A 72,089-nucleotide genomic window follows, 5' to 3' on the forward strand; every position below is an offset into this window, starting at 1 on the left:
CTCCACTATCACCCTGAGTACCGGCACACCACAGGGCTGTGTTCTGAGCCCCATGCTCTACTCCCTCTTCACACACGACTGTGTTCCTGCATTCGACACCAACACCATTGTCAAGTTTGCAGATGACACAACGGTGATCGGGCTGATCACCAACGGGGATGAAACAAACTATAGAGCGGAGGTGCAGAACCTAGCAGACTGGTGCTCGGATAACAACCTGTCCCTAAATACCACCAAGATCAAGGAGCTGATCATCAACTTCCGTAGGTCACATAACGGGGAATATGCCCCGATCTCTATCAACGGGGACAGTGTGGAGAGAGTGTCCAGCTTCAAGTTTCTGGGCACTCACATTTCGGAGGACCTAACATGGTCCAATAACACTGCTGCGCTGATCAAGAAGGCACAACAAAGACTGTTCTACCTAAGAACACTGAAAAAGTCTGGTCTACCCCAACAGCTGCTGACGACCTTCTACCGCTGCACCATAGAGAGCATCCTAACGCATGGCATCCCTGTGTGGTACCTCAGCTGCACGGAGGCAGAAAGGAAAGCTCTACAGCGGGTAGTCCATAGAGCTCAGAGGGCCATCGGAACACAGCTACCAGACTTAGAGGGCATCTACAACACACGATGCCTCAGAAAAGCCACCAGCATCCACAAAGACTCTTCACACCCCTGCAACAGTCTGTTCGAACTCCTTCCATCGGGCAGACGATACAAGGCCTTCTACGCCCGCACCTCCAGACTCAGGAACAGCTTCATCCCCAGGGCCATAGCTGCTATGAACCGGTCCTGCTGAGCCGGATGGCCACAACGCATAGATCAACTTGCACTTTACCCTGTCCAAAACTGTTACAACTGTTTCGTTTCGTTGGGTTGCTGCTGTCTAAATTATTTAAATTATTGCATCGTATGGGAGGCGCATTCCCAATCTCGTTGTACCCCTGGGTACAATGACAATAAAGATATATTGTATTGTATTGTATTGTACTGGTATGCAACCTATCTATTCCCCTCATAATCTTATACACCTCTCTAAGATCATCCTCCGGTGCTCCACTGAATAAAGTCAAGCCTGCCCAACCTCTCCCCGTAGCTCAGGCCCTTGGGTCCTGGCTACATCTTTGTAAATCTTCTCTGCACTCTTTCCAGTTTAACAACATCCTTCCTGTAGCAGGGTGACCAAAACTGAACACAATACTCCAAATGCAGCTTCACCAACGTCTTGCACAGATCAGACTGACAGGGTCTCGATTCCCCTACCCTGGGTAAAAGACTCTGTCCATTCACCCTATCTATTCCCCTCATGATTTTATACACCTCTACAAGATCACCCCTCAGCCTCCAAGGAATAAAGCCCTAGCCTGCCCAACCTCTCCCTATTGCTCAGACTCTTGAATCCTATATATTGCCTATACACAAACAAGATTAAGATCATTAGTGACAATTAAAAAGTACAGGCAGTTAAAAATATCTAACAATACAATACAATACAATACAATACAATACAATATATCTTTATTGTCATTGTACCCAGGGGTACAAAGAGATTGGGAATGCGCCTCCCAATAAACACTTGGTTTATTTTTATAATTTATCATTTTTATAATGTATAATGTTGGGTGACACAGCGGCGTAACAGTAGAGCTGTTGGCTTACCGTACCAGAGACACGGGTTCGATCCTGACTACAGATGCGGTCTGTATGGAGATTGTACGTCCTCCCTGTGTCCCTAATGTGTAGGATAGTGTTAGTGTTCGGGGTGATCGCTGGTCGGCACAGACAAGGTGGGCCAACAGGCCTGTTTCCGTGCTGTATCTCTAAAGTCTAAGTCAGATGTAACTCACTCCTGTTCACTTCAACCCTTCTGATTAATACGATGCTGGAAAGGTGACACTTCGTGTTTGCTTCACATGTCAGTCATCGCGTGTACACGCCTTAACATGTCAGCCAGGGATTAAAATGATAAATGTTCATTTTTAGTGTTGCGAACTGTGTCATATCTCAGCGTTCAGGGGCAGAATGCTGCTGGGTGCAGCGGACTGCTAAATGAGAAAGTTCTTCAGTCAACAAGTCAGGGTAAAGGGAAAGCAAACAAGTCCAGACTTTGCTGCTTATGAAACATGGGCGTTTATTTATCTATGAAAATAGTTAGTAAGGATATTTTAAAATCCTTTAAATGAAACGTTGTGGTCTCAAATCCAACTGTGCCAGCTGCCCAGTAGACATGAGGCAGCCAGAGGCTGTTACATTGGAACAAAGGGTTATCTATTCCTTTCTTACTGTGGTCTGGCCCATTCTATACAGCTCCACCACCAATTTTCCGGCAACTGGTGGATCAGCACCTCCTTTAATTCGGACAAAATTACAAGAGCACACTTGAAATCCACCCTCTGTCTCCGACTCCCCCCCCTCCTCACCCCCGGCAGAGGTCTCCCCCTGGAAATGTGGTGCCTAGACCGGGAGATGCGGCCGGTCTCCACCTCATCGGGGCTTCCATAGCAATCAGAGGGTCAACTGTGCACCTGCGGCCGTGGTTGTGGAACTCCGGCACAGCCGGAGTAGGCGGATCCATTCCCATCACCAACTCCTGAGGCTGACTTTGCGGGCCGGTATCTCAGCCCCCCCGGCAGCCTAGGCGTGTTCCGGTGCCGTTGGACTCCTCTCGGAGGCTGTGACCTCTGTTGGTTCGGGTGTGCCCCAAGTGTGTAGGAAACGAAAGTGGGTGATCAATGGTCAGCGTAGATCGGTGAGCTGAAAGGCCTGTTGCCACACTGTATCTCTAAACAAAATTAAGCTGGAAAGACTGCAGAGAAGATTTACGAGAGTGTTGCACGGACTCAAGGGCCTGAGCTATTAGGGAGAGGTTGGGCAAGCTAGGACTTTATTCCTTGGAGAGCAGAAGGATGAGGGGTGATCTTATAGAGATGTATAAAATCACTTGGTGTTTTGCTCAAGATTCCAGCATCTGCAGTTCCATGTGCCTCAGACGTACCAGTCTCATCCCATGCCACTTGTCCGGGTTGCCTGTACGTTTGCTAGTAACATCTCCTAGGTTGAGGCCACAGTTGGGGGCAATAATGGCATCTCTGCCAGGACCTGCCTCCAGGGAATAGAAGCCTTGGCCAGAAGAGGCCCTGCAAGGTAAGGGCTTACAACATGTTTTGTTCCCTGGTCTGTGAAAGAAGAGCATCTATCGGGGTATTACCGAGCACAATAGACAATAGACAATAGGTGCAGGAGGAGGCCATTCGGTCCTTCGAGCCAGCACCGCCATTCAATGTGATCATGGCTGATCATTCTCAATCAGTACCCCGTTCCTGCCTTCTCCCCATACCCCCTGACTCCGCTACCCTTAAGAGCTTATCTCTTATAAAACTTATCTTAATCCACAATAAGCCATATCTCTAAAGTCTACAAACTAGCTTCTGACCATTAGACTTTAGAGATACAGCACAGAAACAGTCCCTTTGGCCCACCAAGTCCGTGCCGACAAGCGATCACCCCGCACACTATCAACGTCTTACACACAAGGACAATTTTACAACTTGCCAATTAACCTACAAACCTGAACATCTTTGGTGTGGGAGGAAACTGGAGCACCCGGAGAAAATCCACACGATCACAGGGAGAACAAACAAACTCCATACAAATAGCACCTGCAGGCAGGATCAAACATGTGACTCTGGCGCTGTAAGGCAGCAGCTCTATCGTTGCGATAACTTGAACATTAAAAAAAACAACTCTCACCTATATAATTAATCTCATGTAACAAAATCACCGCATGTACTTCAAAGAGATGGTGGAGGTTGTTTGAATTGGAAAGGATACTTACCAGAAGTGGAAAAATTCAGGGACGTGGCCAAAGATTTGATTTTTAAAAAAATAGAGTTAAGAGAGCTCTTAAACATAAGGAGCGGTTTAGGAAGAGAATTCCACAATGAAGGAACTTGCTGTCTGCATGCTGTTGCGCTATTAATGCACACAACTGTACAGCCAGCAGATTGCAGGCAGGAATACATATTAAGGATTGAGAAGTTATGGGTGGCACGGCGGCGCAGTGGTAGAGTTAGTGCTTTACAGCGCCAGAGACCCGGGATCAATTCTGACCACGGGTGCTGTCTGTATGGAGTTTGTACGTTCTCCCCGTTTTCGTGTTCTTGTTCTATGCCTGTATGAAGCTTTGCGAGTCTTCAAGGTACAACAGAAGTCTTTATTACAGTAACTCAATGCTGGCAGCAAGGCAACTAAAATGGCTGCAACCCCACAATCTGACTGCACACTCCACACTGTGTACAACCAAGATAACTATGTACAAAACATTTCCCTTTGTCCTGTGCAGTGCCACCTGCTGCACGGGAGGAACAATGGGTCCTCCCACCCCACACAGTCCATCAAACATCACACTCCCCCTTTCCAGTTTGAACGTCTCTATTCCTGAATGAGTCGCCTTGGGGGAGTACCAGGATTGCAACGTGTCGATCGACGAAGGACCACAGGCAGATCGGTGGGGAGTTCGTCTGGTGGAACTTTGTCAAACCAGGGGAGGGGCAAATCAGGCACTCCAGTGTCCACACGATTCAGCACCGGCGTGTCCGACTGCTTGGTTCTGGTCAGGCTCTGGGCAGTCTTCGCTGGCTGAACGCAAGTGGTCATCATGCCGTCGGCAATGTCCTTCTTGTCCATGGACGGTGTACATTTTGGTTCCAATGTGAGCCATGATCCTGCCAGCGCACCATTTGTTTTGCTTGGTTGTATAATTGCGATAATATACGTAGTCGCCAATGTTGAATTTTGGACTTGTTCGACTTCGTTGGCTGAGTGCGCCCCGTGTTAGAGTTACGGGTCGGGTTCAAAACTGATAGGAGAGCGCACCTGACGTCTGAACATCATCTCCACTGGCGTTCGACCGGTAATGCAGTTTGGAACACTTTGATACTGCTGTAAGAAATCGCGCAATGCCAATTGTTTCGATTTATTTTCAATTTCTACAGCGCGTTTCATGGTTTACTTGAAAACGCCGATGAGCCGCTCCGCCTCACCATTTGAGGGTGGATGAAAAGGTGCTGATGTCAGATGCACGATTGAGTGATGTTTGCACCAGTCACTGAACATTTGCGAGGCAAATTGGGGTCCATTGTCACTTATGATTGTTAAGGGCAATCCCCAAATGGCAAACAAATCGTCGAGCACAGAAGTGGTTGTTTCGGTGGTTGGATATTTATTCATTTGGATAACATGTGGCCATTTCGAATGGGCGTCCATGACGACCAGCCACATGTCCTCCAAGAACGGTCCGGCAAAATCTATGTGGATTCGCTGCCATGGTTGGTCGGGGACGGGCCATGGGGAGGTCTTTTCCGGCGGATTCGGCGCTGTTTCGGCACATGGTGTGCAGTCCTTGCAGTGGTCGGCTATATCGACCTCGATATTCGGCCACCACACATGCATGCGGGCGAGTGCCTCCATTCGCACAATTCCAATGTGTGTCTTGTGCAACATTTTCAGAATTGGCGATCGCAGTTCCGTCGGAATGATCACTCGACAGTCACGGAGCAGAATGCCATCCTTTGAGAAGATTTCCGTTCGCGCATTCTGGAATAAGCGGAATTCCTTGTCCAGTTTGGGACTGTCTGGCCACCCCTGAGTGACAAAATGTCGTACCTTCGACAAAATGGGGTCTGTGCTCGTATAGTTGGCGACCGTCCTTGCGGAAACGGGGAAATCGGCGATGACCCGCGTGTTGAGCAAGTTCACGTCCGTCTCAATTTCCATAATTGCCTCCTCTTTATCGAACGTCAGGTCGGGTCCAATCGGTAGACGAGACAGAGCATCGCCATTGGCATGCTCGGCAGACAGTCGGTAAATGATGCGGGAAATAATATCTCATCATGATCAGGGCCCAACGTTGTAGACGCTGCAATGTCACGACAAGTAAACCTTTGCAATGGGTCCTCCCACCCCACACAGTCCATCAAACATCACACCCATGACCTGCTTGGATTTTCCCCGGGTGCTCCTGTTCCTTCTCACACTCCAAAGATGTAGAAGTTCGTAGGTTAATTGGCTTGGTGAAATAGTAAATTGACCCTCGTGTGTGCAAGATAGTGTTAGTGTGCGGGGATCACTGGTCGACACGGACTCGGTGGACCAAAGGGCTTGTTTCCGCGCTGAATCTCTAAACTAAAAACTAAATTAAACATGTTGCCTACCTCAGTCAATGTTCTGTTTAATTCACAAAAGCAGCGTCATGCACTTTTCCTTCTGTTGCTTCTAAGATATCTCCTGAGAATGTTACTGGGTTTGGGCGAGTTTGAGAAGAATGTTACCAAATCTAGAGTTTGAGTTTATTGTCACATGTACCGAGGTACAAATGAAAAGCTTTTGTTGCACTAACCAATCAGCGGAAAGACAATAGACAATAGACAAGAGGTGCAGGAGTAGGCCATTCGGCCCTTCGAGCCATCCACATGATTACAATGGAGCCACCCACAGTGTGCAAATACAGGATAAAGGGAATAATGTTTAGTGCAAGATAAAGTGTAGTAAAGTCTGATCAAAGATAGTCTGAGGATCTCTAATTAGGTAGATAGTAGCTCAGAACTGCTCTCTAGTTGTTGGTGGGTTGGTTCAATTGCTTGATAACAGCTGGGAAGAAACTGTCCCTGAATCTGAAGGTGTGCGTTTTCATACTTCTATACCTCTTGCCTGATGGGAGAGGGGAGAAGAGGAAGTGGCCGGCGGTGTCACTTGTCCTTGGTTTTGCTTGTGGCCTTGCTGAGACAGTGTGAGGTGTAAACAGAGTCAGTAAGGGAGGAAAGGGAGAGTTTGAGCTAAATGGAAAAATTGGACAGGTTGGGTCTTTTATCTTTAAAGCACAAGAGGCTGAGGGGTGATCTTATAAAGGTATATAGAGCCAGACAGCGCAGAAACTAGCCCTTTGTCCCAACTTGTCCATGCCAGCCAAGATGCCCCATCTATACTAGTCCTACCTGCCCACATTTCACCGACATCCCTTTTCACCTTTCCTATCCATGTACCCGTCCAAATGTCTTTTATATATTGTTTATAGTACTGGCCTCAACTATCTCCTCTGGCTGCTTGTTCCATGTTCCCACTGTCCTCTGTGTGAAAGGGTTGCCCTCAGGTTCCTAGTAAATCTTTCCCCTGTCACCTTAAACCTACATCCTCTCAATCAATTAATCATTCAATCACCAGGACCATGGCTGATCTGTATCTTAATTCCATTCACTTGTTTCAGACAGGCACATGGATATGCAGGAAATGGAGGGAAATGGATCACATGCAGGCAGAGGAGGTTAGTTTAACGGCATCATGTTCAACACAGACATTGTGGGTCAAAGGCCCTGTTACTGTGCTGTACTGTTCTATGTTTCATGTTCTACGTAGGCTACACTTCAAATCCAAAACACAGAGCTGTCAAATGAATTATTTTTAATTGAGTCGCTGTCAATTTGTATCTAATATCACTCCCTTGAAGTACCATAGAACATTTTACTATGTAATGGTGTTTATGAGCCTTTTAGATAGGCACATGACATGGGTATGCAGGGAATGGAGAGATGTGGATCGTGTGTAGGCAGAGAAGATTAGTTCAACTTGGCATCATGTTTGGCACGGACATTGTGGGCTGCTGGGCCTGTTCCTGTGCTGTACTATTCTAAGTTGAAACAAAGAACTGCCGATGCTGGTTAATACACAAAAGGACACAAAGTGCTGGAGTAACTCAGCAGGTCAGGCAGCGTCCCTGGAGAATGAGACTGGCTCTCAAGGGTGAGGAAGGATTTTGACCTGAAGCGTTACCTATTCCTTTTCTCCAGAAATGCTGCCCGACCCGCTAAGTTACTCCAACATTTTGTGTCTATCCTTGGAGAAAATGGATAGGTGACGTTTCGGGTCTGAAGAAGGGTTTTGACTTGAAACGTCACCTATCCATGTTCTCCAGAGATGCTGTCTGAACCACTGAGTTATTCCAGCACTTTGTGTCTGTATTGTTCTATGTTCAATACCAATTGTTCCTACTTTCTGTCCTGTATAAACCAAATAACTTAAGACATCCAGCCCTGCATTCTCTATGTTATCTGTATTAAATCCAATTTTAACCTCTGGAACATTTTTTAATGTAATTTAGAATGCTGCTCTCAGCTCTGGAGAATGCCCGTTAAACTTCTCTGCATCTTTACGTCTTTCTTCCTTTAAGACATTCCTTTCAACCAACCTTTTTGACCAAGCTTCCCTCATCTGCGCAAACACTTTTATGTGATTTTGGTATCAAATTGTGTTTGATCATTTTTCCTGAAGTGTCTCAGGGAGTTTTGAAAGCAAAAGTGAAAAGATGGTCAAGGTGGAACCAGAATAAAACACCTCACAGCAGAGGTGATTGCAAACACAAAATGCTGGAGTAACTCAGCGGGTCAGGCAGCATCTCAGGAGAGAAGGAATGGGTGACGTTTCAGTCTGAAGAAGGGTCTCGACTCAAAACGTCACCCATTCCTTCTCTCCTGAGATGCTGCCTGACCCGCTGAGTTACTCCAGCATTTAGTGTCTACTTTCGATTTAAACCAGCATCTGCAGGTTTTTTTCCTACCCGTGATTGCAATCACCTTCCTCAGATAGTTTCCTTGTGTTTAATTTACTCTAGGTTGTGACCCACCCCTCGAGTGTCCTGAGAGGAGCAGGAAGGAGGGGGGAGTGAAGAGAGGGGGGAGGGAAGGAGTAGGGCAGTGGAGGGAGAAGGAAGGGAGGGAAAGGGGGACGGGAGGGTACAGGTGAGAAGGGTATAGGTGGGAAGGGGCCAGGGAGGGAGTGGAGGGGGTGGAGCAGGGGGGGCGGCGGAGAGAAGGTGGGAGGGAAGAAATGAAGGGAGAGGGAAAGGAAGGAGAGAGATAGGGAAGGAAGGAGGGAAGGGAAGCAGTGAGGAAAGAACTGGACTTCTGGTGATAAGCCCTCCACCCCCCCCCCCCCCCCCCCCCCCCGCCCGCCCCTGCTGGGAGCTGCGGCATCGCGTGTGAAGCCGGGGAAGGGAGGGAGGCGGTGTTGAGCCTGCAATGGTTACGGAGCCTGGAGTCCGGAGTGGCTGAGCCCGCAGATTTCTCTCTCTCCCCCCTCCCTCTCTGCATCCTCCTCTCAGTCTAACGACCAAAGAAGAGTGGGCAGGCATATTACCTCCCACCCCTCTCTGGGACCCTCCCCGCCGTCCCATCCGAGAGGAAAAGCACCTAGGAGAGGGTTTGCGTTCGCTGCCGGAGACACTGGACTGCAGAGGGCGGAGAGAAAGTTTAGCAGCACAAAGTAGATCATGGCGTCCCGGCGGCGAGCGGAGCTGGGAGCGGAGAAGTGAGAGGTCCCGGGGTGGACAAGAGGGAGCGCCGGACAGCATCGGGAGGAGAGAGAGAGGGGAATGGTTGAATCTTGGTCTGGTCCGTAGTCTGAAGGTCTTGGCGGAGTGATGACCTCGGATGCCCCGCAGTGAAAGGTGTGTGTCCCTAAGGAGATATAACTTTGTCCCTCCCCACCCCACCCCAAATCCAACCTCAACCCTCAACATCAATCCAAACCCTTCCTCAACCTCAACCCTAACCCCTTCCTGAACCTCAACCCTCAACATCAATCTAAACCCTTCCTCAATCTCAACCCCCAACATCAATCTCAACCCTAAACCTCAGCCTGAACCCTTCCTCCATCTCAACCCCAAGCTTTGCATCAAACGGGACCTCCCGAGGCGTGAAGCAGAGGAGCCATGAGGACCAGCGGGCTGCGGCCACTCGCCCCCTTGCTGCTGTTCTGGCTGCTGTCCATGGCCGTGCAAGGGACACTGAGGAGGAGGCTACTGAGACCCGGGAGCAGGGCTTCGCAGCCGGGCGGTCTCACCGCCACCGGCCGCCGTGCTACGGCGCAGAGAGACGAGGGGAGGACGCTGGTGGGACGGACCAGGAGCTCCAGGATCCCCATGAGAGGTTCTCGACCCGGGGTGGTCAGGGACAGGAGAGGTGGAGCGAGGAGCCGGGTGGCCCGCGTCTCCGCATCGGCCACCCCCAGCCTGCTGTCCGGGATGGTGGGAAGGCAGAGACTGTGGGTCATCTCGGCCCCTCACCCGTCGGACGGCTACTACAGACTGATGCTCAGTCTCCTCAAGGAGGACGTCTACTGCGAACTGGCGGAGAGGCACATCGCCCAGCTGGTTCTCTTCCACCAAGAGGGAGAGGTGGCCGGCAAGCTCAGGAAGATCACTAGCGAGGGGGAAATCCTGGAGGAACCCCTGGACGCCAAGACCGTCCTCAAACTGATGGACTTCCTCAAAATGGAGCGAGGTAAATTTAGCATGGCCCTGCTAAAGAAGAACCTTCAGCTGCAGGAGGCCTACCCGTACCCGGTGAGATTGGAGGCCATGTACGAGCTGATCGATCAAGACCCCATCAGGAAAATTGAGCGGTTGAGGCAGAAGGGTTTCGTGCAGAAGTGTAAGGATGCCAGGGTGGAAGGGCAGGTGGCCGGAGCCGAGGGGGGCGAGAAGAAGAAGAAGAAGAAGGTGGAGGAGCAGCCAAAGCCAACTCCGAAGCAGGAGAACGCGGAGGTGACCGCGCCAAAGGAGAGAGCACCCGAGAAGAAGAAGAAGCCCGCGGCGAGGAAGCCCTTTAGGATATCACTGAACACGCACGGAGGCGCCAAACTTGTCCGGACAACTGGTGCGCCCAGAATATCTACAACCAGCTCTTCTCCAACTATCACCACCACCACCACCACCACCACCACAGACGTGCCCGCCACCGACAGACAACCATTCACAAGGTCTCACGTCATATTCTCTCCACCTCCGCCGAGATACCACAAACCTGGAAATCCTTTGAGGCCCACGGCTGAGGACAACTCGCACGGCGATGCTGGGCATCGGACAGGGAGCCTGCCCGGTGGCACCAAGTCCCTGCATGAGCCCACCCCAGGAACGGCAACATCCAGACCACGGCACCCAAAGGTGCAGGCTGGCCGGCAGAAGTACGGCAGGACGGACAAGAAAGAGGGCAGCTATCGCCACAAGGGGCTAGCGGTGACACCAGGCCAACGTAAGCCCACCAAAGCCAAGTCTCCCAAGTCCAAAACGACAAACGACAAGATCCTGAATGAGTACGTGGACAAATACCAAACTGAGAAGACCTCGTCCCCGAGCCCGGGCCAGGTGGTCCCGGTGGGACGTAGACCTCCGAATAGTGGGAAGGAGCAGAAGAAGCCCATCAAGGCTGAGAAGAAGAAAAAGCCCGCCAAGAACAAAAAGATAGGGACAAAGGTCAAAACCTTGACCAAAACCAAGCCCACCAAGGAAATTGCTCAGAAAAAGCCCAAGAAGCCGGCCAAGAAAGGAGTTTTTAAACGGCAGAAGAAGGTTCCAGGAAGAACAAAGTCGTTGGCATCTGTTCTCGGCTATTATGAGAATAGACGGCGTCTCCTGGTAAGTGCTCTACCTTTTACAGTCACGTATCCATGGTAACGGGCAAGGATGGTAGCTCCCAATTTTTTTAAAAATCTCATTGGGATTTTGTGCAAATGACACACCAATGTTTCCCAAAGTGGTGACATATTTCACCTCGTGTTCCAAAAGCCAAGAACTCCCACTTAAAATTATATCCCAGGATATTTTTTTCTGTTGCGTGGTTGCATGTAGTAAAAGAACAGAGAGCAGTACAGCACAAGAACAGGCCCTCCAGCCGACAGTGTCTGTGCTGAACATGATGCTAAGACCATCTCTTATTTGCCTGCAGATAACCCATAGCCCTCCATTCCCTGCATATCCATGTGCCCATCCAGAAGTCTTTTAAACACCCCTATCGTGTCTGCCTACACCACCCCTGGCAATGCGTTCCAGGCACTCACCACCCTCTGTGTAAAAAAAACTTGCCTTACACATCAGGGACGGCATGGTGGTGCAGTGGTAGAGTTGCTGATTTACAGCGCCTGAGACCCGCTTTCGATCCTGACTATGGGTGCTGTCTGTATGGAGTCTGTACGTTCTTGCCGTGACTGCGTGGGTTTTCTCCAGGTGCTCTGGTTTCCTCCCACATTCCAAAGATGTACAGGTTTGTATGTTAATTGGCTTTGTTAAAAATTGTAAATTGTCCCTAGTATGTAGGATAGTGTTAGTTTACAGGGAACGCTAGTCAGCGTAGACTCGGTGGGCCGAAGGGCCTGTGTCCGCACCATATATCTCTCTAAATTCAACATCTCCTTTAAACATCGCACCTCTCACCTTAAAGCAATGCCCACTAGTAATAATGTGGCCTTACGAACAATGAATGTTTGATACAAATCCCATCAGTCACCCCTTTATGTAATTCTCATTGGTTTCTGATTGTTCAACATAACCGTTATTCATTTGAAGGAAATCAATGCTCCTATTTATTTAAATGTGTTTTTTTTACAGTAAAATGATGATGCATCAGATTTTTGACTGACCTTTCTGAGTTAGTGTGAACCACAGGAAGGGAAACTGTTGGTTTAGTTTTATAGTATCTCCAACTGTTTCTGACCCCATGTTTCTTAGCTCACTCGTACGCTCGTAAGGGCTCAGTAAATTAAATCAAGCTCAGAATTTTATATTATGTTAAAAAACATTAATACCACCGTAGGTCTATTACCTTTTAATGACCAATGAAGGGGAACCTGGTTGCTATGTCCATTTTGTTACTTTGACAACTCTTTGTAAGAACGTTAAAAAGAATAATTGCCTGCAAAAATAAAATTCTGCAGATGCTGTAAAGAAAGACACAAAATGGTCACAAAGTGCTGGAGTAACTCAATGGGTCAGGCAGCAAATCTGGAGGACATGGATAAGTGATGTTTTGAGTCGGGATCCTTCTTCAGAATGATTGCAAAGGTGGGGGGAAAGAAAGCTGGAAGAAGGGTCCTGACCCAAAACATCACGTATCCATGTTCTTCAGGGATGCTGCCTGACTCGCTGAGTTACTCCAGCACTTTGTGTCTTTCCTTGGTAAACCAGCTTCTGCAGTTCCTTGTTCATATCTTCTATTTTTAGCTGTAGTCTGGTTTACAGTAAATAAATTACATTTACTCGGGACATAATAATAAAGAAAATACATAGAATGTTGTCTCATTAAAAATGTCTTAATATGTCCATTGAATAAGAACACAAAGCGCTGGAGTAACTCAATGGGTCAGGCAGCATCTCTGGAGAAAATAGATACTGTAGGTGACTTTTCAGTTCAGGACCCTTCTTCAGATTGAATCAGTCTGTAGAGGCTCCCAGCCTGAAACGTCGTATATCCATGTTCTCCAGAGATGCTGCCTGACCCGCTGAGTTACTCCAGCACTTTGTGTCTTTTTTTGTAAACCACCATCTGCAGTTTTCTTTCTATGTCTACTGAATGCACGACCTGATACGTCCTTTACCACAAAGTCTTTTACAGTTAAAACAAAAAGATCTATGGAGTGGTGCCTACACTTTAGTTTAGTTTTGTTTAATTTAGTTTATTGTCATGTTTACCGAGGTACAGTGAAAAGCTTTTGTCACATGCTCACCAGTCAGCAGAAAGACAATACATGATTACATTCGAGCAATCTACAGTGTACAGCCAGCCACAGGGCATGATAAAGGGAATAATGGGAATAACCGTACATGATAAAGGGAATAACGTTTGTGCAAAATAAAGTCCAGTAAAGTCTTATTACTTGAGAGGTTACATTTCAGAACAAATTCCATGGATTGTTTATGTAGTTTATGTGTGGTAGAGCTGCTAAAAGTCGGGACTAAATCTAATGTTATGTCAATGGGTTGACCTTCGAACCCCTAATGGATGACAGATTTTTTTAAATTCAGAAGCAGTGCCTTCTAATTTTGTAAATCTCAGGATAATACATTCGAAATGCTCAAACAAAGAATGTGGTTCATATGCAAGATGATAGGTCTTCCATACGTGAGCTCATTTTCAGGCTGCAGCCCTGGAACTCAATCCAATCTGACTTACCGCTGCCTTGCCTCGCAAGGTTTTATACTTTTATGTCATGTTCATAAGTACTAGGAGCAGAATTATGCCATTCAGCCCGTCGAATCTACTCCACCATTCAATCATGATCTATCTTTCCCTCTCAACCCCATTAGATGTTTAAACTAGAGTGCAGAGGTCTAATATTTTGATGGGATAATGATAATAAAAGAGTCAGTATTAAGGAGATTAGATTATTTGAAAACATATATGTTGGCCAGATCCAGGTGAAATTGCAGACTTTTGGAAAATCATTTTTCAGTCTTTCTTGGCTGCAGAGGAACTAGAGGCTTTGAGAGGTGGTGTTACTGTATCATTGTTCAAAAAGGGAGGAAGGGATAAAGGAAATTATTACAGACCAGTTTATTAGCTTTAGTGGTGCATACATGACTGAAATCACTCTTGGAATCAAAGAACTGCAGGTGCTGGTTTATATCAAAGATAGACACAAAATACTGGAGTAACTCAGCGGCTTAGGAAACATCTCTGGAGAAAAATGATGGGTGATGTTCCGGGTCGTTCCCGAAACATCATCATCCTTTTTCTCCAGAGATGCTGCCTGACCCACTGAGTTACTCCAGCACTTTATGTCTATCTTTACGGGAATCAATTCCAGTATACTGTATAAGCTATTAACATGTGTAGAAAGACAGAGAATAACCTTTGGTTCATGAGTTTTCCCTATGGATCGTAAATTACCTGTTTAGTTCATCAGTTCCCCACTTGGTTCACGATTTGATTTGTGGCTCTACCCGCTTGTATAGTGTCGCAGTGGGTAGAGCCGCTGCATTGCAGCATCACAGCGGGTGCAATCCGTGCCTCAGGTGCTGTCTATGTGGCGTGTGCATGTTCTCCCTGTGACACTGTAAGGTTTACTTCGGGTGTTCCAGTTTTCTCCCACATCCCAAAGACATGTGGATTTATAGGTTAATTGACCCTTTGTAAATTGCTCCTTGTGTGTGGGGATTAGGTGCAAAAGTGGGTACCAAAACTAGTATGTTTGGTAGCCAGCATGGATTTCCACGCTATGTCTTTCAATCAATCAATAAATCAAAGCTGTTTTCCGTATTAGAGGGTTCAAAAGCTAGAGATCATAGATTTAAAGTAATCAGTAGAAAAGATTTGAGAGGCAATAAGGAAAAAGATAATTTCACCCAGAAGGTGTTTGCAGTGTGGAACTCACTGTCTGAAAGGGGGATAGCTGGTTCTCATTATTTATCGTGTGATTGCAGTTCAACTTCATAAAGTATGTGCAGACAATGATGAGAAGATTTACAACGGTGATACCTGAGGGTATACAATCAGGAAAGACTGAACAAGCTGAGGCTATGTACTCCTGACAAAAGAAGGATGAGTGGCGACATAATAGCTGTCCAAATTATGATGGGTTTCGTTTAGAGATGCAGCAAAGAAACAGACCCTTTGGACCACTGAGTCCATGCCACCCGTTCACACTAGTTCTATATTATCCCATTTTCACATCCACTCCCTACACATTAGGGACAATTTTACAGAGGTCGATTAAATTTCAAAACCCACATGTCTTTGGGTTGCGGGAGGAAACCGAAGCACCCAAAGGAAACCCACGCGGGTCACAAGAGGAGGGTGAAAACTCCACGTAGAGGTCTCTGTGGAGTTTGCACGTTCTCTCTATGACCACGTGGGTTTTCTCCGGGTGCTCGAGTTTTTGCCCACGTTCTAAGGACGTGCGTTTTTTAGGTTAATCGGCTTGTAAATTGTCCCTAATGTGTATGATAGAACTAGTATACGGGTGATTGCTGGTCGGCACGGACTTGGTGGGCCGAAGGACCTGTTTCCACATTGTGTCTCGAAACTAAACTAAACTCAACTGTTTGCAGTGGCCACCTCATGCTTCCAGTTACATGTCATTTGAACTGCATTCTCATTCCCATGACGACCTACCTGATGCAAACTAGAGGAACGGCACATCATACTCTGCTTGTGTAGCCTGCAACCCAATGGTATGAACAATGAGTTTTCCAGTTTTGGGTAACCCACTCCCCCTCTGTGTTCCCCTCCCACAAGATGTCACCCTCCCCTACTCGGCTCCACCTGCTCACCACCCACACACCTGGGTTCCTCTCCCTAACCCCTCCCCCACTGGTTCCACCTGCCTATCATCTCTCCCCTACCTGGTTCCACTTATCACCACCCTCTGTCTCAATCTCCCCTCTCCCCCACTTTGGACTCCATCTGCTAGTTTCCTTACGTTTCCGTCTATCATTTTCCAGCTTGCAACCTCTCCTCCACCTGTCTCCATTCAACCCCCTCTCCCCACCCCTTCATAGAACAGTACAGCACAATAACAGCCCTTTCAGCCACAATGTCTGTGCCGAACATGATGTAATGACCATCTCTTATCTACCTGCACATAATCCATATCCCTCCATATCCATGTGCCTATCCAAAAGCCGCTTAAACCCCACTATCATATCGGCTTCAACCACCAAACCCAGCAGCGCATTCCAGGCACTCACCAATCTCTGTGTAAAAATCTTGCCCTGCACATCTCCTTTAAACTTTATCCCACTCATCTTGAAGCTAGTCTCTCAAGTATTTGATTTTTTCCACCCTGGGAGAAAGATTATGACACACTACTCGATCTATGCTTCTCATAATTTTATATACTTCAATAAGGCGTTCCAGAGAAAACAATCCAAGTCTATCCAATCTCTCCCTCTAGCTAATAGCCCCTAATCCAGGCATCATTTTGGTAAACCTGCACCCTTTCCAAAGCCTCCACATCCTTTCTGTAATGGTGCAAACATAACTGCACACAATACTCCAAATGTGATCTAACCAAAGTCCAATAAAGCTGCATCACGACAGCCTGACTCTTATACTCAATGCCCTGACCTATGAAGGCAAGCATACCTTATGCCTTCTTTACCACTCTGCCTGCCTGCATAGCCACTTTCAGGAAGCTAAGGACTTGGACCCCAAAATCATCTGCTCCTACCAGCCTCCCTCACACTTCCTTACACTGGTTATCTCCCCACTTCACTGTTAAGTTCATAAGTTCACAGGTTACAGGAGCAGAATTAAGCCATTTGGCCCATCTAGTCTTATCTGCCACTCAATCTTGGCTGATCTTTCTTTCCCTCTCAACCACCTCCTCCTGCCTTCTTCCCATAACCCCGACACCCTTACTAATCCAGAATCTATCAATCTCTGCCTTAAAAATATCCATTGACTTGGCCTCCACAGATTCACCACCCTCTCATTAAAGAAATTCCTCCTCATCTCCTTTCTGAGGCTATGGGCTCTGGTCCTAGATTCTCCCACTAGTGGAACCATTCTCTCCACATCCACTCTATCCAAGCCTTTCACTACTTGGTAAGTTTCAATGAGGCTCCCCCTCGTCATTCTAAACTCTGATTAACTTGACCCAAAATGTCAACTATCCCTTAGCCTCCACAGATACTGCTTGACTCTGAGTTCTTCCAGCAGTTTATCTTTTGGCAAGATCCAAGTTGCCTCCACCTACGATGGGCAGCTATCCAGCAGTATGTTTCTCATTCAGCTCCTTGATGGATGTTGCCCATCAGGGAAGCTTGCCCCACCCTGCCTCCTTCGACTGCTCAGCCTTGCTCAGAGCAGGTATTGTTTTCCTCCATAACTCGGGACCCTTCTTCCTCCAGCACTTTGTGTTTGGCTCAAGCTTCCAGCAGCCCCTTGTGTCTTACTTTCTCCATTATATGCCTTAGAATGTCTTCTGCTGAGTTTGGTTAAAAAAAACACCTAAATGCTTTAGACAGAAAAGTAACAAAGGTCTAAGTGCTGCAAAAAGAATAACACCAGTGTTCTGACTCGCATACATGCAGCATTAATAATCTGTTGGAACTCCCTCAATCCTGAGTTCAAACTATTAAAAGCATTGGGAAAATTGCTGACAGCACCAATGATTAGATTTATCTCTAACTAATACTTGAACTGACAGGCTCCCTCCCACCTCAGCTCCCTTTCAAATTTCCAGCTGCAACATATTTATTGATGCAAAGCCAATGAATTATAGAGATAGATTTTAGACTAGAGCAGTGCCAGTGTTAAAGTTTGTTTCTTAAAACAGACAACAACATAAACAGTTAAAGGTAAACCAAGCAAAGCTTTAATTATCGTCAGATGGGAGTGGGGGGATCAGTGCTAAGGGTGTATGACCATACTCAGCACTCCCCTTGCTTCCACTCTCAGATACAGCATTTTCGCAGCATTTTTATACAGAATTTGCAGCAAGAATGTTTAACACAACATTTCCTTCAAATTAATAACAGATTGTTTCCTCTCCAATATTCTTATCACTCTACTGTCAAAAAATGTTTCACACAGTCATTAGTCAAAGGTAAGGATCCTTATTATACCACAGAAGGTCATGTTTGCACAATTCCACAATCAGTCAGCAATTAACTACATCCCAATCTCAGCGGAAACATTGTTCTCATCGCTCCAAGACGTCCTCCCCAAGCAAAAGGGGGGATGTACTATCAGCCTGGCTGGTGTACAAGATTTAGGAGTTATATCCTGTCAGGTGCAATATTGCAAACATCAACTATTCAGAGTTCAGGCTTTTTATTCATTCTACCATTTTATTATGGTCAAGCATCTCATCATGCAAAGTTAAAGTTAAATGCAAACTCTTTCACCAGATTATTATAATTTATTTTAACATACTGTTATCTGACTCCAGGCTGAGAGAATAAAATTAATCACTTTTGGTCGCCTCACCAAATAAAATATTTCTTGCAATATGCAACATATGAATATTTGATTGAGTTGATTAGTTACCTTAAGAGGTGACACAGAGGCGCAGCGGTAGAGTTACTGCCTTACAGTGCCAGAGACCTATGATCAATCCTGACTACAGGGCTGTCTGTACAGAGTTTGTACGTTCCCTCTGTGACCGTGTGGGTTTTCTCCGGATGCTCTAGTTTCCTCCCACACTCCAAAGATGTGCAGGTATGGAGGTTAATTGGCTTTGGTAAAATTATAAATTGTCCTTAGTGAGTAGAATAGTGCTAATGTACACGGTGATCGCTGGTCAGCGTGGACTCGGTGGGCTGAAGGGCCTGCTTTCATGTTGTTTCTCAAAAGTCTAAGGATACAGTGTGGAAATACTGACTTTCATAAGATCATAAGACAAAGAAGCAGAATTAAGCCATCTGGCCCATCGAGCCTGCTTTGCCATTCGATCATGGCTGATCTATCTTTCCCTCTCAACCACATTCTCCTGCCTTCTCCCAATAACTTTTGACACCCTTATTACACAAAGAACGTGTCAATTTTCACTCTAAAAATACCCAATGACTTGGCCTCCACCGCTGTCTGTGGCAATGAATTGCAACGTTTCACATATACTTCTACCACAACGACCATTAGTCCTGATGCAATGCTTTAGTATTTTTTTTCATTCACATTTGAACACCCATCAAACCTTAGGGGGTTGATAGAATTCAAAGGGCAAGGCAGAAATATTAAATAACAAGCTTTTTATTCTTTGGGAAACTTTAATATTCAGCCATTTCAGAATGATCAGGCTGAAAGTCATTCAGATATGTTGCCTTCAATTAGATGTGTTAACAGATTGACGTATCCGATATTGCCCTTCTTTCAAATCATCAGTCCCTTACAGTTTGAAACTCAACTATGTTACACTCATTGTGAAATGAAAATAGACTGTTTACTTGTTTCAGGGCAAGATTGTATTTGATAGTCTGCAGAGTTACCGTGAACCACCTTAATGTTGTTTATTTTCAAGAGCATAGTTTGACGTGAATAAAATTTGGTTTCAGAATATTTGCACGTGGAATATTAACTTTTCCAATATGATCTTCTCACTCTTAGCTTATCTCCTCTCCAAATGACCAAACCAACATGTACGAACAGCAGCGAGATGAATATTTAGAGCACGTCTGTGAAATGGCGTTAAGAAAAATCACAATCATCACCCTGTTTGGGCCTTTGAGTAACAGCACGATTAAAATTGACCATTACCAGCTGGGTCAGTATTTCTTTTCTTTCCCAATGTAAAATGATATCCGGAATGGCTTTCTATAACTTTTATTCATGGCTCAGATGAGCGTTATTGAAGTGACGTCTGTCTAATGGCACCGCTGTGAATGATGTGCAGTTTTGCCCTGTATTGTGTTTGTCACAGCATTTTTCAGGGCAATTTGTGTCTGGCCCTGATTGGTATCTACCAGGTACCAATCTGCCAGAGGTCATTGTGGCTGGCCCCGAATGCTCCTGGTCTTTTCTCGTCTCAAGCTCTTCAGGAGGAATTGATAAGAATAGAGCAAATAAAATTGGATTAGATCAGTAATGAAAAGGAACTGCAGATGCTAGTTTATACCAAAGATAGACCAAAAACAATGTTGGAGTAACTCAGTAAGCCAGACAGCTTTTCTGGAGAAAATGGATAGGTGACGTTTCAGATCAAGAACCTTCCTCAGACTGAAGTCTAACTTAACCACCTTCAGTCTAAAGAAAGGTCCTGACCCAAAACGTTACCTATCCATGCCTGACCCGCTGAGTGTATATTTTTGGATTAGATTAGTGTAGGATTAGTGTAATTGGATTGTTTATGATCAGTGTGGACTCAGTTGGTCAAAGGGCCTGTTTTTGAGCTGTTCAGAGAATATGATCAATATACCAAAATTCATAATGTATAAGAAAATAACTGCAGATGCTGGTACAAATCGATTTATTCACAAAGTGCTGGAGTAACTCAGCGGGTCAGGCAGCATCTCGGGAGAGAAGGAATGGGTGACGTTTCGGGTCGAGACCCTTCTTCAGACTGAAGATTCATAAGGTGCCTTGAAAGTCAAGAATCACTTCATTGGCCGGCAGGTTTGTGATCTGTGTTGTGAACCAGGTCTCTGCAAACTGGCAGAATTGTAGTTCAGAAAACATTCTCCAGTGCCTTCAAGCATTTAGCTGCTCAACATAGATTAAGCAGGTTTCTCCCCAAAGTACACATTGACGCAGATCTTGAGAAGGCATGTGCAATATAGTCCTTTTCCAGCAAACATGCTAAAATCTGAAGCATTTGACGGGACCTAACCTATCCATTTCCTACATCTGCTTCCAATAAGTATGAAATAGCGTTAAAATTAATATTGTTGAAAATTTTCCTGGACTCCTGCCTGACTCTCCTGTTTGCTGAGTTCATTCTTGTCAGGTAATCTATAATAAATGTTAACTATCACTTTTGTGTCGGGATATAGTTGAAAAGATTTTAAATGTGGTGATCTGTTTTATTATCTTAAGACAATGAGAAACCAGTGAAAGATATAAGGCACAATGACCTGGATCAACACCTCATCGCTGAACTTCGCAAAGAGTATGGGTTGTCTGAGAATGAGTTCTTCATGGTGCTAACTGACCAGGACATGAAGGTCAAGGTAGGACAAACATATTTTTCATATACAGACGTTCACAGGCATTGTGAGGCAGCAGGTCTACCAGAACATGGATAGGTGACATTTCAGTCTGAAGATGGGTCTCGACCCGCAACGTCACCTATCCGTGTTCTCTACAGATGCTTCCTCAATAGTCAATAGTCAATAGTCGTTTATTTGTTACATACACATAAATGTGTAGTAAAATGAAACATTACCCGCAGTTGAACAATAAGACCAATAAGATTAATCAATAAAAATGCAATAACACATACAATCACAACTAACACCAAACAAAAAGAAACATCCATCACAGTGAGTCTCCTCCAGTCCCTCCTCACTGTGATGGAAGGCCAAAATGTATTTTTCTCTTCCCTGCCGTCTTGTCCCGCGGTCAGGCTGTTGGAGTTGCCACGTCGGGGCGGTCGGGGCTCCCGATATTGAAGCCGCCGCTGGGCGGTGAAAGGTCAACGGCCTATTTCAGGCCGCGCCGGACGGTGAAAGGTCCGTGGCGGGCCGACCCAAGCCCCGCGATTCGGGGCGGGCGAACACGCTGCCTCTGCCGTTGCCGGAGCTCCCGATGTCAGCCCCCATCCAGGGGTCTGCGGGCTTCCGACGTCCACGCGGCCCGCGCCGGAGCCTCCGGAGACGAGTCGCAGCCGCGCCCGCAACATCCGCAGGCAGCCAGCGCCGCTGAGTTGCTGAGTTACTCCAGCACTTTGTGCCCTTTGTGTATTAGCCAGCAAGGAGTTTTTCTTTCTACTAACCTATCCATTGACACTATCCACACTTCACTTTGCTTCAGGAAAGCAGCCGACATAATCAAACACTTGTCCCACCCTGATCATTCCTTCTCCCAACTCTACTTCGGGCAGAAGATACCAGAAGCTTTAAAGCACATACCACCAGATTCAGGAACAGCTTCTTCTGTTATCAGATGTCAACTGTCCTTCTGTAAGCTGTTTGATTCACCTCTACCCCATTGTGGACATTGGACTTTATCTATGGTACTGATGCAAAAAACTAAATTCTGCACTCTGTATCTTTCTCTTTGCTCTACCTATTGTACTTTACTTTGACATGATTTTAGTCATGCATATTATCTTATTTGATTGGATAGCATACAACACAAAGCTTTTCACTGTACCTCTGTACACGTTACAATAATAAACCTAACATATCTGAATAAATGGTTTCACTATTTAAGTTTCAGTAACCTTTTCACATGCTGCAGCTTAAGAGGTTTTGGTTTAGGTTTATTATTGTCATGTGTACCAAGGTCTCCTGCCTGACCCTGGTCACTGCCTGGCCCTCGTGACAGATGAGGTCAGAATCAATCCCGGGTCTCTGGCACTGTGGGGCAGCAGCTGCTTATGTAAATAAGACTAGGAACCACTGTTATAATCAGTGCAAGGGAAAACTCTTGTAAAATTCTAATGTGTCAAAATATAATTTTACACACGTAATATTTGGCAATACCATTTGAAATGAGAACCCGGTTATTGTAACTTGCTCACTAAAAATATCTTGGGCAGAGCATCATTTTATGTTCAAAAGAACACAGAGTGCTGGAGTAACTCAGCAGGTCAGGCAGCATCTCTGGAGAATATGATTAGGTAACGTTTCAATCTGAAGAAGGATCTCGACCCGGAACATCACCTGTCATGTTCTCCAGTTATGCTGCCTGACCCGCTGAGTTATTCCAGCACTTTGTGTCCTTTTGTGTTTTTGCCAGTATCTACAGTTCCTTGTTTCTACATCATTTTATGTAGCCTTTGGACACAGTAGACTCTGTTAATCCATATGATTTATTTTATAATCTATGAAGCATCTCTGCAGAAAAAGGATGGGTGATGTTTCGGGTCGGAACCCTTCTTCAGATTGAAAGAAGAGGGAGAAGAGGGGGGGAACTGAAGGTAGGAAAAGGCCAAAACAAATTACCAGCACCAGATGACCAAGGATGGTGGAGCCCATTGTTGGCTGAGAATGAGGTGATGACAAAGGGATACAGGGATGCGGACTGTGGCACTAGTAGGACAACTAAGGTGGGGAAGGGGGGAGTGAATGAAGGGGTTACTTGAAATTAGAGACATGAACGTTCATACCACTGGGTTGTAATCTGCCCAAGCGAAATATGAGGTGCTATTACCTCAATATGCATGTGGCCTCACTCTGACAGTGGAGGAGGTCCATGACAGAAAGTATGGGAAGGGGAGAGTTAAAATATTTGGCAACCAGGAGATTGCATAAGCCAAGGTGGTCTGAGCGTAAGTGTTCAGCAAAACGATCGCCCAGTCTGCGCTTAGTCTTGCCGCTATATAGGATCTCACACCGAGAATAATGGATAGTCGATGAGGTTGGAGGAGATGCAAGTGAACCACTGCCTTAACAATTTGGCTAAACAGTTGGGGTGCTGGATGGCTGCTGAGTTTGGTGGGAGTTGAGCCAAGAGTATTTAATTGTTAACACAAAGAACAGCAGATGCTAGTTTACCAAAAATTGACACAAAACGCTGGAGTAACTTTGTTAATTGAATAAACAAGCACATGACAGATGGAATAAAATGTAGGAAAATATGATGTCTATACTCTGCAAAAAGGTATTGAATTGAATTGAAAGATACAGCATGGAAATAGGCCATTCATCCTATCGGCTACAAGCATCGATCACCCGCTCACACCAGTTCTATTTTATCCTACTTTCTTAACCACACATACGGAGGCCAATTAACCTACAAACCCGCACGTCTTTGGGATGTGGGAGGAAACCAGAGTGTTCGTTGGAATCCCACGTGGTCACAGGGAGAACGTGCAGACTCCACACAGGGAGCACTCAAGGTCAGAATCGATCCCGGGTCTCTGGCGCTGTGAAGCAGCAACTCTACCAGCTGCGCCACTGTGCCGCTTCCTTAGAAAAGAAGAATACTTTTTAAATGGTGGAATCGAAAATGATGTGGGACTAAAATTAAAAGTGTTCAAAGGAACTTGGGGAGATTTTCTGGTAGTACAAGGAGACTAGGTTAACAAGGGCAGCATAGTGGCACAGCAGTAGAGCTGCTGCCTTACAGTGCCAGAGAACCAAGTTCGTTCCTGACCTTGGGTGCTGTCTGTACGGAGTTTCCATATTCTCCCTGTGACCGCGTGGGTTTTCGCTGGGTGCTCTGGTTTCCTCCCACATCCCAAAGACATGTAGGTTTGTAGTTTAGTTTAGTTTAGTTTATTGTCATGTGTACCGAGGTAAGTGAAAAGCTTTTGTTGCTTACTATCCAGTCAGCGGAAAGACAGTACATGATTACAATCAAGCCACCCACAGTGTACAGATACATAATACAGAGAATAATGTTTGGTGCAAGATAAGGTCCAATAAAGTCTGATTGAAGATAGCCCGAGGGTCTCCAATGAGGTAGATGGTAGGTCAGGACCATTCTCTAGTTGGTGTTAGGATTGTGCAGTTGGCTCTAGTGTGTAGGATAGAACTTGTGCGTGGGTGATCATAGGTCAGTGTGGACTCAGTGGGCTGAAGGGCCTGTTTCTACATTGTATCTCTAAACTAAACTGAAATCAGTGGCGAATGGGATTGCTCTGTCAACCAGCCTAGACTTCATTTCAAATGACTTTAAACATAATTTCTGTGAGTCTGGCCATGGATGAGCAAGAATTTTCCATTTCCCATGCACTTGCCAGCTGTAAATTCTTTCCCGAGATTGTGATGCTTTTAAAGGTTTCTAAAAGATATGGCCCTCACGGGTTGGAGGTCTCCCAGTTAGGATCGTACTTAGTTTGCACGGTTTATGTAAGCAACAAATCTTCTAGAGATTGCCACCGTGTAAGCGTACAGAGAGATGGCCAAACATTCCAATGCTCCTGGTTCAACAGCTGACATCTGCAGTTCTAGGAAATCAAATAAACGTAGATGCTGGAAACATACAGCAGGAGTGGAGACTTAGAGAAAATAAACTACTGGAAACACACAGCGGTCAGGCAGCATCTGCAGAAAGAGAAACAGTTGTCATTTGAGGTCAAACACCCTTTGTCATGGGTGGCACAGCAATAGAGTTGCTGCCTTGCAGCTCCGGAGAACCCGGTTCAATCCTGACTACAGGTGCTGTCTGAATGGAGTTCGAACGTTCTCCCCGTGACCTGCGTGGTTTTTTCCGGGTGCTCCGGTTTCCTCCCACACTTCAAAGACGTACAAATTTGTAGGTTAATTGGCTAGGTCTAATTGTAAATTGTCCCTTGTGTGTAGGATAGGGTTAATGTGTGGGGATCGCTGATCGGCGCGGACTCGGTAGGCTGAAGGGCCTGTTTCCACGCTGTATCTCTAAATAAAACTAAACAGTTGAAATAATTCATATTCGTTCATTGTTATCTAGCAAATCTACTTCAAGTTAGGTAGAAAAGAAACACACACAAAGTGCTGGTGTAACTCGGCAGGTCGTGCAGCATCAATGGAGAATGCATGGGTGATGTATCAGGTCGACACCTTTATTCAGACTGATTGGAGTAGGGAGAGAAAGCTGGAAAAGAGAGGTGGGTGCAGGATGAGATCTGGCAAGTGGTAGGTAGAGACGCAAGGAACCCCAGATGCTGGTTTACAAAAACAGACATAGAGTGCTGAAGTAACTCAGCGAGTTAAGTAGTATGTCTGGAGAACATGGATAGGTGACGTTTCAGATTGGGACCCATCTTCAGACTGATTGAGTTAGGTCGATATAGATACAGCTTCTGGAGGATTTGAGCTATAAGAAGAGGCTTGAAAAGCTGTCTTTTTTTCCCCTGGGGCATAGGAGGCTAAGGGGTGACCTTATAAAGATCTTTAGAACCATGAGGATCATAGATAAGATGTCTTGGCCCCAGGGCAGGAGAGGACAAAGCTAAAGGCCATAAGTTTAAGGTGGGAGGGAAACTATTTAAAAGGGACCTGAGGGGCATCTTCTTCACAAGGAAGGTCATGATTACATGGGACGCGCTTCCAAAACAAGTGGTAGAAGTGGCTACAATTAGGACATTTGAAAGACAGGTTACATGGATAGGTAACGTTTGAAGGGGAAAAAGCCAGTGTAGGTGTAAAAGGATGTCACTCGTACGCAGAGTCTTTTACTAAATAAGTTTATTAATAACACTACACACATTATGCCCTAGCTGTCCGTGGTCATCACTGGCACTAGAGAGCGAGCTGGAGGTGGGGAAGCTACAGTTATACAAGAGACCATGGGGAGTGGTTAGTAGTGGTGAGGTCACTATGTTAAAGGAACATGCACTGATCTACATCCTTCCTCTTGGAAACAAAAGCGACCACGGCTCATACGCTAGACTTAAACTATAAGCAGGGAGCAGATAGAATGCAGCACCACACAGACTACTCGTACCCACCGTACCGGACAGGCGGCCTGACCACTCGCCCAGAGCGGGTGCGCAACCCCCCATCCCCTTCGGCCGAAGGAAGAGCAGGGACGGGTGCGGGTACCGAGGCAGGGGAACCAGGGGAAGGAGGAGAACCGGGCGGCGATACCCGCAAACGCGCAGGCGAAGGAGGGGAAGGGGGCTGGGGCGAGCCGGGCACAGACAGTCGAGACGGCGCAGGTTGGGGCACGCGAGGATGGACGGGAGCAGGAGGCACATCAGGCACCGGTGACTGGACGGGAGGTGAATACGGGTCCGCTGGAGGCGGTGCAGGCTCGTTGACCAGCATCAGGTGCTGTCGGGTACGACGGTACACGGTGCCCTCGTAATTAACCAGGTACGACCGTGGAGAGTCAGCATTGCCGACGACCACGGCCAGCCGGTTGTGACCCGAGGCGGACTCCATCCGGACAACCTGGCCAGCGAACAGAGGGGGAAGGGGACGGGACGATTTGTCAAAGGAGCGTTTCTGAATCACTTGCTTTTCGATGATGCGCTCCTTGACAGCTGCAGGGCTGCGAGCCGTTGGTTTCAGGGATTGCTGGGAGACGGGGATGGGGGGTCTAGTGGTGCGGGACATGAGGCGCTGGGCCGGGGAGCCGAGCGCGGGGTCCCGGGTGATGTTGCGGAGGTTGAGGAGGGCAAGGTACAAGTCAGAACTGGTAAACCGACAACGTTCCATCAGTTCCTTCGCGCTGCGGACAGCGCGCTCTGCAAGTCCATTGCTTTGCGGGTACTCGGGGCTGCTGGTGATGTGGCGAAAGTTCCACAGGGTGGCGAAAGCGGCAAACTCCGCGCTGGTAAACTGGCTCCCGTTGTCGGACTGGAGGGATGCCGGGGAACCAAAGGTAGAGAAGTGGCGGCGAAGCTTCCCGATGACGGCAGCAGACGTGAGGGACGGCAGCAGGTCCACCTCGAACCAGCTGGAGTAGGAGTCCACCAGGACCAGGTAGTGTTTGCCACGCCACTCGAAAATGTCGGCGGCAACAGCCATCCACGGCAACTCGGGAGCCGGCTGCTGCAGGAGAGGCTGGCGCTGCTGATGAGGTAGTAGGCGGTTGCAGGCAGCGCAGGCGGAGACCCTGTCCCGGATGTCCCGAACCATGCCAGGCCAGTAAAATTGTGCTTGGGCCTGGGATAAAGTGGCCTCCACCCCGGGGTGTCCGTTGTGGGCAGTCTTGAAGTAGTGATCTCGCAGCGCGGCCGGCACCACGACCTTGTGACCCTTCACCACCACGCCCGCGTGCAGCACCAGTTCATCCCGAACCAGGAAGTAGGGCACGGCACCAGCCGGCAGGGAAGACCGTCGGTCAGGCCAGCCACGGCGGATGACGCTCTCAAGCTGTTGCAGGGCAGGATCAGCGGCAGTGTGTGTGACCAGGGACTGCATCTGCCAAGATGGAACGATGTTGACGTTCAACACCATCAGGTCAGCCGATTCGTACGGATGGCGGGAAATGGAAGGTAGTGGGGCATGGGACAAAGTGTCTGCCACGAACATCTCCTTGCCCTTGCGGTACACGATATCGAAGGTAAAGCGCTGAAGCTGCAGCATCATCCGCTGCAAACGGGACGAGGCTGCGTGGATGGGCTTGTTCAGAATAGAGACCAGCGGTTGGTGGTCAGTTTCGATGGTGAAGGTGTTGCCCAGAACGTAGTCTTTGAATTTGGAGCACGCGAACACCACGGCAAGGAGCTCTTTTTCAATCTGCGCGTATCGCTGTTCAGCAGGGGTCATTGTGCGAGAGGCATAGGAGACGGGCAGCTGCCGGTCGTCATAGAGCTGCAGGCAGGCAGCACCAAGGCCGAATCGAGATGCATCGCAGGTGAGGACGATTGGCCTGTTCAGGTCGAAAAACTGCAAAGTGGGGGTCCGTGCGAGTCTGGACTTCAGGGCCACGAAGGCCGACTGGTGGTGCGGGAGCCAGGCCCAGGCATATTCCTTCTTGGTCAGCTCCCTCAGGGGGGCACTCAGTTCGCTGAGGTCGGGTATGAACTTGCCTAAGTAGTTGACCATGCCCAGAAAGCGCTGCAGGCCGGGCACGTCAGTGGGAGCGGGCATATCGGTGATCGCCGCCGTCTTCTCGGGGTCTGGCTTCAGGCCCCCCGCCGTGAAAACATGGCCAACGTAGGTGACTTCCTCAACGCGGAATCGACACTTCCGTTGATTGAGTTTGAGATTGATCTCACGAGCCCTGTCCAGGACTTGGCGGAGGTGTCGGTCGTGCTCGGCGACGTCCCTCCCGTACACCAGGATGTCATCCACAATGATGGCGCACGGCAACCCGGCAAACAGCTGTTCCATTGTACGCTGGAAAACCTCGCTTGCTGAGTTGATCCCAAAAGGCATGCGGAGGAAACGGAACCTGCCAAAAGGTGTGCTGATGGTGGTCAGGAAGGAGGAACGTGCATCCAAAGGGATCTGCCAAAAGGAGCTCTTGGCATCTAGGACCGAGAAAACTGTGGCTGGACCGACCTGTGCCGCGACGTCCTCCACCGTCCGCATGGGGTAGTGCGGGCGTTTGATAGCCAGGTTCAGGTCTTTCGGGTTGATGCAGATCCTGATCTCGCTCGCATCCTTCTTGGCAGCGACCACAATGGTGGAGACCCACTGGGTGGGGGCACTCACCTCCTTGAGGATGCCCATGTCCACCATGCCACGTAGTGTGGACTCCACGCGGCCCTTCATGGCAAAAGACACACGGTGGGCCGGTCTAACCACCGGGTTGACCCCCGGGTCAACAACGATCTTGTAGGCACAGGGCAGCTTCCCCAGGACGTCATCAAATCGGTCGGGATACTCGATCAGGGGGTCCATGGGGGCCTCCACCAGGTGGATGTCGCGGTGGAATGAAACCAAGCCAAAGTCCTGGCATGCACGGGCGCCCAGCAGGGTGACGTTGTCAGATGCTAGCAGGAGGAACGTGAGGGGCCGAGAGGTCTTCAGAACAGTACAGATAACCGTTGCCTTCCCCACGGCAACCAGAACACCTCCCCCATAGGCATGAAGGCGGGAGTCGTCAGGAGTAACCCTCTCCCCCGAGCTTATCTGCTTGAAGAGGCCAACAGACATAACATTTGCAAAAGCACCAGTATCGACCTTGGCAGGGAAGGAGTGTCCATTGACAGTAACATGCACGGAAGGATCCGTTATCAACGCAGGTGCACCCAAAAGCGAAAACACTGTATCTGGATCGGGGAGTTCCTCGTGTTGGTGCTGGGAACCGGTTGCGCTATCACTGTTCGCAAGGTTGTTTAGACTCCTTCTAGGAGCAGGGACAGGTCTCCCACGAGAACGACAGGCTGCAGAAAAGTGGTTCATTTTCCCGCAGGAATTACAGGTTTTGCCCTGCGCTGGGCAAACGTTAAACTGGTGTGACGAGAAGTTGCAGTTTGGGCATCGGCGAGGGGTGACCGTAGTGGGCGCGGAGGGGTCGACCCTGACCGGCGGGGCATTTAGCCGCCGGCGTCCGGTGAAATTTATGTCATGGGACGCCGGCCGAGATACTGAGGCAACAGCAGAAGCCATGCGTGCAGCATGCACGGCGTCCTTTAGCGACAGGTCAGGCTTCATCAGGAGCTCGTCATGTAGCTTGCAGTTTAGGAGACCGTTGACCAGGACGTCCCTGATCATCTCGTCGGGTGTGATCTTTTCAAGGCGGCACCTCCGAGCCATATGCCTCAAAGAAGCAATGAAGGTGTCAACGTGCTCCCCAGGAGCCTGACGACGCGTGAAAAAGTTAAAACGCTCGATAATGTTATTGGTGGGTATATCACACAGGGCAGTGAACTTGGCCATGAGACATACCGGGTCGTCGCGGTCCTCCGGAGGGGCGAAATCGAACGAAGCATATCGTTCCATTGCCTCCGGACCAGCCAGGTTGAGGAGCAGGTGAGCTCGTACTGCAGCAGTTGCATCAGGATGGGCAATCGCGATATAGTGTTCGTAGTCCCGCTGGAAGACCGTCCAGCGGTGCACTATGTCCCCATCGAAAACGAGCGTGTCCGGACGACGACACGAGGAAGCCATAGCAAAGTGGAAGGAGGGGACACAATTGGGAGAAACAAATAATAAAATAAAAACCGGTAAACAGGAGACGCAAGTCTACCGATCTGACACCATGTAAAAGGATGTCACTCGTACGCAGAGTCTTTTACTAAATAAGTTTATTAATAACACTACACACATTATGCCCTAGCTGTCCGTGGTCATCACTGGCACTAGAGAGCGAGCTGGAGGTGGGGAAGCTACAGTTATACAAGAGACCATGGGGAGTGGTTAGTAGTGGTGAGGTCACTATGTTAAAGGAACATGCACTGATCTACAGTAGGCAAGTGGGATTAGCTTGGTCATGCAACTTGGTTGGCACAGACCATTGAGCCGAAAGCCCTTGATGAATTTTGAGTTGGGTAGATATGGATACAGCTTCATTCATAAAAGTGATCCACTGCTGAAATCAACCTGCAACTCCAATCCATCCATGGTCTCTATCCTTTCAACCCCATTTCTGTGGAAAATGCAGTGTTTCTACATCTCCATCCTCCTGCTCACTCTCCACTATGACAGTGGCATTCCTAGAGCTATCTCGGTCAGACATTCAGGAATCCCTTTTCTGAACCTGTCCACCAGCCCATCTGTCCATTCATCCTTCAAATGCGCCTTAAAATTTAAATCTTTAGTTACATTATCCCTACATATCTGGAATAGATAGGGTGAATGCACAAAGACTTTTATCCAGTTTACGGGAATCAAGAACCAGAGGACATAGGTTTAAAGTGAGAGGGGAATGATTTAATAGGAACTGGAGAGGCAACTTTTTCCACATAGAAGGTGGTGGGTATATGGAACGTGCTGCCAGAGGACGTAGTTGAGACCGGTTCTATAACAACATTTAAAAAAACATTTGGACAGATACATGGCTAGGAAAGGTATAGAAGGATAGAGGCCAAACGTGGGCCAGTGGGACTAGCGTGGCTAAGTTAGGCCAAAGGGCCTGTTTCAATGCTCTATCACCTGATGACGTCTTGGCTATCCTAAAGTCCCTTTCTTTTATTTGGCCTTGATTTTTGTACAGGTCAGCTTCTGAGAAATGCCTGGGATAACCTGCTGTGTTAAATGCATCATATAAATGCATACTATTGTATTCACTGAATTGAACCTATATGATGTGTTGCTATAATATCTTGTTATACTGGTCAAATGATTTGTCATGTACAGTAGAAAACATTAATCATGGATGTCTGTATTTACAGCAATTTTACGAAGTACCCATAGCAATGCAAGCCATCTTTGATCTGATTGAAACCTTCACAACAAGGATCAAAGAGATGGAAAAACAGAAGAAAGAGGGAATAGTATGTAAGAAGGAAGATAAACCAAGATCACTAGAAAGCTTTTTGGCAAGGTATGTACAGTCTGAAAATAAAAGTGTAATAAAAATGAGTGTGATTTATTTCAGTTCCCAAAAACAGATTTACACTTTAGTTAGTTTAGTTTATCATCACATGGTACAGTGAAAAGCTGTTTGTTGCGTGCTATCCAGTCAGCGGAAAGACCATACATGATTACAGTCAAGCTGTCCACAGTGCACAGATACAAGACAAAGGGAATAACGGTTAGTGCAAGATAAAGTCCAATAAAGTCTGATTAAAGATAGCCCGAGGGTCTTCAATGAGGTAGATAGTAGCTCAGGACCGCTCTCTAGTTATTGGTAAGATGGTTCAGTTGCCTGATAGAAGCTGGGAAGAACCTGTCACTGAATCTGGTGGTGTGCGTTTTCACACTTCTATACCTCTTGCCTGATGGGAGAAGGGAGAAGAGAGAGTGAGACACCGGGGGTGAGACTCGTCCTTGATTATGCTAGTGGCCTTGCCGAAGCAGCTTGAAGTGTAGATGGAGTCAATGGAAAGAAGGCAGGTTTGTGCATTGGTTTGGGCTGCATCCACAATTCTCGGCTTTGTCCATTTATTTATTAATTCCCTATCTGGTACATTGCTGACGCTCTTTTAAATAGAAGCAGTTTAACCATAAGTCATTGAATTTGATATCTTAATAACAGACATTTGCTTTGCCGGCAATCAGTGGGAGAAAGAACCAAAGTGTGTCAGATGAAGAGCGAAGAAGGGTGAAATGTAAAGCCGGAGGGAGTGGTGTAGGTGGAAGGGGATAGGGAAAAGAGGGAATTAAAAGCAAAATGGGGGATTCGGGGGATGGGAGATGAGTGTAGGAAGGGGGGAAAAGAGTAGGATGACTGGGAGGGGGGTGGGGAGTGATAGATGGTGGGAGAAATAATACCGGGGTACGTTTAGGTTTATTATTGTCACGTATAATGAGGTACAGTGAAAAACTTTGTTTTGCATGCTATCCAGTCAAGTCAGATAATATCATACCTAAATACAATCAAGCCAATCTCAAGTACAGGGGGATCGAGTAATTACAGGGGAATCGAGAACCAGAGGACAAATGTTTAAGATGAGGGGGGAAAGATTTGATAGGAACCTGAGGGGTAACTTTTTTACACAAAGGGTGGTGGGTGTATGGAATGAACTGCCGGAGGAGGTAGCTGAGGCAGGTATTATCGCAATGTTTAAGAAACATTTAGGCAGGTACAAGGATAGGATAGGTTTAGAGGGTTATGGGCCAAACGAAGGGAAGTGGGACTAGTGTAGATGGGACATGTTGGTCGGTATGAGCAAGTTGGGCTGAAGGACCTGTTTCCATACTGTATGACTATGAATCTACTATAGTGGAACAAAGTGGAAGATATAGGGTGCAGATTATAGTTCTCAGCATTGTAGCGCACCATTTCCAGAGACAAAGTCCAATGTCCACATTGGGGTAGAGGAGAATTGGACAGTACCCTAGCTTATGGAAGGACCATATAGAAGCTTAATAACAGAGGGGAAGAAGGAGTGGGTATAGGAGGCGTTTCCCTATGTACCGGTTACCCTGGAGTTCCTGTACACCACATGGCAGCAGAGCTGAGAACAGAGAAATAACTGAAGTGTTTTCATTAGCTCATTCTCTCCCTCAGATTCCGCTGGAGAAGACGTTTATTTATTATTTCTACCCCAAGCGATGAAGAATGGGCATATCAACATCAGCTTTATGCCTTAAACTCGCAAGCTTGTAACCTGGGTAAGATTCAGCCTTCTTATCGATCAATGTCTATCCTTGCATTGCATAGAGGGATATCATTTGGAATACATTGCTGTCCATTTCAAAGATTTCTTATGGTTCATTTTAGTTGGAATGAAATACAACAAACGAAACTAATTTTAATGTACCCAACCTGAATCACCCACAAATAAAATGTATAAGAGCAATCTAGTTCTTTAAATCCCAAACCTGTGTTTAGTCAGAAGTAGAAACAAGCAACTGCAGATGCTGGTTTACACAATAGGGTACACACAGTGGTGCAGCGGTAGAGTTGCTGCCTTATAGTGCCAGAAACCCAGGTTCGATCCTGACTACAGGTGCTATCTGTATGGAATTTGCATCTTCTCCCTATGACCGCATGGGTTTTCTCCGGATGGTCCGGTTTCCTCCCTCACTCCAAAGTCGTGTAGGTTTGTAGGTTAATTGGTTTCTGTAAATTGTCCCTGGTAGGTGGTATAGAACTAATGTACGGGGTGATCGCTGGTTGGCGTGGGCTTGGTGGGCCGATGGGTCTGTTTCTGCGCTGTATCCCTAAAGTCCAAAGTAAAGTCTAAAGTCATTGCTGTCAATTTCTAAGATTTATCGTGGTTCATTTTAGTAGGAATATAAAATACAACTGCAATTAATCTTATTTTAACTAACCTGAATCAACAATAAATAGAATGTATAAGAGCAAACTAGTTCCTTAAATTTCAAAACATTATTCAGTAGGAGGTACCTGCCTCAGCTACCTCCTCTGACAAGGAACTGCAGATGCTGGTTTACACAAAAGGACACAAAGTGCTGGACTAACTCAGCGGGTCAGGCAGCATCTCTAGAGAACGTGGATAGGTGATGATTCGGGTTGGGACCTTTCTTCTGAACTTTTTCCATTATCTGCAGAATTTATTTAACTTGTGATCTACAATTTATTCCTGAAGATTAACATAAGAATAAATCTCTTATTTTGAAGGTTTACGTCACTTGGCTGTGCTGAAGATGATGGGTGTGGGCACTGATGTTGGAGGCGTTTTGGAACTCTATCCTATTAATGGTAAGATTTTCACTAAATTTGGATAAGTTTAACAATCTTTATTAAATAACTAGACAAAGTTGGGCCCAAAGCTCTCCTGCATTGGTGCAGCACCCTGTCCACCCCCCCCTCCCCTCTCTCCTCAACCCCCCCTCCCCTCTCTCCTCAACCCCCCCTCCCCCCTTTTAAACTTTAAAATGTGAATAACTGAAAAAATATAACACCGATTTCAATAAAACTACTTGCATTATCACTTAAGTGACAATGGTGAGGAAGGTGGGCCTAAAATTGTTGCGCTATCGTGTACCGTTTTGGCTGAAGTTCAGTCACAAACAAGATAACAAATGAGAGTTGTAGTATATAGATAAGTAACTGCGCATACTGGTTTATCCCAAGGAAAGATACAAAGTGCTGGGGTAACTCAGCATGTCAAGCAGCATCCCAGGAGATCATGGATAGCTCACGTTTCGTGTTGAGACTCTTCTTCAAACTTAATGCAGTTGTTTGAGCTAAACCTCATCTGCTTACGACAGCCAATATATTCCAAAGTAGATACAAAGAACTGCAGATACTGGTTTACAAAAAAAAAGATACAAACTGCTGGAGTAGCTCAGTGGGTCAGGCAGCATCACTGGAGAACATGGATACGTGATGTTTCATGTCAGGACCCTTCTTCAAATACTTCCAACGCATACATGCTTCTATAGTATATGGAAATAATGATTTTGTGTTCAGGAGGGTAATTTAAGAGAGGCTTTCTCATGGCTAACTTTTATAGAGACATAGAGAATCATGCAGTCTTACAGCATGGAAATAGGCCCTTCGGCCCAACATGCCCACACCGACCAATGTGTCCCATCTACAATAGTCCCACTGCCTGCATTTGGCTCTTATCCCTCTAAACTGGTCTTATCCATGTCTACATTTTTCTTTCAAATTGTAATAGGACCTGCCTCAACTACATCCTCCGTCAGCTTGTTCCAAACACCCACCAGCCTTTGAGTGAAAAGTTACCCCTCCGGTTTCTATTAAATCTTCCCCCCCCCCCCCCCCCCATTTTAAACCTATGTCCTCTGGTTCTCGATTCCCCTACTCTGGGTAAGAGGCTCTGTGGATCCACCCAATCTATTTCTCTCATGATTTTATACACACCTATAAGATCACTCCTCATCCTCCTGTGCTCCGGGGAACAGAATCCCAGCCTGCTCAACCTCTCCCTATAGTTCAGACCCTTGAGTCCTGGCAACATCCTTGCAAATCTTCTCTGTACGCTTTCCAACATGACAACATCTTTCCTGTAACATGGTGTCTAGAACTGAACGCAATACTCTAAATGCGGCCTCATCAATGTCTTATATAACTGTAACATGACCTCCCAACGTCCATACTCAATACTCTGACTGATGAAGGCCAATGTGCCAAAAGCCATTTTGACCACCCTATCTACTTATGATGCCACCTTCAAGGAACTATGTACCTGCACTCCTAATCCCTCTCCTTTACAACACTTACCAAAGCCCTACCATTCACCATGTAGATCCTGCCCATGTTGAACGTTCCAAAATGCAACACCTCACATTTCTCTGCATTAAATTCCATCCACCATTCCGCAGCCCACCTGGCCAACCCATCAAGATCTTGCTGCAATTTTTGACATCCATCTTCACTATCTGCAATGTTTAGTATAATCTGTAAACTTGCTAATGTTGCCATGTACGTTCTCATCCAAATCATTGATATAGATGACAAACAGTAATGGGCCCAGCACCAAACCCTGAGGCACACCACTAGTCACAGGCCTCCAGTCCGAGAAGCAACCTTCACCATCACACTCTGCTTCCATCCATGAAGCCAATCTTCTGTTCATTCAGCTATCTCTCCTTGGATCCCATGCGATTTGACCTTCCAGAGCAGCCTGATGCACCTCTAAAAGAGTTTGTTTAGGCCATATTTGGAGAATTGTGTGCAATTCTGGTCGCCCCATTCCAGGAAGGATGTGGCGGCTTTCGACTTTATTTTAGACGTTAGATATACAGCGCAGAAACAGGGCCTTCGTCTTACCAGGTGCTCGCCGACCAGAGATTCCCGTACACTAGCACTAGTCAACACACTGGGGACAATTTACAATTTTACAGAAGCCATTAAACTACAAACGTATACGTCTTTGGAATGTGGGAGAAAACCGGAGCATCCGGAGAAAACCAGACGGTCACAGGAAAAACGTACAAACTCTGTATAGGCAGCGCCAAGTCATGGTCGAACCCGAATCTCTGGCACTGTAAGGCAGCAACTCCACCGCTACATCACTGTGCTGCTCGTCTACTGCTGCGTCACAGTGCTGCCCTTTGGAGAGGGTGCAGAAGAGGTTTACCAGGATGCTGCCTGCATTAGGGGGCATTTCTGGAGTTCCAGAAAAACAAATCCAAATTGTGGAGTACAGAGGCAAATAAATAAATGATGGGTCTTTGTCCCAAACATTATGGAGGGCACTGTAGATAGGGTAGACTATCAGACCCTTTTTCCCCAGGGCGGAAATGTCAAAAACTGTAGGGCATAGCTTTAAGGCGAGAGGGGTAAAGTTTAAAGGAGATGTGCAGGGGAAGTTTTTTTACATGGAGGGTGGTGGGTACCTAGAATGCTCAACCAGAGGTGGTGGCAGATACGAAAGTGGCGTTTAAAAGGTTTTTACATTTACACATGAATATGCAGGGTATGGAGGGAAATGAATCATGTGTAGGCAGATGAGATCATGTTATCTTGTTATTATGTTTGGCACAGACATTGTCCTATAAAGCTGCAACATGATTTCATGACTCTTATACTCAATACCCTTCGATATAGGCAAGCAGGCCATAAGCCTTCTTTACCACTCTAACTACTTGTGTTGCCACTTTCAGTGAGCGATAGATAGACTTAGACCCTAAGATTTATCCACAAGTAATTTGATTTGTAATGCGGTGATGTTTTATCAGTTAAATATTTTCCAAATTCTTCTATAAATATAAATCCAACCACTCCCTCCAAACAAACTGTCAAGAACTTGAAATCCCCCAAGATTTCCTGTTTCAGATGTGGCAGTTTTCAAAGTTTGTGTTTTTGTAATTCTGTTGCTATTAGCCTTCTGTTCACAAGTCAAATTGAAGAAAGTAGCAAATCTTAACACAGAAATCCTGGGAGGAATGTGGTTTCCTCTGTTTCTCACATAATGGGAGTCAGGGAGGAGGAAACATTGCGGTTCGCAGCGTTGAACTGCATTGGAATTCATGGCACCACTAGCCAAGGCTCCTTGGGAGAACATTCAAAACCAGATAAACTTCAACTTTTTGTTTTAAGGGTATGGGGATTGTGTACTCATGACAGGGGTATTTGATGTGGTCTTCTGCCGGTAGGATTAACATACCGGCAGTGATCTCATACAAATATCGAAGTAAACTAAAAAAGTACAAGATTCAAAGGTTTGGCTGGCTTCTTAATCAAAGTCAATCTCAACAAAACTGGTTAAACAAACCTTCACATCTGTGTGTAATTTATCTTATTCCACATCTGCTGAACTGAATACAAATCTGGCTTTATAAGTTAACTGTATTCAGTGCTTTTTTTTTGTAGACAAATCATGCCACTACGCATGTTATCTATTCATGTAGATCTATTTACTGCTGTTTAGACTTTAGACTTCAGAGTTGCAGTATGGAAACAGGCCCTACGACCCACCGAGTCCGCGCCAATCAGCGATCACCTCGTCCACTCACACTATCCGACACATTAGAGACAATTTACACTTTACAGTAGTCAATTAACCTACAAACCTGTACGTCTTTGGAGTGCAGGATGAAACCGGAGAACATGGCAGCAATATTACCGTTGCACCAGCGTGCTACCCCTTTTCTACAATGGATCATATTGGAAAAATGAAAAGATTGAATATATATAATTGAATATGTGATTGTTCATCAATCTATTTTTTTAAACTTTTCAGAGATGTAGGTACGATGCACAACATTATTTAAAAAAAAAGCATTGATCATATTTATATTTCATTGCAATGATTAAATATATCTTTTATATGGAATTTAAAATAGTAATATTGTGAAAATGCATAAAGCTGAAAAGGTAATAACTCACAGTGCCAGAGACCCGGGTTCCATCCTGACCTCGGGTGCTGTCTGTGTGGAGTTTGCACCTTCCCGCTATGACCACATGGGTTTCCTCCGGGTGTTCCAGTTTCTTCCGACATCCCAAAGTTGTAGGTAAATTGTCCCTCTATAAACAGTCCCTAATGTGTATAAACAGTCCCCAATGACCTGCAGACGCTGGTTAATACACAAAAGGCACAAAGTGCTGGAGTAACTCTGAAGAAGGGTCCCGATCCGAAATGTCGGCTATCCATGTTCTCTAGAAATGCTGTCCGACCTGCTAAGTTACTCCAGCACTTTGTGTCCTAATGTGTGGGGAGTGGATGAGAAAGTAGGATGCCACAGAACTAATGTGACCAGATGATCGATGGTTAGCTTGGGCTGAAAGGCCTGTTTCCATGGTATATCTCCAAAACTTAAAAAAATATATAAATAGTTATTTCTTATTCATAAGGTAGTAATTTTGCCTTCTGATAAAAAATCTTTGTATTTCGCAATATATATTTTTAATGGGATATTGTTATTTATGAATTCATTGATTACTTTCAAGAAAAATATTAATAAAGGGCAATTTCACCAGAATCGCAGTTGAATGTATTATAAAACATGTGTTTGGTAAAATAAGTGAATTGACAATGTTTGTTCCATGTACAGGCACTACATCTGTAGACCGTGAAGATCTCTCGCAATCCTTGGTGAAAGACATACGGGATTATTTCCAGGTCAGCCCCGAGTATTTCTCAATGCTCTTGGTGGGCAAGGATGGAAACGTCAAGTCCTGGTATCCAACCCCAATGTGGAACATGGCCATTGTGTACGACCTTGTTGATTCTATGCAGCTCCGCAGGCAAGAAATGGCGATTCAACAGTCCCTGGGCATGCGATGCCCAGAAGATGAATATGGATACAGTTACCATGGTTACCAAGATGGATACCATCAGCAGGGTCACTATGGTGGAAACCCTTACTAGAATCAAATAAAATGTGGCATTTTGATTAGAATGCTGCGAAATCCATGGACTACGTTTTAAAAAGCATCTAACATATGCCCTTTGAGACCAATTGGAGTTTTGTTTTTTATATAATTACTGAACATACTCTGCCATAGTCATCAGGGACATTTTGGACATATTGAAAGATAATCTCTAGGTTCTGTTGATTTAAAGGACAAAAAGTAGAAGCAGAGGCCATACAGTTGTCTTTGCAAGAAATATCTTACAGCTGATACTTATCATGGAATGTATGTATATCCATAATTAGAGGTGTTTTTTGTTTGTTCTGCATATTTATTGTGCATTAAAGGGAGAAAGACGCATCAAATTTAAGGAATTAAATAGAAATAGATGGCCTCTGACTGTATGAAATAGACTTAATCGGAATTGTTCCTCTGAATTTTCAATCACCCGAGTTGTATTTATGCTGATGCAAAGAAAATTTTGCAAAAAAATACACCAGTCTTGGTAGCGCCTGCTTTAGATGGTATTGATAACTGCTGCAATGAAATGCATGCGTGGAATAGAATGCACTTTATTGCATGCAAAAGATGCATAATATTTCAAATGTTTGGATTTGGCATCATACCCCTAATATATCAATCATTACAAATACTAGTTATTTTACCTAAGAAGGAAATGTGCTTGCACTATGAACATATCCACATCATCAATTTGAATGTAATGACATATCCTTGGCTCTGCATTGCATCTGACACACATTTACAAAGAAAGGCGTTTGCAAGGCATGGACTGAATTGGATAATGCCATTTCTTTTTCAAAATAAACACTCTGGGCAGTACGAGAGAGTCTCACAAAGCATCAGGAGGCTGCTACACCCTTGTTCTGTGACACAGATACATCATAACAATAGAAAATGCTGCAGTGCATATCAGGTCAATCAGCATCTGTGGAGGTAGAAACAGATGCAACAGTTCAAGTCATTGATCTGACTCCATTTTACTTTCCATTTAGGCTGCCTGACCCACAGAATATTTCTAGCATCGTGAAAACAGATTATCTGGCTAATGCCGTTGCTGTTTGTGGGCCTTGCTACTCACAATTAATCTGCCTTGTATCTCACATTACAACAGCGACGAAGCCTCAAAGGTATTTCATTGACTGTAAAGAACTTCAAGATGTGCTAAGATTGTGAAATGAACTGTTAGTTAGTTAGTGTAGCATATTGTCATATGTACCGAGCGAGGTACAGTGAAGAGCTTTTCTTGCGTGCTACCCAGTCAGCGGAAAAACTATACATGATTACAATTGAGCCATATATAAATGCAAGTCTTTTTAGTTGACCAAATCATTCCCAGATAGAGGAGATAAGAAGGATTAATGTTTATACAATATCCCGCCTATTAAAATACATCCACCTGGGATAGAAACATTTGCAACAATGATACTTTTCTTTTTAAGTGATTAACAAAATTTAATCATGTTAACTTGGGGAAGCAATTGCAACACAAGGAATTTTCTGACCAGGTGGTTCAATTGATAGGTGCTGTGAAAGAACTTTCCTAATATTTAATTAGATTTGATAAGAGAACTCGAGGTAAAGGAACCGCTTATGAACTAGTGATCATAATATGATTAGTTTTAATCTGCAATTTGAGAGGGAGAAGGTTAAATCAGAAGTGTCAGTGTTGCAGTTGAACAAAGGGGACTATGAAGGCATGAGAGAGGAGCTGGCCAAAGTCGACTGGAAAGGGATCCTAGCAGGAATGACGGTGGAACAGCAATGGCAGGAATTTCTGGGCATAATCCGGAAGACGCAGGATCAATTCATTCCAAAGGGGAAGAAAGATCGTAAGGGGAGTAGGAGGCAACTGTGACTGACAAGGGAACTTAGGGATGGAAAAGAAAAGATGTATAACACAGCAAAGGGTAGCAGGAAGCCAGAGGATTGGGAAACAGAAGGTAACAAAGCGGGCAATACGGGCTGAAAAGATGAAGTACAAGGGGAAGCTGGCCAAGAATATAAAGAAGGACAGTAAAAGCTTCTTTAGATATGTTAAGAGAAAAAGAGTAGCAAAGTCAAATGTGGGTCCCTTGAAGGCAGACATGGGTGAAATTATTATGGGTAACAAGGAAATGGCAGAAAAGTTGAACAGGTACTTCGGATCTGTCTTCACTAAGGAAGAGACAAACAATCTCCCAGATGTCCTAGGGGACAGAGGATCTAGGGGGGTAGAGGAACTGAAATAAATTTTCATTAGGTGAGAAATAGTATTGGGTAGACTGATGGGACTGAAGATTGATAAATCCCCAGGGCCTGATGGTCTGCATCCCAGGGTCCTCAGGGAGGTGGCTCTAGAAATAGTGGACGCATTGGTGATCATTTTCTAATGTTCAATAGATTCAGGATCAGTTCCTGTGGATTGGAGGATAGCTAATGTTATCCCACTTTTCAAGAAAGGAGCGAGAGAGATAACGGGGAATTACAGACCAGTTAGCCTGACATCGGTGGTGGGGAAGATGCTGGAGTCAATTATTAAAGAGGTAATAACGGTGCATTTGGATAGCAGTAAAAGGATAAGTCCAAGTCAGCATGGATTTATGAAAGGGAAATCATGCTTGACTAATCTTCTGGAATTTTTTGAGGATGTGACAAGTAAAATGGATGAAGGGGAGCCAGTGGTGTAGTGTATTGAGACTTTCAGAAAGCCTTTGATAAAGTCCCACAAGGCAGATAGGTGAGCAAAATTAAAGCACATGGTATTGGAGGTAGGGTGTTGACACAGATAGAGAATTGGTTGGCAGACAGGAAGCAAAGAGTAGGAGTAAACGGGTCCTTTTCAGAATGGCAGGCAGTGGCGAGTGGAGTGCCGCAAGGCTCGGTGTTGGGGCCGCAACTGTTTACCATATATATTAATGATTTGGATGAAGAAATTAGAAGTAACACTAGCAGGTTTTCGGATGACACAAAGCTGGGTGGCAGTGTGAACTGCGAAGAGGATGTTAAGAGGGTGACCTGGACAGGTTGAGTGAGTGGGCAGATGCATGGCAGATGCAGTATAATATAGATAAATGTGAGGTTATCCACTTTGGCGGCAAAAACAAGGAGGCAGATTATTATCTCAATGATGTCAGGTTAGGTAAGGGGGAAGTGCAGCGAGGCCTGGGTGTCCTTGTACACCAGTCACTGAACGTTGGCATGCAGGTACAGCAGGCAGTGAAGAAAGCTAATGGCATGTTGGCCTTCATAACGAGAGGATTTCAGTATAGGAGTAAAGAGGTTCTTCTGCAGTTGTATAGGGCCATGGTAAGACCACATCTGGAGTATTGTGTACAGTTTTGGTCTCCTCATTTGAGGAAGGACATCCTTGTAATTGAGGCATTTGCAGCATAGGTTAACGAGATTTATCCCTGGGATGGCAGGATTGTCATATGAGGAAAGATTGTATTCACTGGAGTTTAGAAGGATGAGAGGGGATCTTATAGACAAATAAAATTATAAAAGGACTGGACAAGCTAGATGCAGGAAAAATGTTCCCAATGTTGGGCGAGTCCAGAACCAGGGGCCACACACAGTCTTAGAATAAAGGGGAGGCCATTTAAAACTGAGGTGAGAAGGAACTTTTTCACCCAGAGGGTTGTGAATTTATGGAATTCTCTGCCACGGAGGGCAGTGGAGGCCAAATCACTGGATGGATTTAAGTGAGAGATAGATAGAGCTCTAGGGACTAGTGGAATCAAAGGATATGGGGAGAAGGCAGGCACAGGTTATTGATTGTGGATGATCAGCCATGATCACAATGAATGGCGGTGCCGGCTATGTTTCTACATCTTCATGAAAAAGGAAAAATGTTTGAATAGACGGGAAGTAATTCGAAAAGTGATGTTTGGATGAGAGAATGTTCATTTGATGGTGATGATGAAGTGTGGTTATTCAAGACGTTAACCTCTCATTTCCATTACAACGTTGCACATTTCTCTTACTTCTTTAGACTTTAGGGTGGAAACAGGCCCTTCGGCCCACCAACTCGAAGTACACTAGCACTATCTTACACACTAGGAACAATTTCCAATTTTCCAAAGTCAATTCATCTACAAACCTGTGCGTCTTCTAATTTTACTATATGCAACTTCCATGCCATCTAACCTTCAAAATCTAAATATTGTGTTCTCAGCTTCCCTTTCCGAGCATGCCACAGTTTCTACTAGCAAACATCATATTATTTCTGTTTATAAGCACTAATCTCCTTTGCACCTTTTGTCACTTAACATTAAAAGTATTCCAAGAGAAACAGTAAAAAAATTGCAGAGTATAAACCCAAGCTTATTGGGGCAGCACAGTGGTAGAGCTGCTGTCTGACAGCGCAAGAGACCCGGGTTCAATCCTGACTTCAGGTGCTGTCTGTGTGGAGTTTGTATGTTTTCCCTGTGTCCCATGGGTTCCATGTTTTCCATCGGTTTTCTCCAGGTGCTCCGGTTTCCTCCCACACTCCAAATACGTACAGATTTGTAGGTTAATTGGCTTTGGTAATTAAAAAAATTGTCCCTAGTGTGTACAATAGTGCTAGTGTACGGGATGATCGTTGGTCGGCACGGACTCAGTGGGCTGTGGACTCAGTTCCGCAGTATATCTCTAAAGTCTAAAATCTAAAGTAAAGCTTCCCTTTCAGACTATACCACAGTTTCTATTAGCAACTATTATACTATTTATGTATATAAGCACTTCACCTCCTCGCCAATTTAACATCATTTAACATGTTAAAAGTATTCCCAGGGACACACAAAAAAATGTTGGTCTAAGTATAAACCCAAGCTTATTTTTGAATTTCTGTTATACCACCTTTCTCATGGTATAGAATTGTTCCCCTGCAGGTGAACCTGTCCAAGAGTATCCCAATCACAAAGTCATGATGCAGCTTGGAAGACCTAGGCTAGGATCCATTTGCAGTATTGTGTGCAGGTCTGGTCGCCCCATTACAGGAAAGATGTGGAGGCTATGGAAGGTGCAGAAGAGGTTTACCAGAACGGTGTCTGGATTAGAGTGTATTAGGTACAACGAAAGATTGAACAAACTTGGATTGGTATCTCTAGAACACATGAGGCTGAGGTATATAAAATTATGAGAGGCATAGAGAAGGTAAATTGTCAGAACTTTTATCCCAGGTTGGAAATGTCAAAAACTAGAGGGCTTAGCTTTGAGGTAAGAGAGGCAATGTTTAAAAGAGATGTGCTGGGCAAGTTTTTTTTACATGGAGAATGGTGGGTGCCTGGAACAGGCTATCAATGGGCATGGTGGAGGCAGATACAATAATGGAGTTTAAGGGACTTTTAGGTAGGCACATGGATGTGCAGGGAATGGAGGGATATGTATTCCATGCTGGCAGAAGAGATTAGTTCGTCTTGGCATCATGTTTGGCACGGATATTGTGGGTAGAAGGGCCTGTTCCTGTGCTGAGTCTGAAGAAGGGGCTCGACCCAAAACATCACCTATTCCTTTTCTCCAGAGATGCTGCTTGACCCGCTGAGTTACTCCAGCTTTTTATGTCTATCTGTGTTTTACTAGGTTCTATGTGCCATGTTCAGTCTGATTTGGCTGCAATCAGAGCATCAGATGGAGCCCAGACTGCAGCCATAAACAATAGCAAGATTAATTAACCAGAAATCCCCCCGCTGCATGTGCCATGTATGGAATCACATCTGGGCCTGGAATGAGCTCAGCTAAGCCATCTCGCAGCAAACTGGCTCCTGCCCTTCAGTCCCAACGACACCCATGAATTAAAACCACTTGGGCAACTGGCACACTGGAGCTTTACAACTCCATAAACAAGTGGGCACATTTGACACTGAGAGAGGAAGGGAAAATAACATTGGGAGCAAAACATCTACACTGAAATTCAATGCCACTCCACAGCACTAACATAAAAACTTTAAAATGCTGAATTTTCAAGGGCTTTCTTTAAATTTTGCCGAGTAACCTCAGCGGGAAATTCATCGAGGATTGACGAGGACAGGATTAACGCTGGAATTTTGCTAATCCTTCAAAGGCCCCTTTATTATTGTCCGTCTCCCAAAACCCTACCACTCGTACTTTAATAAAGAGCACTAATGTATTAATGCTCTCTGAAACCTTTGAGGGCTGTGTTCCATTGTCATGGCATTCTACTTTGTGATTGTGGGGTGGCACAGTGGCACAACGGTGGAGTTGCCACCTTACGTCGCCAGACCCGGGTTCGATCCTGACTATGGGTGCTGTTTGTACGGATTTTGTACATTCTCCCCATGATTGCCCGAGTTTCCCCAGGGTGCTCCGGTTTCCTCCCACAGTCCAAAGACGTACAGATTTGTAGGTCAATTGGCTTCAGTAAAAATAAATTGTAAATTCTCATTGTCCCTAGTGTGTAGGATAGTGCTAGTGGAAGGGAATTGCTGGTTGGCACAGATTAGGTGGGACGTAGGGCCATTTCTGCGCTGTATCTATAAACTAAACTAATATATTTCAATCCTCCAAAAGATGACACGTACCTCCACCACCATCCTGGCAGCGTTATCCAGGCATGCTCCACTCTTTGTGTTTAAAATAATTCAGCATAGCTCACCATTACATCATGTCAAACTCTCTGGAAACAAGATGTTGTACACGCTCCTGCCAAACAGGAACTCTGCCAAGGCATAATCACCTTACTTACTGGAAAATTACAGTACCTTCAAAAACTGTCCACTCCAAGTACATGGTGATTTAAGATATCCTTTCAAGTTTTGTCATTCACATAGGAGCCGATCGAGCCACTTGCCTCAAATTCTGCGAAACCACGCAGATAGCTTTGACAGCAGAGGGTCATAGTGAGACATAGAGTCAGTCATACAGCGTGGAAACAGGCCTTTCGGCCCAACTTACCCACACCAGTCAACATGCCATATCTACAATAGTCCCACCTGCCTGTGTTGGCCCATATCCATTTAAACCTAAAATAAACACAAAGAGGTGGAGTAACTCAGTGGGTCAGGCAGCATCTCTGAAGATAAAGGATGGGTGACATTTCAGGTCGGAACCCTTGTTCAGAAACGTCGCCCATCCTTTTTCTCCAGAGATGCTGCCTGATCCGCTGAGTTACTCCAGCACTTGGTGTCTATCTTTGGTATAAACCGGCATTTGCAGTTCCTTTCTACACATTCCCTCTAAACCTATCCTGTTCATATACCTGTCTAAATATTTTGGGGTACGCTTAGGATACAAATCAAATGACCTTTCTTTAACGTCGGATTTCCGAAATACAAAAGCAAAATGTTTACATGTTGTGAGAGGCAAAAGATGGGACAGACTGCTCGAGCCTTTTATGGAAATATCAAAGGCAAGATGGCATGGCTTTCAGGTGCAAGGGGCAACGTTTAAAGGAGATGTGTAGGGCACTTTTATTTTAAACACAAAGAGTGGAGCATGCCTGGATAACGCTGCCAGGATGGTGGTGGAGGCAGATACAATAGTGGCATTTAAAAGACATTTGTAGAGGCACATGAATGTGCAGGGAATAGAGGGATATGGATCATGCGCAGGCTGAGATTAATTTGACATGGCATTATGTTCGGCATGGACATAGGGTGCAGAGGGCTCTGTCCTGTACTGTTCTATACAACATACAGGAGGGAGGATGCTAGCAAAACAGAAAAATGCTGAAAATATTGAGCATGTTACCCAGAATCTGTGGTGAGAGGGAAGTAGATTTACTCTTCCAGGTTGCTGACCTGTGCTGATGTAAAGTCAGCAACCTGAAATGGTCGCTTTTCTCTCTCTGTACAGATGTGTCCTTACATGTTGAGTATTTCCCACAATTACTGTAATTATTTGATTCTACTGGTATTATAGTTGAACAATAATTTTTAATTATCAGTCCAAATTGGGTCTGGTTTATTTCTGAGGGATCATGAAGCACTTTGAAATTATTTCTGCTTTTTATATGTACATAGAAATGAATTGTGCACACTATCCATGGACTGAGAGATTTAGCAGCTGAGGTAATCTTAAATCTTTTGCAGTCATGTATCTGGCAGGTAGACCAAAGGTTCTATCTTTGAGTTTCTATTTACGCTAAATCTTTTGGATAATGTATAATTGAAACCACTTCATATTGATGCAAATGTAACATATCTTTCCAACCATCTGCAGTAAATGCCGGTGATTTTACGAGTATTTAAAATCTTTCCAAACAGTGCATGTTTCCAAATAGGCAAAAAAAGTTAGTTGTTCCTGCAACTTAAGTGTAGGAAGGAATTGCAGATGCTGGTTTATTCAAAATGATCTCCCGGTTGCCAAACATTTTAACTCCCCTTCCCATACTGACCTTTCTGTCCTGGGCCTCCTCCACTGTCAGAGTGAGACTATATACAAATTGGAGGAACAGCACCTCATATTTTGTTTGGGCAGTTTTGAAACCCAGCAGTATGAACGTTGATTTCTCTACTTTCTGTGTCTGTATCAGTGTATAAACTGTTTATTCCAGCTTTCCGGCGTCTGCGACTTTCTGATTTTCATGTAGGCAACCTGTTGCTCTCTGCATATGTGTCCATATGGAATGAAAACACTAATTCAATCCTTTGTCTCCATTATGATGTGGAATCTGGCCATGTGGGGTCTAAGGGGACTATATTTGTCAAATCAGTCAAAATTCAACATGAACAGCAGAGTGACACTAGAATCTAATTAGATCTCAAATGATGGGTCAAGTATAACTAATTAAATTGTTTGTAGAAGGGTCCCGACCCAAAACATCACCTATCCATATTCTTCAGAGATGTTGCCTGACCTGCTGACTTACTTCAGCACTTTGTGTCTTTAAAAAAAATTAAATTGTTTCATTGTTTAAGACATTCTGTGTGAATGAAGCATTGAATCTCTTCTATCGGGTAGAGACCATTTCAAAAGTGAAACGTCACCTATCCATGTTCTCCAGTGATGGTGCCTGACCCGATGAGTGACTCCAACACTTTGTACTTAAAACAAAAATAATTGTTTCATTGTTTAGTACATTCTGAGTGAATGAGGCATTGAATCTTTTTTTTTATCAGGAACAGCCCATTTCAAAAGAGAAACATCGCCTATTCCTATTCTCCAGCATCTGCAGTTTCCCCCCCCCCTGTTCTCCAGAGATGTTGCCTGACCTGCTGGGTTTATCCAACACTTTGTGTCCTTTTTCAAAAAAAACTAAATTGTTTCATTGTTTAATAGATTCTGAGTGAATGAGGCATTGAATCTTTTATCAGGAAGAGAACATTTCAAAAGAAGTGGCATACAAAATAACTCTAAAGATGATAAACGTACACATTCTTGGACTTTGGATTCATTCATTATATCAGCAAAGCCACTTTAGAAGTGCAGCAATACGCCATCTACTGGATTTTGGAGAGTCTTACAACATATAATCAACACATCCTCCGTTCAGTTCCCCAGTGATCCCAAACGTCCTGTAACCTGGCACATTGATTCTCCATCCCTTTCCTACTCCATCTCTCTGTCATCAGCTACCCATAATGTTCCAATGATGCCCCACATAAGCTTAGAGAACAGCACTTCATCTTCTGAGTAGGAAGGGATTGCTTACTTTGAGGAAACTTCGGTCTTCAGAAGTGTCTGGACCCAAAACGTCACCCATTCCTTTTCCCCAGAGATGCTGCCTGACCGGCTGTTACCCCAGCATTTTATGTCTAACCGCATCTTCAGACTTGACACATGATTTGAATTGTACAATTCAGGTGAACCTCCTTTTTTCCCCAGATTTGTTTCAATTTTGTATGATTGATACAGGCCCTTCAACCCATTGAATCCACACTGACCATCATTCACCCATTTGTACTGGTTCTATGTTATCCCACTTTTGCATCCACTCCCCACACATTAAGAGTAGTTTACAGAGGCCAATTATCTTACAAACCTGCACGCCTTTGGGATGTGGGAGTAAACCAACAGGGGATCATGGAATCTTCATACATACAAGGCCAGGATCGAACCCGGGTCTCTGGCACTGAGATTGTAGCTCTATCAGCTGTGCCACAATTTGTAACATTTCAATTTGTCTTTGTATCATTTTGATCTACCCATCTGCAAATTATTTCTCCCTCCCCCCACCTAACACATGCCAGTCTTTATCCCTCCCCCACCTCTCTTTTCCAGCTTTCTCCCCCTTACTCCAATCGGTCTGAAGAAGGGTCCTGGCCCTTTAGGGCAGCACAATTGCACAGCAGTAGAGTTGCTGCCTTACAGCGCCAGAGACCGGGGTTCGATCCTGTCGATGGGTGCTACCTGCACAGAGTTTTTATGTTCTCCGTTATCTAGGTTTTCTCCAGGTGCTCCGCTTTCCTCCCACACTACAAAGCCGTGCGGGTTTGAAGGTTAATTGGCTTCCATAAATTGTCCCTTGTGTGTAGGATAGTGCTAGTGCAGAGGGTGATCGCTTGTCAGCATGGACTTAGTCGGCCAAAGGGCCTGCTTCCACCCTGTATCTCTAAAATCTAAAGTAAAGACCTGAAACACCACCTGTCCCTCTACAGATGCTGCCTGACCCACTGAGCTCCTCCAGCACTTAGTTTTTGCGCTGGATTCCAACATCTAGTTTCTTGTACCTCCGTCTTAACTTAAAACATACTTATTTTTCCACTTTTCCAATTGACCTGAAATGTAGACTGATTTTCTCCCCACCGATGCTGCCAGACCTGTTCAGATTTCCAGTATTAACATTTTATATTCTGAAATGTGGAGTTTTGTGGAACTGCCTTGGATCTGGAGACTAATTGCAAAGTTTCTTGATGTTCTTGGGTTTCCAAGAACTTACGATTAGAAGGGAGAAACATACTAACACTCAAAATCTGATCTTTTATTCCTTGCCAATCGTACATATGGTTTAGTTGACGATTAAGAAAACAAAGTTCTTAAGTATTGAATCCTTAGTTCCAAGCCCTGTGTCCCATTAACAACTTGTTTTCATAACAAGTTCGACTGCCCCAACCGCTGGCGAATAAAGAGGGAAGATGATTAGACTTTATTGCTTTCCATCACAGTGAGGAATGTGGGGAATCTGCTGTGGTGGATGTTTATGTTAACTTTTATGTAGTTGAGTGTCTTGTTGCTTTTTTTAGTATGGCTGCATGGTAAATCGAATATCACTGTACCTAAATTGGTACACGTGACAATAAAAGATCTTGAACATGGCTTCATAGTAAAATATTTGTGTGTGTTCAAAATAGTAATATCAATCACAATAAAGATACCAAGACATGCAAGGAGATTTAAGGGGTGTTGTCCAAAAGATTAGTTGTAGCTCTCATGAATGGTTCAGGAGTAAGGAAGTAAGGCAATGGAAGTAGAAAGGTGTAACACAACACACACATTATTTTGAGAGATGGATTGAGAAAGAGAGCAGTAGAGAGAAAGAGGGGGATGAGAGAGAGAGAGGAGGGAAAGGGTGGACAGGGGAAGAGGGGAGAAGGGGGGCAGGGAAGGGGGAATATGGGGGGAAACCCATCATCCTCCTGCGCTCCAAGCGATAGAGTTCTGGCCTACTCAACCTCTCCCTATAGCTTAGGCCCTCGAGTCCAGGCAACATCCTCAAAAATCTTCTCTGCACTCTTTCCAGCTTGGCAACATCTTTCCTATACAGATGCTCCTCGACTCACGATGCTTCGACTTACAATATTTCGACTTTACGATGGTGCAAAAGTGATGCACATTCAGTAGAAATCGTATTTCGAATTTTGATCTTTTCTGGGGCTAGCGATACGCATTGTCGACTTACGATATTTTCGATTTGCGATGGGTTTATTGGAATGTAACCCGATTGTAATTCGAGGAGCACCTGTAACATGGTGACCAAAACTGAACGCAATACTCTAAACGTGGAGTCACCAACATCTTGTATAACTGCAACATAAACTCCCAACTATACTCATACTTCTATACTATACACACTACCTTGGATTGGCCTGACACATTGCAGGAAGTTGAAGCAGTGATCGCCGATCTCTTTGGATTCTGTTTGTGGACAGAAAGCAAACTCCAGACAATGCGCTGGTGTTAGATTCTTCACAGGGGGCAGCAGAAGCGCACAGGGCTGCAGTAGCTCTTTCATGCCAAGTTAAGAGAAACTGTGAATCCATTCAGTGGAGTCCAGAAAGCCTGCCACAAAGAAGCAAGGCACATTAAATAATTTACATTCCTTTGCATATAGATATGTTAAACGTCCAGTGTGCTCTTGGGTGGTTCAGCTTATTTGTTTAAAAGATTTTTGCTTGATTCATTATTAAAAGCTTGAAATCTTTGCATATGTTTCCGAGAGCCAAAATCAGAGACAGTGTTTGGATAGGTTTGACTGCTGATGACTACAGAGAGCATGGCCTGGAATTGTCAACACCTTTTACCATGGGTTTTTCATACAGTACACAGTGCATTCAGAAAGATTTCAGACCCCTTCACTTTTTCCATTCATTTTTTTTAATCATCAATCTACACACAATACCCCATAATAAAATGTGAAAACAGGGTGTTTAGAAATTTTTGCAAAGTAATTAAAAAGAAATAACAGAAATATCACATTTACATAAGTATTCAGACCCTTTACTCAGTACTTTGTTGAGGCACCTTTGGCAGTGATTACAGCCTCAAATTTTCTTGGGTATGACGGTATTTGGGTAATTTCTCCTATTCTTCTCTGAAGATCCTCTCAAGCTCTGTCAGGTTGGATGGGGAGCAATGATGCACAGCTATTTTCAGGTCCTTCCAGAGATGTTCGATCGGGTTCAAGTCGAGGCTCTGGTTGGGCCATTCAAAGACATTCACAGACTTGTCATGAAGCCACTCCTGCATTGTCTTGGCTGTATGCTTAGGGTTGTTGTCCTGTTGGAAGGTGAACCTCCGCCCCAGTCTGAGGTCCAGAACGCTCTGGCGCAGGGTTTCATCAAGGATCTCTCTGTACTTTGCTCCGTTCATCTTTCCCTCGATCCTGACCAGTCTCCCAGTTCCTGCCGCTGAAAAACATTCCCACAGCATGATGCTGCCACCACCAGGCTTCACCATAGGTATGGTATTGGCCAGGTGATGAGCGGTGTCTGGTGTTCTCCAGACGCCACGCTTGGCATTCAGGCCAAAGTGTTCAATCTTAGTTTCATCATACTAGAGAATCTTGTTTCTCATGGTTTGAGAGTCCTTAAGGTGCCTTTTTTGGCAAACTCCAAGCAGGCTGTCATGTGCCTTTAACTGAGGAGTGGCTTCCATTTGGCCACTCTACCATAAAGGCCTGATTGGTGGAGTGCTGCAGATATAGTTGTCCTTCTGGAAGGTTCTCCCATCTCCATAGAGGAACTCTGGAGCTCTGTCAGAGTGACCATCGGGTTCTTGGTCACCTCCCTCGATTGCTCAGTTTGGCCGGGTGGCCAGCTCTATGAAGAGTCCTGATGTTTCTAAAGTTCATCCATTTAAAAATGACGGAGGCCACTGTGCTCTTGTGGACCTGCAATGCTGCAGAAATTGTTTTATACCCTTCTCCAGATGTGTGTCTCGACACAATCCTGTCTCGGAAGTCTACGGACAATTCCTTTGTCTTCATGGATTGATTTTTGCTCCGACATGCACTGTCAACTGTGGGACCTTATATAGACAAATGTGTGCCTTTCCAAATCATGTCCAATCAATTTAATTTACCACTGGTGGACTCCAATCAAGTTGTAGAAACATCTCAAGGATAATCAATGGAAACAGGATGAACCTAAGCTCAATTTTGAGTGTCATAGCAAAGGATCTGAATACTTATGTAAATGTGATATTTCAGTAATTTATTTTTAATTACTTTGTAAAAAATTCTAAACACCTGCTTTCATTTCTTCATTCTGGGGTATAGTGTGTAGATTGATGATAAAAAAATTTTTTTAAATCCATTTTAAAATAAGGCTGTAATGTAACAAAATGTGGAAAAAGTGAAGGGGTCTGAGTACTTTTTTTCAGTGTATTTTTCAGTGCAAGTACTTTTACTTTTCCATCCTCAGTTTAATTCCCCGATGTTAATTTTTAACACAAGGGCCAGAAAAGGTATTTATTTTCTGTATGTAGTTCAATAATTATTGCTGATGATTTGTTTTCAAATTAATGGTGCAATGAAATAACTATTTTCCTTTACAGGGTGGTTCAACTATAGTATAAAGGGGATATATGTGGATTTTGCATTAAAAATACAAGATGTTTCTATTCGACAGCATCATCTTGTAAGCGCATCTGTGCTGTATGTAATGGCAACAGCAAGTTTCTTTCCAAAATGACCTGCTCCTGTACAAACATTACTCATGTAGTACATTGCTAAGAAAAATAGCAGCCTGTTACATGAAGGATACAACATTGCAGCAGCATCTGCCGGAAAACAAATGTTGGGGGTTATGGGGAGAAGGCAGGAAAATGCAGTTGAGAGGGAAAGATAGATCAGCCATGATTAAATAGCTGAAGAGACTTGATGGGCCAAATGGCCTAATTCTTTTCCTCGAACTTATGAAAACCATCAACTGAGCATTTTCAAATACAGAAAAAGTAGTAACTAAGCATACCTGAAAAGGTTAGGAGTGTGTTTGTGAATATTTAAGAGTAATAAATTATAATTACAAGAACAATTTTCCAGCAATGATTTTTCTTTCATTTTAATTTTTGTTGGAAATCATTTCAAAATTGATAATTAGAAAATTTGATATTGAACATCCCAGCAATCCTACTTATTCACAATACTAGATAGTGCAATGGAGGTAGGAGTTGGACCTACGAATTGGGGCTTCTCTGTGAGCTTTATGGTTCAGTCAGATTCATTACCAAATTCACTTAGTGATTAGCCTGGCTTCATGGAAAACAGGATAAAGCATAAGCCCAGAGAACAGCATGGAACTCTTTAGTCAGAGGATGGTGAATCTGAGGGATTCATTGTCACAGATGGCTGTGAAGGCCATGTCGATGGATATTTTTAAGGCAGAGTTTGACAGATTCTTGATTAATAAGGGTGTCAGGGGTTATTGGGGAGAAGGCAGGAAAATGGGGTTGAAAGGGAAACAAAGATTAGCCATGAATGAATGGCAGAGTAGACTTGAAGAGCCGAATGGCCTAATTCTGCTCCTATAACTTATGACTGGCAAACCAAGACTCCTCTCTACCCGCAAGAATTAGTGTCAAGGCACATATAATCTCTGCAAAGATGCCCTTGCCAAGCAAATCTGCCTTTCAAGTAAAACGAAGAATAATTTAAAGGACACAAAGTGCTGGAGTAACTCAGCAGGTCATGCAGCATCCCTGGAGAACATGGATGTGACGTTTCGGGGCGAGACCCTTCTTCACACTGATTGTGCGGAGTGTGGGGAGAATAAAGCTCGTAAAGGGGAGCGGCAAGACATGCGTGGCAGGTAATAAGTCGGCACGGGCAAGGGAGGAGGGGAGGTTTGATAGGCAGCTGCTTGGAATAAGGCCAAAGATTAGAAAGGAAGGGAGGAAAGAGTGAGACAGGTTTGAAGAGTTGCGGATTGTACATCCAGAGGGAGCAAACTGGCAGGAAGGAGTATGGGTGAGTGGGGGGGGGGGGGGGGAAATAGGCGGGAGTCCAGTTGGGGCAAAGGAGAGGGAACAGGCTAGAGAGGGGGAAGGGGATTGGGGTGGGTGGAAAATATTTTTGATTGATTGAAGGATACAGCATGGAAACAGGTCCTTCCGCCAACCGAGTTCACACTGATCATTGATCACCCATTCATACAATTTCTATGTCATCCCTCTTTCACATCCAGCCCCCTATACACCAGGGAGAATTTAGAGGCGACAATTAACCTACAAACTTGCACATCTTAGGGATGTGGGAGGAAACTGGAGCACCTGGTGGAAACCCACATGGTCACAGGGAGAACGTGCAAACTCCACATACCAACAGCTCCCGAGGTCAGGATCAAACTCAGATTACTGGCGCTTCTGAGGCAGCAACTCTACCAGCTGCGCCACTGTGCTGTCCGTTCTTAACACATCATTAATTTCCCCAGCTGTTACTAACTCCCATTTCTCCACAAGTCCAACAATCAGTCTGAAGAAGGGCCTCGGCCTGAAAAGTGATCTATTGTTTATCTACAGAGATGCTGCCTGACCTGCTGAATTACTCCAGCACTTTGTGTCGATCAATAACCCCCACTGTGCATCTTAGCAAGGATTTTAGTTCAGTTTAGAGATACAGCGCAGCTCACTGCGTCTGCGCTGACAGCAATCACCCCGTCCACTAGTACTATCCTACACTAGGGACAATTTACAATTTACAGAAGCCAATTAACCTACAAACCTGTACATTTGGAGTGGGGGTGGGGGGGAGAACCGGGCACCCGGAGAAAACCTACGCGGTCACAGGAAGAACGTACAAACTGCACCTGTCGTCGGGATAGAACCCGAGTCTCTGGCGCTGTAAGGCAGTAACCCTACCGCTGTGCCACCATGCCGCTGCCGCCTCCCATTCTTCAGTCTGATTTACTAAGGAGACACACATTTGCTTTTCCTGTCCTCACACGACACAGACTGCTTGTAGACGATACTTTACCATATCGATACTTTACGATACTAACCCAGATCGTATCGATAAGTATACTTTACGATACTAACCCAGAAAATCAAAGGACAGTTACAAGCGTAATAAGCAGCGATTATTTCCCTTTCACAAAATCCAGGTCAACATAAGTTCATCAGATAGTTTTACTGGAAATTAGCCATTCCTATGTTATTTCATAACCAGGCTAGGAATGTTGATGTGAAATCCATCTGACTTGATGCTTTACAAAAATTCCAGTGTAAATGAGGTCTGGTCCATATTGATGTATCGAAGAAGTTTGGTACTTAGTTCACATCCCGTGAGGAACACTCCTTTATAAATACATTGTTTTAATTTACTATTCTAAAAGGAATCTTCTTCTGTTTCAGAATCCATGTTTGGTTTAGTCAATCTCTCCAATTCCTCACCATCCTGAAAATTAAAACAATAAGGGGGTAATGAATTACAGACTGCAGATGAGATAAGATCATTAATATTTTTGTAAAAATCTCACATGCACAAATTGTCACATTTACTTCATGCAACCCTTCTATTAAAAGTGCCAATGAGAACAGATCATCTGGCAAAGTCTAACTGGGTGGGGAAAGCACACAATTTTGTTAGAATTGCAGTATTTACCCTGGCACAGGGAGCCACTAACTGCACTGACAAGATGATGTCGGCACTGCATTCTACCTCTGCTGGAATCTAGGGGGATTATACTTAAAGTACAAATGCAATGTGCACCTACAGATAGCGGATCATGTATGCCACTGCTCAGCCATGGCACTTTCATTCTATATAGATAATTTCAGATCATTTTAGCAAGCAGAACAGACCATGGTTTATAGGCTATCTTTGGCTGATAACTTTAGACTGTCATCCACTTGCATGGGGCCATTCAATACAAGTCCCAAGACAGAAGGGTGGTGCAGAGGTAGAGTTGATGACTTACTGCACCAGGGACCGAGTTTGATCCTGAGTATGGGTGCTTATCCCCGTGACCTGCGTGTGTTTTCTCCGGGATCCCCGGTTTCCTCCCACACTCCAAAGACGTACAGGTTTGTAGGTTAATTGGCTTGGTATAATTGTAAATGGTCGCTAGTGTGCGTAGGATAGCATTAGTGTGCAGGAATCTCTGGTCGGCACAGACTCGGTGGGCTGAAGGGCCTGTTTCCGCACTGTATCTAAACTAAACTAATCCATTAAATTTAGTTTATTATTGTCACATGTACCAATGTACAGTGAAAAACCTTTTCGTTGTGTGATATCCAGTCTATGAAAAGACTATACATGAATTACAATCAAGCTGGCCACAGTGTACAGAAGATAAAGACACAAAATGCTAGAGTAACTTAGCGAGACAAGCAATATCTCTGGAGAAAAGGAATAGGTGACACAAGTATGAAGAAGGGTCTCGACCAAAAACATCACCTATTCCTTTTCTTCAGAGATGCTGCCTGCACTTTGTGTCTATCTTTGTGTAAACCAGCATCTGCAGTTCCTTCCTACAGTGTACAGATATAGGATAAAGGGTATAACGTTTAGTGCAAGGTAAGAATTGACTTCCGATATGTTCAAGCATTACTTCTGCTACAACTGCAGGATCCCTACAATGCTGTGAAGGTTCATGGTGACCTGTTGCAATCTCCCACTGTGAGAATGCAGACACCAACTACCCACATGCAGAAAAATAGGATCAGGATGATGGTGTTTGCACAGTGCTGAATCCTGCACTCTGATCCCTTTGTCTACTTTTGGGTCGATCAAATTTAATAACATTTGATTCTATAAACAAAGATTAACAGGCTGGTCTCCATCCCAGAAAAAACCCAATCATTTCAACTCTGACAGAAAACAGATATTTCTTTGTCTTGATAAATGATTTGCAAATTTTCCATGGATTTTCAACTAATAATAGCTCCTGAAAGTCTTCCAAATACCATACATGACCAGTGTGATGGATACTCATCTTAAAATCATTCTTTCTACATGGTAGTCTTCAGTTAAGTCAAAATGACATACACTTACATAAACAATAGCCCGGTGACCACCACGTGTAACTATTTAGAGTCAACAATTATTAAACACAGTAATGAGTGAACTATTTCTGTACTCACAGGCGATGCTCAATTGCGTGTACAAGAAAAATGGAGGTAAAAACCCTTTAGTCTAAATGACTGCATGCATGTAAATATGTTACGATTTTAACTAGGCAATATGAATAATTAATTGTGAATATACTAATTATTTACGAGTTGTTGTGCATGGAAACATTCTACACATGACGACTTCACTAATTTTGGAGGTTGTGTGAAAAAAACCATTTTGAACATAGGAACTACCTACCCCACTAGAACGTTCTGGAAGTTCACCGTTTATAACCTTTAGTCTCTCTTGTTGGAGGATATACATTGGATCCTTTATCCTGCTGGAATTATAAATAAATATCGCCAGGAATACCACTGGAATTTCTAATAAAAATGTCAGCGAAGGTTTAAAATTAAATTCAAAGACAGATACCGTGGTAATAATGACAGTTATTATTTGGGCAGTGAGAACGTGAAACATATTGTCTCTGAACTTTAGGATAAAAGCCACAGACAGTCCAAAGGCAGCGGTAATAAAGATTAAAGCCACGGAAAATACATTGTGCCCATAGAAAAATCCACAGTTTTGGATGTGGGTGCGAGATTCAGATCGAAGTAGTAATATTAGTCCATTGAATATAACTCCAAAAACATACAGTTTACTGTTCTGAATGAAAATACTTTTGGTCAGTTGATCTTCTTCTTTCAGCATTTTTTCATTATAGATATTAGCCATGGAAGAGATAAAGCACTGTATAATTATAAAGAGGTGGCCAAGGCCAAGGTTAAGCTGTTTGAACGTGGTATTCCACTTTGATGCTGCCGATGTGGGATTTGTCTGCAGCTGATGGTGTGCGTTTTTATCCTGAGGGGTTACAAACGGAATGCAGCTGTTTGATGCATTGAAGTGCATGTGGTGATTTGATAAGTGCCTGGATACAGTGTCTTGGGCTGGTCCATTCCCCGATGCAAGAGCCACAATGGATAGGAACAAAATCACAAGCGATGCCCATTGCACTGTGGACAGGCGCCGTCTGTTGGAAAGGAGAAACAGTGCATTATTTGTGTGCTTGCAGTTTGCAGTATGAACAAAAAAAGTGTTTTTCAGTATGTCTTGAGTAACAAAATACACATAATTCAAAAAAATCATCTTTTGACAACTTTTTTTTCATATCCAAGCTACACATCTTTTAAAATCCACACACTGTAAGATTGTCATTTAATTAAATTATTTTTCTAACAACTGGAGCCGCTGCCTTTCAGAGCCAGAGACCCAGGTTCGATCCTGACGACGGGTACAGTCTGTCTGGAGTTTGCACGTTCTCCCCGTGATTACGTGGGTTTGCTCCGGGTGCTCTGGTTTTGTCCCACATTCCAAAGGTGTGTGGGTTTTTAGGTCAAGTGGCTTCTGTAAATTGCCCTGAGTGTGTAGGATGTAAAAGTGGGAATAACATAAATCTACAAGTACTAATAGTACACTACTACACTATAGTAGTATAGAACTGGGATGGAACTAATAGTACACTACTACACTACAGTAGTATAGAACTGGGATGGAACTAATAGTACACCAGGAGCGCAGGAGGATGAGGGGTGATCTTATAGAGGTGTATAAAACCATGAGCGGACTTGATCGGGTAGATGCAGAGGCTCTTGCCCAGAGTTGGTGAACCGAGGACCAGAGAACATGGGTTTAAGGTGAAGGGGAAAAGATTTAACAGGATTCTGAGGGGTAACTTTTTCACATGAAGGGTGGCGGGTGTATGGAACAAGCTGCCAGAGGAGGTAGTTGAAGTTGGGACTATCCCAACGTTTAACAGTTAGACAGGTACATGGATAGGACAGCTTAGGAGGGATATGGACCAAACGCAGACAGGTGACACTAGTGTAGTTGGGACATGTTAGAGTCTCGGTGGGCCTGTTTCCACGCTGCATCTCTAAACTACTCTTTAGAAATATTTCACAGCAATAAAAACAGTTTTACAACACGACGTATTCTTATGAAGTTTCCTTTGAGAACCGAACAAAACAAGCATGCCTTAGATTCTGAGCTCATCTTCACATGCATGTAACCAGTAAGAACTGTATAAACAAGCCATCTGCAAACTTCTTGTATGCACTTTATACTCTGTTATCAATTAATCTAAAAAAACGCTGTTGAAGATTATTGAACTAAGAAAATAACTGGATATTGAATGTGTTGGTTTCTTCAGCCTTATCTTTAAGTATAGAGTTACTACAGGAATTATTTAAGTAACTTACTTCAGAACAATCCTGAACAATACAGCCGTTGTGATAATAACAAAATTGGAGAACAAAACTGCCAATGCCTAAACAGGGAATACCAGAAAAAAAATTAATAAGCCTTAAAAACAAAAGTCATAGTGTCAACTTATTATGAAAAGTGATTGTATTTTAGTCTGATCTGCTAGTTGCAAGATGACGCTGGAGTGTGGGTACTCTGTGTGCACTGGTCCCAGAAGAGGAGCTACTACCATCCAATACAAGCATCCTCCTCTTTAACATCTCTTCCCAATTGTAATTCCAAGACCAATTCTAGCTGTAAACTATATTCTGTACTCAGGTATCTTTCTCTTCGCTCAACCTTTGGCACGTATTTGGCTTATTTGTGCAAAAAGTGATTTTGATCATCCGGTTTCAACATTAGATCACTTCCAAGCTATAAATAACAAGACTGCATGGCAAAACCCTCTTCGCTCCGCCCCAACTTTATCCCCAAACTATTTTGCATTTCTTAACCAGCCAAGTTTTTGTTTCTGACCACTCGTATGAATTTCACATTGAATCTTCAACAGATCAAGCATGGTTTACACTTTGAGCAAGTTTAAAGTTTGACATTTTTAACTCATGTTTAGTACCTGACCTAAAGCACCTTTTGCCAATGAAGATGTTCCAAATCACTTCAAAATAGTGCTAATGTTGCCAAATAGGCTAACAAGGTGCATATGGCTAGGTCCTACAAAACAGATAAAATAATGAATAGAAACAAGAAACTGTAGATTCTGGTTTACACAAAAGGACACAAAATGCTGGAGTCACTCACTGGCAGCATTTCTGAGGTAACATGGATGGGAAACGTTTCGGGTCAGGACCCTTTTTCATAAAATAAGGATACTGTTTTCTTGATAATTGAAGAGGAATGCACTGACCAGACATGAGAAAACCATTCCCACCCCCTTTCATAAAATAACTTGGGTCTCCAATAAATGAACACAAATTCTTATAGGCTTCAATAATATGAAGCATATATATTTTTGTCACCTTACCGGTTGGAGGTAGACCAACACATAGAAAACAATCAAGTTATCCACAAAGTAGAGAAGGGCTGGAACAGACCATTTCATAAATTGGAAAACACTGCGCCAAGAGGAACATTTTAAACTCTTGCACAATTGTCCCTCTGTAAAGAAAAAGCATATTATGAATTCTTTTTTCATGGATTGTATAGCATTATTTCTTCAGTATTAATCAAGATACAAAGTGGCAACATAATTGAAAAGAAGTAGACCTTAATCTTCATTTAGAGTCTAGAGTCACACAGCACGAAAACAGGCCCTTTGGTCCAACTTCCCCATGCCGACCAAGATGCCCCATTTACGCTCGATCCACCTGCCCATGTTTGGCTCATATAATTCTAAACCTTTTCTATCCATGTACCTGTTTTTTAAACATCGTGATAGCAACTCCTCTGTTCGTTCCGTATACCCACTGCCCTCTGTACTACATTTACCCTGTCTATTCCCTTCATGATTACACCTTCATAAAATTACAATCCCCCCCCTCCCCTATTCCTGTTGCGCTCCAAGGAATAAAGTCCTAGCCTGCCCAACCTTTCCTTATAGCTCAGACCCTCAAGTTCTGGCAACATCCTCAAAAATGTTATCTGCGCTCTTCACAGTTAACAACATTTTTCTTATAACAGGGTGACCAAAACTAATCACAATACTACAAAAGCAGCCTGGCCAAAGTCTTGTACTGATCATTCTGACAGGACAGTATTTTTGAGAATGAGTTTGGGATGCATTCAAGATAGCTTCCTTGAATAACACAGCAATCATGATGTATTTGTACAAGAAACACAAGATATTAGAAAGCAGGTACAGAAATTAATTAAGTGAAGTTTTCTGTGCTGCCGAATAAGGGATAAATATTTGCCAGGTATCCAATACATCCTGTCTCCTCTAGAAAACAGTCTCCCTGGGATATTTTACCTTTCCCTTCAGATATCAGATCAAGGTTGATTTTCACATCTAATCTAAAGGACATCTCTTCTCTTACAGATAGAGCTGCTGCCTCACAACACCAGAGACCTAGGTTTGATCCTGAGCTCGGGTGCTGTTTGTGTGGAGCGTGCACATTGTCCCTGTGACCACGTGGGTTTCCTCCAGGTGCTCTGGTTTCCTCCCACATCCCAGACATCCCAGTGGATGTAAAAGTAGAATAACATTGAACTAGTGTGAACAGGTGAACAATGGTTGGCGTGGACTCAGTGGGCCAAAGGTCCTGTTCCAATGCCGTATCTCTAAACAAAACTAAACAGTCTACTCAATATACAAAGGTGTCAAACAAATAACATATTTAGTTAAGTAAATTCCCTGTACAAATATTCTAACCATACATAAATACTGAAGAAACATTGACATTTAAACGCACCTTGTATTAGAATCTTGAGTGCTAGAATGCCACAAAATACCAATTTCACAGCCTCTGCACATAAATTCACAGTGGCTGGTAAATAGTTGTATCTATTCCCTAAGAAATATGAAAAGGAATTTTGTTAGTTATCAATAATTATGCCATTGGTAAGAACTTTCAACAGCCTACTAGAATCGAACAAGAATCCGCGATGTGCCTAGAACTGCTGTACCTTTCTCTAGTTACACCCCTATTCTCTTCATGCAATGCAAATTGTGTTCAGATTTTGGCACACAGACTGTAGGTCTTGCAAAGTTTTGGTTTAACCTGCTTGTGAGCAAAAACATATTACCCATAATATTTCTAGAGACTGGGGCAATATATTAAACCCGCCCTCCCTCCCTCCCTCCCAAGCCAAAAAAAGGTGTTTGGACTAGATGGAAAGTTAAATTGCACATGGGATGTGTGGTATGTGTTCAAATAACCAAAACCCCCTGAAGAAACAGGTTGGTTATTGCTAAACAGTTAGTTTGCCTTTAAATTAGCAACTGCCTAAAATATTGAAAAAGTAACAAGTTAACTGTAAATACATAGGAATTATGCTCAAATTGAAATATGTCAAACAAAGTTGTTACACTACTCCATGCAATAGCTTTACCACACACCATAGTAGTTTCATTCAATTGCTTATATCTGACCATGAACATTTTTCACCACTTAGAACTTTTCAGTAAAGGCTCCTATAAATGTTTGTAGGTGGCGCCAGCAATGGCTGCCTCGCCAACAGTCTGTTTGTCCTTTCCTTCTTGGTGTTTTAATAGTATGTGTTAAATGTATGTTTTTAGTGTTCTTTAGCTTGTTTTATGTGGGGGGTGGGGAAAACTTTTTCGATGGAGATGTAATTTTTTTCCGTAACGTATCTCTGTCCGCACTACGGCCTAACATCGAGGAGTTGGCGGCCTTTGCTGGAGCCCAATTTCGAGAGCTCCACCGCGGGTGCCTAAGGGACTTTAACATCGCGGAGCCTGCGATTCCTTTGCCAGGGATCAACCTCAGAGCTCCAACTGTGGGTGCTTGCTTAACATCACGGAGCCCGCGGTCTCTGGTCAGAGACCGACATCGGGAACTCTAAGCCATGGGAGTTTCAATCGCCCCGATGCGGGAGCTTTGACCACTGACAATAGACAATAGGTGCAGGAGTAGGCCATTCGGCCCTTCGAGCCAGCACCGCCATTCAATGTGATCATGGCTGATCATTCTCAATCAGTACCCCGTTCCTGCCTTCTCCCCATACCCCCCGACTCCGCTATCCTTAAGAGCTCTATCTAGCTCTCTTTTGAATGCATTCAGAGAATTGGCCTCCACTGCCTTCTGAGGCAGAGAATTCCAGATTCACAACTCTCTGACTGAAAAAGTTTTTCCTCATCTCCGTTCTAAATGGCCTACCCCTTATTCTTAAACTGTGGCCCCTTGTTCTGGACTCCCCCAACATTGGGAACATGTTTCCTGCCTCTAACGTGTCCAACCCCTTAATAATCTTATACGTTTCGATAAGATCATCTCATCCTGATTGCGGGACATCAATCGCCCCGATGGATGGTTCAACTGCCCCGACCGCAGGAGAATAAGGAGGAAGATTGAACTTTTTTTGCCTTCCATCACAGTGAGGAATGTGGGGAATCCGCTGTGGTGGATGTTTATGTTAACTTTTATGTAGTTGTGTGTCTTGTTGCTTTTCTTCTCGTATGGCTGTATGGTAATTCGCATATCTGAATTGGTACATGTGACAATAAAAGACCTTTGAGATATTACTGTCTCATAAAAACGCCGCAAAATGCTTGAGTAACTCAGCGGATCAGGCAGCATCTGTAGATAACATGATAGGTGATGTTTTGGGTCGGGACCGTTCTTCAGACTGATTGTAGGAGGGGGAAGAAGATAGCTGGAAGAGAGGGGCAGGACAAAGCTCAGCAGGTAATATGTAATATCTACTCTTGCTATCTACACACGTTGGTTTCACTAATTCAAGCATCAAGAGTCAAGCTTGTTGGCCATTTCAGCTCACGAGACATCCTCAGCAATATGGTGCCAAGTTCAACTCGACCGTCAAAAATAATTACGGTTCATAGAAAGTGCAGATCCATGAAATGGCCCTTATTTTCTGTCTGATCTGTCAGGGCAATTCTAGATTTGAACAGTGGGTGGCAGCAATTAGATTTTCTAGAGATTTTTGTGAAACAATGCCACACTTCAAATGTACTTTTCCAAAGCAAAGTTTATCAGTTTAAACCTGCACATTGCTTATAAATTCCTCAGTCTTGATATCTCCCCCGCCCAATAATCCCCTATCACATACCAAATGTGTTGCTGCAAACAAAGACCCCATGGCTCCCCTTCCAGACTTGTTGATCCAAAGCCCTAATCTCTCCACATAAACCCTTCTACCTCAAGATAACCTGATCCCTGTGACACAGGGCGCAGCGGGTAGATCTGCTGCCTCACAGCACCGGAGACCTGGGTTTGATCCTGTATTCAGGTACTGCTTGTGTGGAGTTTGCAATCTGTGACTGCATAGGTTTCCTCCAGGTGCTCCGATTTCCTTCCACATCCCAAAGACACGTGGGTTCAGCCTCTATAAAATTGCATACAGTGCGCAGGGAGTGGGATATCATAGCACTAATGTGAATAGGTGATCGATAGTCAGCATAGGATCGGAGGGCCAAAAGTCCTGCTTTCATGCCGTATCTCTAAACCTAAACTGAACATATACTACACCACTCTTCCACGCCCCACCAGCACCCGCTATCCCTTCCTACCACCCCCAACCAAACTACATCTAACTATACACAGGTCTTTTCTTTCTTCCTTCCTACACCTAATTACATCTCAAACTTTCCAGATTGCAGGGATGTCTCAAGAGGTCTTCAGCTGTGTACTTCCAGAGCAGGTTTTCTCACTGATTTGACGGATGTGTAGTAAAGAGTTTTAAAAAAATTTGTAGACCCCTTGTTCCTCCTCCCGCACCGCGCAAATATGCAGCCCTAATCCTTCCATTTGAAGTGATAATCAAAAGAACAGGTTACCAGACTACAAATGAAACTAGGTCAAATCTGAGACTAAACTTTTATGATTAGAAAAATATAATTTCTGGCACCGTCTTGGGCAGAAAACTTCATGAAGAGAATCCGACTGCAGCCGAGAATGACGTACAATGAACTCAGCGTCACCGTATACACCAATGTGCGGGAGCAGAAGGAAGTACAAGATTTGATTACCATTTCCAACTCCAGCTTTATTTACCTGTAAAGGACAAAATACGAAAAGCACATAAGCAGCTGCGAATGAAAACATTTCATAAAATGAACAGCAGATGCTGGTTTATACCAAAGATAGGCACAAAATGCTGGAGTAACCAGGCATGTGAGTGAGGTAAAAAAAAAGGAAAAGAGCCGAGTGCTTGCGAGCGTGGGTCAAAAATTTGGAAACCTTTTGAAAATTTACACACAAAATTACTAGTTTCAAGCCTCTTTTAGTACATTTCAAAGTAAAAACGGACATTACAAAATAATGTGAATATGTCACTGTATACTAATAAGATTTTTATTATTTTTATTGACTTTGAAAATGTTTATACTTTCAGTGATTTGTCAATTTATTCTTTTCCTTCTCCAAGTCCTTCTTGGGCTGAATTTGGGGGCTTTGTAATCCCAACAACTTTTCTTTTTTTCTCTACTACAGCTTTTTCTTTTTCCTTCTCTGCTTGGTATTCTTTGTATTCCCATTTCATATTCCTATAAAGTCTTTGATCTACTGAGCCATGCAAGAAATCTTTCCGTGCAGCTCCGCTGCACTGCAGATGCCGCTATACGAAGGCGGTGATGCATGATACACGCAGCGAAACACACTCGTAACCACACCAGTATACACCGTACCGATCGAGCGCATTTGATAAGTCTCGCGCGCGAGTCTTCAATACTTCTGAATCATAATTTAAAGCACAAAACGAATATGGAGCTGCAATGCGGAAAGCAATACTTTTTGATGAAGCCTACGCTCACCGAGTCTAGAGCAAATACTAGACTCGTTTATCAGCAGTTTTACACGTGCTTTGTCTAGTGCATATGATAGGTTATTCATTGCAAGAGAAAGAGTAATAAGAAAATGCTCATTGCAAGTCACATAGTTTTTTTTTCCTTTTTTTCGATCCGATTTCTCCGTTAGTAAACGTGATTTTGGCAAAGTGAAAAACGTGGAAATCATGCAAAAAGCGAGGAAAATTGATTTTTAAAACGCAGAAATCCACGGGAAATTCACATGCCTGAGTAACTCAGCCGGTCAGGCAGCATCTTTGGAAAACATAGAGACATGGACCCTTCTTCAGTCGGAAAAAAGGTCCCGAAGCAAAATGTCACCTATCCATGTTCTCCAGAGATATTGCCTGACTCGCTAACTTATTCCAGCATTTTGTGTTGATCTTTGTCAATGAAAAACACAATTATACAATTTAACCTTAAAGATCAGAACATGCAAGCTGTTTGATATACAGAAACGTATTAAGTAACTAAATTATATAAACCAAATAATGTTTTATCCTTATTCCCCAGCAAATACTGAACATCAAGATGTTACCCTGACTGAACACAGGAACCTTATAATATATTGTTTTTCCTTAGAGTCATAGTTATACCACATGGAAACAGGTCCTTTGGACCAACTTGCCCTTGCCAACCAAGATGTCCCATCTAAACTAGCCGCACCTTTGGCCCAAATCCCTTTCCTATCCATGTACCTATCCAAACATCTTTTAAATGTTGCTATAGTACCCGCTTCAACTACCTCCTCTAACAGTTTGTTCCATATACCCACCACCCTGCGTGAAAGAGTTGTCCCTCAGGTTCCTATTAAATCAGTCCCCTCTTATCTTCAACCTATGTCCCCTACTCTGGGTAAAAGGTTCTGTGCATTCACCCTATCTATTCCCCTCATGATCTTATACACCTCTCTAAAATCACTCCTCATCCTCCTGTGCTCCAAGGAATAAAGTCCTAGTCCGCCCAGCTTCTCCCTATAGCTCAGAAGCTCAAGTTCTCACAACATGCTTGTAAATCTTCTCTGCAGTCACAGCTGAACTACATCCTTCCTACAGCAGGGTGACAAGAAGATCTTGCCAAAAAAATGGGTATTTTAAAAAGTCAGTTACTAATTCAGCCCTGAATTTTTATTGTTTTACATATTATATATCTATAAAATTGATATATAATTTATGTTTTTGTGTATAGTCAAGCTATCAAATTCCTTATAACTATTGTAGAAACTAGATAGAACTGCAGATGCTGGTTTACAAAAAGCAACATTGGAAATATCCAGTCTTTTTGACCATGTCTTACTGACCAAGCAAATTCCCCTTAATTAAAGTTTCTTGCATTAAAAACTGAATATTTACACATACTTACTGTATAAGTAAAAATATATTATATTAGATAATATTTCAGATAGCTGCTGCTCTTCCACATATCAAACTTCACTCCTTAATTTTCTTGCTCAAAAAATCAGAAGTTCCTGAGTAATCAAATCAAATAAACAAATTAGGTTTATTGGGCAATACATCAATGATAATATCTTACATAACACCAAGATTTTACTAAAGTTCATGACAGAAACTGGAAAAGTGAAATGTATGCATAAACATGGAACAGAAGATGCTGGAATCTTGCATAAATCTTTCTGGAGTAACGCAACGGGACAGGCAGCATCTGTGGAAGGAATGGACAAGCGATCAGGTCAGCACCCTTCCCAAAACGTTGATTGTCCATTCCTTCTACAGATGTTGATTGACCCGCTGAGTTACTCCAGCACTTTGTGTTTTACATAGAAACATAGAAAAATAGGTTCAGGAATAGTCCATTCGGCCCTTCGAGTCAGCACCACCATTCAACATGATTATGGCTGATCATCTAAAAATCAGTACCCAACTCCCTTGATTCCTTTTGCCCCGAGAGCTAAATCTAACTCTCCCTTGAAAACATCCAGTGCATTGGCCTCCACTGCCTAAATGTATGCATGGCAGAGAATTCCACAGATTCACAACTCTGGGTGAAGAAGTTTTTGCTCATCTCAGTCCTAAATAGCCTACCCCATATTCTTAAACTGTGACCCCTGGTCTGGACTCCCCCAACATTGGGAACATTTTTACTGCATCAAGCCTGACCAACCCGTTAAGAATTTTATGTGCTTCTAATAAGATCCCCTCTCATCCTTCTAAATTCCAGTGAATACAAGCCCAGTCGACCCATTCTTTCATCATATGTCAGTCCGCCATCCTGGGTGAACCTACGCTGCACTCCCTCAATAGCAATGTCTTTCCTCAAATTAGGAGACCAAAATTGCACACAATACTCGAGGTGTGGTCTCACGAGGCCCTGGTTCAACTGCAGTAGGACCTCCTTGAACCTAAACTCAAATCTTCCCGCAAGCTTAGCTTTCTTCACTGCCTGCTGTACCTGCATGCTTACTTGCAGTGACAGATGTAGAAGCACACCCAGGTCCCGTTGCACCTCCCCTTTTCCTAATCTGACACCATTCAGTCTGAAGAAGGGTCTCGACCCGAAACGTCACCCATTCCTTCTCTCCATAGATGCTGCTTATCCTGCTGAGTTACTCCAGCATTTTGTGTCGACCTTTTAGATAATAATATGCCTTCCTGTTCTTGCCACCAAAGTGGATAACCTCACATTTATCCACATTACACTGCATCTGCCATGCATCTGCCCACTCACCCAACCTATCCAAGTCACCCTGCAGCCTCATAGCATCCTCATCGCAGCTCACTGCCACCCAGCTTTGTGTCATCCGCACGTATTTACACACGTTTACTCAAATGCATGCATTTAGTTGGTGTTGAAAGTTGCATAGAATAGACTATGGAGCAGATTGAAGTCTAAAAAAGGTAAATTAACACAGAAAATACTGGATGCACTCAGAAAATCAGGCAACATCTGCAGAAACAGATAACATGTTTGTTTGAAGAACCTTTGCCTAACAAATTACACTTGACGCATTAACTATCTCTCTTTCCAGATATCCTACGTGACTTGAATATTTCCAGGATTAGTTTTTATTTCAGATTGCTAGCATCTGTAGTTTTTGTATTGTCAAGAAATAAATCTGAATCTGCTCTCGATTGTGGATCATATTTCACGAGAAACAGAGGTCGAGGCATGGCTGCAGATTAATCAGGCAGAGCAGAGTTCTGCACAAATATCTGAGCACAGCATTAAAATGAGGTGGTGGATCTTATCAGGTGGTTTTCTGAGCAGTCATTTGGCAGAACGCCTCAGAAATAGAATTGCCAAACAATCAACAAGACCTTGCTTGGCTGGTGGCGAGAAAGTTTGATATTTGATGATTCATCAGAATGATGGCAAAATGAGTCAAATAATTGAGTATAAGAGTCAGAAAGCCATGTAGTATAAGAAAATAACTGCAGATGCTGGTACAAATATTTATTCACAAAATGCTGGAGTAACTCAGCAGGTCAGGCAGCATCTCGGGAGAGAAGGAATGGGTGACGTTTCGGGTCGAGACCCTTCTTCAGAAAGCCATGTTGCAGCTTCATAAAATATTTGTGACCACATTTGGAGTATTATGTGTAATTCTTGATCCCCCTTTACAGGAATGATACGGAGGCTTTTTTAGATGGTGCAGAAGAGATTTACCAGAATGCTGCATGAAGTCGTGGGTATTAGTTGCAAGGGGAGTTTGGACAAACTTGGATTGTTTTCTCTGGAGCCTGGGAGGTTGAGAGGAGACCTGTTAGAACTATAATTTAATATTATGAGAGGCAGAGACAGGTTCAATAGACAATAGGTGCAGGAGTAGGCCATTCAGCCCTTCGAGCCAGCACCGCCATTCAATGCGATCATGGCTGATCACTCTCAATCGGTACCCCCGTTCCTGCCTTCTCCCCATACCCCCTCACTCCGCTATCCTTAAGAGCTCTATCCAGCTCTCTCTTGAAAGCATTCAACGAACTGGCCTCCACTGCCTTCTGAGGCAGAGAATTCCACACCTTCACCACCCTCTGACTGAAAAAGTTCTTCCTCATCTCCGTTCTAAATGGCTTACCCCTTATTCTTAAACTGTGGCCCCTTGTTCTGGACTCCCCCAACATTGGGAACATGTTATCTGCCTCTAATGTGTCCAATCCCCTAATTATCTTATATGTTTCAATAAGATCCCCCCTCATCCTTCTAAATTCCAGTGTATACAAGCCCAATCGCTCCAGCCTTTCAACATACGACAGTCCCGCCATTCCGGGAATTAACCTAGTGAACCTACGCTGCACGCCCTCCATAGCAAGAATATCCTTCCTCAAATTTGGAGACCAAAACTGCACACAGTACTCCAGGTGCGGTCTCACCAGGGCCCGGTACAACTGTAGAAGGACCTCTTTGCTCCTATACTCAACTCCTCTTGTTACGAAGGCCAACATTCCATTGGCTTTCTTCACTGCCTGCTGTACCTGCATGCTTCCTTTCATTGACTGATGCACTAGGACACCCAGATCTCGTTGAACTCCCCCTCCTCCTAACTTGACACCATTCAGATAATAATCTGCCTTTCTATTCTTACTTCCAAAGTGAATAACCTCACACTTATCTACATTAAACTGCATCTGCCATGTATCCACCCACT

The 72,089-nt window shown here is 44.3% G+C and overlaps 2 protein-coding genes across 3 annotated transcripts in view; one reads left to right on the top strand and one right to left on the bottom strand.

Moving 5' to 3' along the window:
• Positions 1 to 9,096: 9,096 nt before the first annotated feature.
• On the top strand, positions 9,097 to 41,462 carry ccdc80 (coiled-coil domain containing 80). Its single transcript, XM_078409223.1, has 7 exons — positions 9,097 to 11,467; positions 19,875 to 20,031; positions 21,300 to 21,433; positions 32,086 to 32,237; positions 33,867 to 33,970; positions 34,944 to 35,024; positions 39,791 to 41,462. The coding sequence occupies exons 1-7, from the start codon at positions 9,764 to 9,766 to the stop codon at positions 40,105 to 40,107; spliced, it is 2,649 nt and encodes an 882-aa protein (XP_078265349.1). The 5' UTR covers positions 9,097 to 9,763; the 3' UTR covers positions 40,108 to 41,462.
• Positions 41,463 to 54,767: 13,305 nt separating this feature from the next.
• Positions 54,768 to 72,089, bottom strand: part of slc35a5 (solute carrier family 35 member A5) — an 18,072-nt gene continuing 750 nt past the window's right edge. For both annotated transcript variants that reach the window (XM_078409224.1, XM_078409225.1), the window contains exons 2-8: positions 68,849 to 68,954; positions 66,550 to 66,695; positions 63,414 to 63,512; positions 62,027 to 62,160; positions 61,002 to 61,069; positions 58,999 to 59,773; positions 54,768 to 57,081 (exon numbers count right to left, since the gene is read on the bottom strand). In XM_078409224.1, the coding sequence (XP_078265350.1) occupies positions 57,013 to 57,081; positions 58,999 to 59,773; positions 61,002 to 61,069; positions 62,027 to 62,160; positions 63,414 to 63,512; positions 66,550 to 66,673 (1,269 nt within the window). In that variant the 5' untranslated portion in view covers positions 66,674 to 66,695; positions 68,849 to 68,954 and the 3' untranslated portion in view covers positions 54,768 to 57,012. The remainder of the gene's footprint in view (positions 57,082 to 58,998; positions 59,774 to 61,001; positions 61,070 to 62,026; positions 62,161 to 63,413; positions 63,513 to 66,549; positions 66,696 to 68,848; positions 68,955 to 72,089) is intronic.

This window comes from Rhinoraja longicauda, chromosome 12, assembly GCF_053455715.1.
Source record: "Rhinoraja longicauda isolate Sanriku21f chromosome 12, sRhiLon1.1, whole genome shotgun sequence".
NCBI lineage: Eukaryota > Metazoa > Chordata > Chondrichthyes > Rajiformes > Arhynchobatidae > Rhinoraja > Rhinoraja longicauda.

What these genes read in the sequence shown, in the direction of transcription:
- ccdc80 (XM_078409223.1), top strand. Translation starts at nt 9,764, where the DNA reads ATGAGGACCAGCGGGCTGCGGCCACTCGCCCCCTTGCTGCTGTTCTGG. An exon ending in CTAGAAAGCTTTTTGGCAAG is followed by an intron (nt 32,238 to 33,866) that starts GTATGTACAGTC and finishes TCTCTCCCTCAG; the next exon opens with ATTCCGCTGGAGAAGACGTT. An exon ending in CTCGCAAGCTTGTAACCTGG is followed by an intron (nt 33,971 to 34,943) that starts GTAAGATTCAGC and finishes CTTATTTTGAAG; the next exon opens with GTTTACGTCACTTGGCTGTG.